The sequence below is a fragment of the Megascapheus bottae genome, chromosome 4, assembly GCF_031878675.1.
Source record: "Megascapheus bottae isolate mThoBot1 chromosome 4, mThoBot2.hap1, whole genome shotgun sequence".
Classification (NCBI taxonomy): domain Eukaryota; kingdom Metazoa; phylum Chordata; class Mammalia; order Rodentia; family Geomyidae; genus Megascapheus; species Megascapheus bottae.
This window is the reverse complement of record NC_143512.1, coordinates 63,809,873-63,881,961: the sequence shown is the minus strand read 5'-3', so window position 1 is coordinate 63,881,961 and position 72,089 is coordinate 63,809,873.

Sequence of the window (72,089 nt, the reverse complement as noted above, 5' to 3'; positions counted from 1 at the left end):
TCACTTTCACATTTACTAGGACATTTATATTTTTGATATTGTTTAACATCGATCGTTTTTGGTGATGGATAACAGCTCAAAGTTTCTGCTTACAAAACTAAAGGTCTTGGTCCGGGAGTTTGGCCTAGTGGTTAAAGTGCTTGCCTAGCATGCATGAAGACCCGGCTTCGATTCCTCGGTACCACATACATAGAAAAAAGCCGGAAGTGGTGCTGAGGCTCAAGTGGTAGAGCTCTAGCCTTGAGAAAGTCCAAGGACAGTGCTCAGGCCCTGAGCTCAAGCCCAGGACTGGCAAAAAAAAAAAAAAAAACAAAAAAACTAAAGGTCTTAACATTGTAGTTTCTATTTTTTTCTTGGACCTTTGTCTCTTTCCATTAATTAATTAATTAATTAATTAATTTTTGCTTTGGGTTTCTATCTTGACTTCTAGTTTTATCCTCAAGGAAAAGTTCAGATTTTCCTCCTCAAGGAAATACATTTTAAAATACAGATCAAATTAGAAAAGATAAGAAATGACTTTGTTTAGCTTGGGATCAGTGAGTTCTAGAAAGAGGTTACTCCTGGAGACTTTGGAAATGGCTGAGTTTTCCCTTTCTGTTTGGGTCTATCATTCCAGTCTTCATTTCATGTGAATCAAAAAATAAAAGAACTTGCCAGTAACCTCAGCTTTGCTTGACTTTTGACAAAATGTTCTGTCTGTTTGCAATTCCAGTGGATACTCTTGAGTTATCTGTGTGATGCCTATGACACACTTTCCTGCGAGATGCTCTGTGCACAGCAAAGGCAAAGCACAGTGAACTCACTGCTCACTCAGTTCCTACATGGACTGTTGTATGAATGTGCAACGAGTGCAGTGCCAAAATACAGAAATTGGGCCACCATTAGCATTTTGCTTGGCCATTATACCCAGCTCTGTGGAATTCTATATAACATAAATATTAGATCATTCCTTCTTCACTGGGTTTACACATAGTGGTTTACACATAGGTAGCATGTTGCAGGAAAGGATTATTGTTTTATGTAGAGACAGTCAGTCACTCTAATTTTGGACAATACCTTACAACATATAGGAGGCATGTAGGAATCAGCATTCAGAAATGCCCTAGCTGATACATCTCATGGCTTATTTATAGCAGAGCCCATCTAGACCCAGTGTCTTGAATTATTCCCATAGCAATGTCTCCACATCACAGTTCTAGACAGCTCAGGCCAGAGATGTATAGCAATGTATACACTGAATCGTGATTATAACTTTGGATCTAGTCACACTACCAGTAGATTCTTTTGACCACTTCAGATTCTCAGTAAAATTAGCTAAATATTCTATATTTATACTGTTATCACCTTTCAAACTAGAGATTGCAACTCACCTTTCAAACTAGAGATTGCAACTCCATAGTAAATTATGAGATCAACTGGCTGATGATAAGTATTTTGGGAAGAAATAGACTAGGAGAAATAGACTATGACATCAGCTTTCAAATTTGGTGAGAGTCTCATGGTGGCTAGTATCATCTGGTGGAGTTAGATGAGAGAGTGGGGAGGGGAGTTCTCATGGCGAGAGAAGACAAATACCACTATGTGGAGATGGAGGCTCAGCATAAATGTTGGTGGGCAAAAGGACCATTCAGACAAGCAGTGAAGTAGCTTTGGGATGCGAGACACTGTGTGTTATGAGGTAAATGGGTTGCATATGTGTGTGTAGGGAGACAGAGAGAACTGGGCAAGAGATTTTGAAGGAGATTGATACAATGTAGCCTTTCCAGGTTTCCTTTTCCACTGTAAGTTGAATATGTGTCTCTTGCTGCTTGGACACTTTGTGTAGAATTTCCGAGCCTCATTATCATGATTTTTTAATAAGGACTGGCTGTGCTTCTCCTATGCGTTTTGTCTCCTGAGCCTTCCTGTTGCCCCTCCAATCAGCCAAGGCTGCCCATCTGCCTGCTCTCCCTAGAGCAGTGCATCAGTTTTTAAGGTTCTTGGCATTTCTCATGTCTCAGGTGGCAGATGCTGCTTCTCTAGGCTGAGCACTCAGGGATTCTCCCAGCATCACCTGCAGAAGGCAAGTTTCCAGGCCCCTGCAGAGGCCTGCAGCTTAGATATGGCCCTATAGATACAACAAGGGACACCAGCTGTGCACTGAACAGCAGTCATACTTCCAACCCTTCTGATCTGTCCCAAAAGGCAGGGGTTAACCAAAGAAGTGAGCCGCGTTTGAAATTTCTGATTCTGTGGCAATTGCCATTCACTGGGCCCTGTCCTTCTCTTTAGGTAGTCAGCTTATTAGTGTTCCTAACTATAAATGAGCACATTAATTGCTGCATTAACAACCCTTCTAAAGGCTAGGTACTGGTGGTTCACATCTGTAGTTGTAGCTAGTCAGAAGGCTGAGATCTGAAGATTGTGGTTCTAAGCTAGCAAGAAAAAAGCTTAAGTGGAGGTATGTTTCAGCCTTGAGATGAAATGATGAGTGAGAGCATGAGGCCTTGAGTTCAAGCTCCAGTACTGGCGCAAACAAAAAATAAATAAGGGACTGGGATGTAGCTCAATGACAAAGTGCTTGCCTAGCAAGTGCAGTGTCCTGGGTTCAATCCCCAGTACCAAAAAAGAAAAAGACAAAAAAAAAAGGTAAAAATGACAATCTTTTTTTTGAAAAAATAACTTTATGACTGACTTAGAATTCTAAATTTATTTTATGCTTTCCTTAGTGTACATGTTACCATTCCCAAGGGCAACATCTTTGATTTCCAAAAACAGATTACATTTACATTTTTCTGGTTTTATTTTTTCTTCCAGTCCTGGGGCTTGAAACTCAGGGCCTGGATGCTGTCACTTGAGCCTCTTGATATGACCAAGGCTAGTAGCACTCTACCATTTGAGCCACAGTGGTACTTCCAACTTTTTCTGAGTGGTTTATCAGAGGTAACAGGCTTGTGGATTTTTCTGCCCCAGCTGGCTTCAAACCAGGATCCTTAGAGCTCAGCTTCCTGAGTAGCTAGGTTTACAGGCATTAGTCATGAGCATCCAGCTTGGTTTTATTCTCTGTATAAGTAAAATTATACAAGGTATAATTCTTTTACACATAATTATGTCTGTGATGTTCACTCATACTTTGGCATATTTTTGTAAATCCATTTGTAAATTTCTCTCTCATTGCTGTATCTTGAATTTCTGTGAACATAAACAATGTATTCCTCATCTCAACTATGACGATTTGGGGTATTTTTCTAGTATGTGGAGATTATAAATGGTGCTGCTGTGGAAATTTTAGAATCTTCTAAGATGTCTGTCTATGTGTAGCGGTAATGAGTCATAATGCATGGATATTCAGTTCTATATTTTACATGTGAACTTTGTCATTTCAGCCATTTTCGTCTATGTGTAGTAGTGTATTCCATGTGGTTTTAATGTACATTTCCCTGATGGCTAATAGTGCTGAGAACTTTATGCTTATTGATTATTTGGATGACTTATTTTGTAAATGGTCTATCCAACTTACTGATTTATTGGAGTTTTTCTGGATATGAGTCTTGTTAGCTGTTTGTACTGTAAGTTCTGATTATGTGGATTGCCTTTATTCTCTTAACGATGTGTTTGATGAACAGATGTTTAAAATTTTAATATTATTTAATTTGTCAACATTTTATTATGTCTTTATTTTTATGAGATCATTCCCTGCTCCAAAGGACATGAAAATATTCTCATATGCTCTAGCAATGTAAAAAATGTGAGTCTTTTCTCTTTGCTTTATTTACTTTTATTGCTTTTATGACAGTTTCCCTTTCTCTATCTCCTCCTCCTCACCTATTATTTTCCTTCTTTTCTGAATCTCTGTCTGAATAAATCACATAAAGAAACTTTTCATCTTTTCATTATGAAAGCACTATTTCTCACATAAAATGTGTGCATGGCCAAGACAACAGTGCAATTCTTGAGACCTGAATAAAACAAACTCTATTGTTTATTAAAGTTATAGAAAATGTATTTAAGGACATTTTACTCCATGCAAAGCTGATATTTACTGAAATAAAAAATACCTTTTGCATAAAGTTAAGATGCTGACAGTAGTTGCTCTGAAAATCACTTTTTCCTTTATTGTGAGTGGGCAAAATCATACCATAACTTTAAAATATTTGTGAGTCCTGTATGGGACTGCTTGTAAATATGTTCTATATACTATTGTCTAGAGTCATTTTTCAATATTATACCAGAAAAACAAATCTCTATGTCCTTCTTCAGAGAAGACTCTCTTTAAGTCTTTGGCTCACTTTTTAATGGGATGGTTGTTACTTTGGAGGTTAGTTTTGGAGTGATTCAATTGTTTGAGTTGTTGATATATTTTAGATATGAGGCCTTTGTCCGTTGTTTGGTTGGTGAAGATCTTCTGCCACTCTGTAGGCTTCCTGATTAGTTTACTAGCTATGTCCTTTGCCATACAAAAGCTCTGCAGTTTAATGCAGTCCCACTTATCCAGCCTTTCTCTGATTTGTTGTGATTCTTGGTCCTTATTAAGAAAGTTTTGACCTGTTCCAAGGAGGCCTAGTGTATCTCCTATTCCTTCCTGTAGAGTTTTCAGTGTGTCAGCTTTTACCTCCAGGTCTTTGATCCATTTGGAGTTAATTCTAGTACAAGGTGACAAAGAAGGATCCAGCTTTAGTTTTCTGCAGGTGCTTAACCAGTTCTGCCAGCACAACTTGTAAATGGCCTATAGACACATGAAGAAATGCTCAACATCTCTGGTCATAAAAGAAATGCAAATCAAAACAACTCTAAGATTCCACCTCACTCCAGCTAGAATGGCCAGGATCAGGAAAACGAATGACAACAGATGCTGGAGGGGATGTGGCCAGGAGGGATCACTACTACACTGTTGGTGGGAGTGCAAACTCGTTCAACCACTATGGAAAGCAGTGTGGCAGTGCCTCAAAAGGCTAAACATAGAACTCCCCTATGACCCAGCAATTCCACTACTTGGCATTTACCCAACCATCCAGAAACAAGGACATACTAAACCCACTAGCACAACAATGTTCATTGCAGCACTATTCACCATAGCAAAGATATGGAACCAACCTAGATGTCCCTCAGTTGATGAGTGGATCAACAAGTTGTGGTATTTGTACACAATGGAATTCTATGCTGCTGTCAGAAAGAATGACATCGCCCCATTTGTTAGGAAATGGAAAGACTTAGAAAAAATCATATTAAGTGAAGTAAGCCAGACTCAAAGGAACTTAGGCTCAATGGTTTCCCTCATTCGTCATAATCAGTAGAAACCTTGGGCTCTACTAGCAGAGATTTGCAATAGAGCAAAATCTTGATACATAAGGCCATATAATGTGAAGCTAATTGAAAGGACCTCCAGGATATTGAAACAAAAGCCATATAATGAATGATTGTTGTCCTTAATGTATTATGTTGTGTCTCATCTCCTTTGCTGTCCCTTGGTTATCTCATATTGGTATAGTATCTCACTTTGTTATCTGATATATTGAATTTATTTGTATTTGGATATTTGAAATTTGATAGGGAAGGGGGGAAAACCAAGACGGGTGGGGGGTGTGGGGGGGGGAGGGAAACGGGTACCAAGACATGTGAAAGGGTATCAATGTATGTGAATTAATGCACCTTCTATCTGGCAAATATCATGTAACCCTTTTAGTAATTACAATAAAAAATAATAAAATAAAAAAAAATCTCTATGTCCTACTAAAGCCTCCAAGATAAAGCTAAAATTTATTACCTTAGGAAGAAGGTCTCCAATGGTATTTCTGCTTCTCGCCTTTCCCTTCCTGTGATCTTCCCTCATTTTATCCCTAGAATGTTTATTCTAGTCATACAGCAATGAATTGCTACTCATCTCTGCTTTTAAGGCATCCATGCCTTTGGAATATGCTGTGGTGGCTCCCTCCTTTCCACTTTGATAATTCTCATTCATCCTTCAAAACTCAGCTCAGGGTTGCTATGTAGCTCAGTAGTAGATGCTTTTGTACCACGTGTGAGGCCCAGAGGTGATCCCTAACAGGATCTCACCTTCCCTCCTAATGAAATAGAAAAGCAGCTCAACCAACTTTTCTTTGGCCTTCTTTCTGCCCCACATACGTGGTACAACTGCACTTCTGCCCTCCTTGCACTTTGGTTATATCTAGATTATGACATTTAACACACCCTATCGCAGTTATTAATTGATTTATTCATTTTTCTACTTCAGTAGTGATGCCTCACAGCAAGAAGTGTGGTATTTGGCTTTGTGCTGTGTTTGGCTTTGTGTGTCCAGTGTCTTCCTGGCATATGAAGGTACTGAAAATGTTAAGTACGTTTAGGGTGAAGTGCATCACCATCTTACTGATGAGGAAAAAGATGCTATGAAATGATCAACAGATCAAAATGTAAGAAAGAGTGACATTTATCGGGGATATATTGCCTCATTATCTCATGTATTAGGTCCTCCTGATAGAGATTCATATAGCATATGGGTTCTGTTAGAAAGCTTCGAAGTTTTTTGTCTCTTCTTTCCTCCTGATTCCTTTTTTCTCTTTTGCTGGTCCTGGAGCTTGAACTCTGGACCTGTAGTGTCACTTATGTGAATTCTTTCAATGATACATTATATCAGCAAATGAGCATATATCTGACTTTTTTTCTGTTGGTTTTATTTTTGTAAGCCAGTCCTGGGGCTTGAATTCTGAGCCCGCCCACTATCCCTGAGCTCCTTGTGCTCAAGGCTAGTTCTCTACCACTTGTGCCATGGTGCCACTTCTGGCCTTTTCTGTGATTAACTGGAGAGAAGTCTCATGGACTTTCCTGCCAGGGGCGCCTTCATACTCTGATCCGGTCCTCAGCCTTCAGCCTCCTGAGTAGCTAGGATCATAGGTGTAAGCCACTGGGTCCTGGCTTCCCTATGTGATTTTGATAGTGGTATGGCAAGCAGGAATTAAAGACAGTTAGTTCTAGTGGGATCCACTTCAATCAGGTGCAGTTTGTAACTTATTCCTTAGTTCAAGGAATTTCTGGTTATTTCCTTATGGTCTGGAGTCTGGAAATTATTAGCCAACTTGTTGATTTCTAGGGAGGCTTTGCTTTGAACTTGTGGTGAACTATGTGTTCTTCCTTTCTTCTAGGTGCATATATTCTTTTCCTCCCTCCTCTTTTGCGTCACATGAAGATTCCATTCCTGTTGACTTAGAACCCCGTTAGAATGAGGGTCAACATATGACTTGGGCAAGACACAATTCAGCCCCTCACAGTTACTGAGCCTGGGTTTTCTTGTCTGTAAAATGGAGATTGTCTACTTGCCTTAATTGGAGAATAACTGGATAATTATCATGGCCTGTCAAAGTATGTGATGTGTGTTTTGTTTTTTAATCCTCTTTTGAGTAGAGGAAAGGAAAGAATGTTATGGCTATAGCAAATGTTGGACTTAAATGGCAGGACCAGAAAGCCAGAACTCCCAGAATTTAAAGGTCCTCTATTGAATAAGGTTCAGAACCTGGACAGAATGCTCAGGTCTCAGGATGCTGAAGCCTGTGTTATACACTATGGTTCAACTTACTTTGCTCAGAGCTGAGGAGTGGGTGGATGGCTCAGCAGTCTTACATTTGACTTTGGTATTTAACAGCAATGCTGCCCCAGACACATGCAGGCATTCTAGGCCCAGTGGAACGCTATGTGCCCTGTGTAAAGCTATCCATTCATTGGATTAGTGAGCCAGCACAGGCCTTTTGTATGCTATGCACAAGTCTGGTTTCATTGTATCCAGTTTCAGAAGAGCATGATTGGCCAGCATGCAGATCTCAGGGAAAACAGGTTGTGTGAGGGTCATGGGGGTCCTTGGGGAGAGGGGATCGTGCCTCTTGCTGGGCAGGAGGCTCAGTACCAAGGCATAGCAGAGTGCAACAGTTCAAGCAGCTGAAATAATTTGCCCTCTGAGGGACTGGGCTTTGGAGGGGTGATGTCTGCGGTGCAATGGCTCTCTCCCATAGCAGTCCCCAAGCTTCAGTTACCCTCGTCATTCCAGCCTGCATAAATATTCTCTTTCTAGCCATGGGTGGCTGGTACATGACACTAAGCCAGCTGGGAGAGGGTGACAAATGTGCTGTGGCCCAGCTGACAGGTTTTAAGGGGTAAGGCTGGAGCCCAGTACCCTCGAAGATGTCTCCAAGTACATTGCCCTACACCTGACATCTCACCCTTAGCACCCAATATGTGTGCATTGAAGGCTTGGGGGCCACGCCCTGTTTAAAGCTTTGGAAGCAGTACCTAGGATGAGAAGAAGCACCTTTGTGAATCTTGGTTCCTACGTGACTGACAAGGAGATCCTGTGAAGGAGAGGTGCAGAAGAGGTAGAGAAGGCAACAGATCAGGGCTTCAGCTAATGCTTTGGTTTGTAGTCAAGGAAACGAAAGGAACAGACTTGTTTGAGGTCACACAACTGCTCATGTCAGAACCAAGTCACTTGGCTTCTAGACACTTGGCTTCTACTGTGATCCTATTTATTTGGTGTAAGCAGTGATGAAGACCACAGATCGGCTGCAGAAGGGCAGGGTCCAGGACACCGGGAACAGGAAGGAGACCACAGACAAGGTCTCACTGCCTCCCAGCTGTGTCTAAAGCCGGCCCCGGTGTCAACCATCTCTCGCAGGAAATCCCCTCTTATAAACAGACTCACATTCCTGAAGTTCATGCACATGTTTGTTTCTTCATTTGCGGTTCTTATTTCCCATGGAAACAGTATTTTAAATGTTGAAAATGGCGAATTGGGTTCTACAAGATCCATCTCCAAAACCTATGTAACTGATAGTGTGCCCAAAGGGAAGTATTCCTGAGAATTCATTTTAACCAGAAGGAGTTCGAGAGTTATAGTCTGAGTGCTTGTGGCTTTCTTGTTTCTCTGGGAAGAACAATACAGGAATTTTCTATCATGTTAGGAGAAAGGATGTCTTGGCCCAGGGCAAGTTGGGCTCTTCTAGGACAATGTCTGGGAGAGGGTCAGAGATAGGCAGGCCTAAGACTTGATTAGTTGTAATTTTGGTGGCAACAATTATAGCAACAGTGAATGAATCTTTTTTCATTTGTTTATGATAGCATACAACTTGGTCAGCCCCATCCATTCCCTCCAGTGAGTGGATGGATCTTAACAAAAAGCTTTCTAGGTACTAAATGTGTGCCTGGTACTCTGTGCCCACTGTGATGGTTAATTATGTATGTTAACTGGGTTAGGCCATGGTACTCAGACATTTAGTAAATTACTAGGTAGCTATTACTATGAGGGTATTTTAAAATTGTGATTAATTTTTAAATCAGTAGACTTTGGATAAAGCAGATCATCTCCCAGAATGTTGGTAGAACAAATCCAGTCAGTAAGATCCCTCCAAATTATGTCTTCTGACTGCCTGCAGGCTTGAGTCCTTAGACTTGACCTACAATCTAAATTATTTTTTAGGTCATTAACCTACAGGTCTGCTCCTCAGATTTTCAACTTTCTACACTCAATAATTTTGTGGGCTAATTAAAATAAATCTTGTCTTAAAAATCTCTCTCTCTGTCTCTCTCTCTGTCTCTTTGTCTCTCTGTGTCTTTCTGTCTTTGTCTGTCTGTCTGTCTGTCTGTCTGTCTGTCTCTCTCTCTCTTTCTCACTCACTCACTCACTTCTTTCTCCTCACTCGTACAGATAATCTGTGACTTGTAATAATTTGGCCTATGATGTTTTTACCCTATGATGGCATGAAAGTAATATGCATTTAGTAAAACCATGCCTTGAATTTTGATCTTTCCCAGGGTAGATGACATGTGATACAATGTTCTTATGCCGCCTAATTCTTGGCTACTGTAAGTACTTGGGGCATGTTTAAGTTAGGCTAGGTTAAGCAGTGATATTTAATAGGTTAGATGTATTAAATGCATTTTTTTCTTAGATGTTTTCAACTTATGATGAGGTTACTGGCACTTAATCTCATCATGAGTAAAGGAACAACAATGCACATAGACATACACACAGGCACATGAACACACACACACACACACACACACACACACACACACACACACGCACACTGACAAGAGAGACAGAGAGAGGGTGACAGAGGCCTGCTGCTGGTTGCCTCTCTGGAGAACTCTGAATAATACTCCAATTTAATAAGAGAAGAAGCTGAAAACCCTGGTTTTTAGCAGACAGAGACAGCACATAGTCCACAAACAACCTGTTTTCCCACTGAGCATGCAGCGAGCCTACATTTCCCTGACTCCCATGCAGAAGGTGAGACTCTAACTCAGTGTTGGCTCCTGAGACAGTGGGTAAGAGTGATATTCATACCCCAGATCACCATCCAGCTTTTGACCTGCTGACTCCAAGCCCTGGGGGTTGGACTGGCCTCAAGATAGGATGAGGCCAAGGCTCTGAATGACTGCTTGGAGCACAGCATGTCAACCTCCAGCAAATTTCACAAGGACTTGAGTTGGAAATGAACTTGTGCTGTTCTTAGCCACAGACGTGGAGGCTTGTACTTTAGAACACTTTTCCTGATATACACCCCAGTGAAGCTAGAATCAAATCCAGGCAGGTGGGGTTGTAGTATCTCAATGTTTCATCTCTATACTCCTCAAATATCCCTTGCATTCAGTGAGTAACAGTTTGCAGTAGGAAATGCCTCCTTCACTTTTCCTTGCCTACCCTTTGAAATGTAGAATGCCTCAAGGGTCAAAGAGCCATGTCCTGATGCTAAATGTTAGACACTATGTTCTAGGATACCAGAAACTACACATAGACATGTAAGAGCCCAGATATATAAAGGGAGAAGAGAAGTGTTGCTGTGGGATAGAAAAGGAGAAAGATGGGTTCAGGTATGTGCTTAAGTTGACTTGTCAATTCCCTATGCCCTGTGTCTTCCCAGGCTGGGAGGGGAGTCGTGGCTCTTGGCTAAATAACAAGTGTAGTTGTTTATGCTGGAGTAGAGTGTGGAAATATACAGCCCATTCTACCCAAGGCCAGCCCTCCCTCACTTGGCAGTGATTTTTCTAGCTAAGTTCAACAAAGAAGGGAAGGATTGCTGCAAATTTATTTTTCTGCATGAAGATTGTCAGTGCTCTGTGGAGAGGGGCTAGCTACTTGGGATATCTTTGTTTGTGCTATTTTGGACTGCTTAGCTCCTCTCCCTATTCCAACTAGCCTTTTCTCTATTACATATATATCCATTTAACCCCCGTGGTTTAATCCATTCACTTGAAATAAAAAGGAAAGAGGACAGGTCTTGGTTTAGATTTACCAGTTAATTTATTTTTGTTTTAGATCCCTGACTACTTTTGTTTAAATAGGATAAATGGCTTGGCTTATCATGGTGTCATAGAACTAAAAACTTTCAAGTCAGCATTTCCAAATCTTGGAGGAAGGGATGAGGTTTAACAAACTTACCAGGTTCCCCTGACCTTGCCTACTCAACCACAAGTTTTTCCTTCCATAAGACCTCCCCCCCCGGCATGTTTGGAGGAGTCTCTGAGGCCCTAAGATTCTCATCCTTTGGTTATTGAGTACAACATGAATCTAAATGCTGATGTGAGATTTTGAAGATGTAAACTCCAATATCAGTTGACCTAAAGATATGGAGGCTATCTGATTTAATCTCATGAGTCTGGAAGTCAGTATGGAGTACCTCAAAAAACTAAAAATAGACCTATGTCTATTATATGTATGACTCTGTCATACATATTCTTAGATATATATCTATATGAGTCTAAATATATGGGAGAGATACATACATACCTGTATTTATTGCAGCTCTGCTCCCACTGTCTAATCTGTGGAATCAGCCCATGTGCCAAGCAACCAATGCATGGATAAAGAAAACACACACACACACACACACACACACACACACACACACACACACACATTATTCCTGAGCTATAAAGAAAAGTGAAATTATGCTATTTTCAAGAAATTAGAAATTATAATGTTGAATGAGATAAGGCTGGTTCAAAAAGCCAAGTATTTCATGGTTTTTATTCATTGCCTAATCTTGATATAAAATGATAGTGATGATAATGATGATGATGATGATATGTTGTGGAGACTGAGCACTCAGTGGAAGAAGGGAAGGAAAAGAGAAAGATATGGACAGGATGAAAACTGGATATTATATACACATTTATATGAAGACAGAAAAATGAAACTCATTAAATACTGTGAAAGTTTTGGAGAAGGTAGGAGGTATGGAAATACGGTGGAGTGACTGACCTTATTTGGAGTACAATATGCAAACCTATTGTACAGACCAGCACAGCAACCCTCCCCCCGCCCACACATTAGAAAGATATGCTAATACAGTCACAACGGCAAAAAAAAAACAAACAAAAAAACAAAAACCAGCAGAAGAGGAAGGCAGAAGGGGGAATTATAGAGTTGAAGTCTGAAGAGGATGCCACTTGTACTTGTTGACTTTGAAGATGAATGGGCCACGTGCAAGAACCCAAAAGAATGAGAGTAGAAAGCGACCCCAGCCTGCAGCCAGGCAAGACAGAGCTTCAGCTTATACCTGCAAGGATCTGAAATCTGCCCATTATGGGGATGAGTAGCCAATGAGCACATAGCTCGTAGTCAACATGTTGTGAGACTCTGAGCAGAGATCCCAGCCACCAACCATATCCTAGACTTCGGATCTACACAACACTGAACAGATACATGTGCATTGTTTCTAGATGCTGGGTTTGTGATCATTAGTTTTCATGTGGCCCCTAAGCTAAGAATTGCTTTTATATTTACAAAGGATGTGTTGGTTTCCTGAACTACCTACTCAGTGTACTATAAGCATAGTCACTTAAACAGATTTATTTCCTCACAATTCTGGAAGCTAAAAGTTCAAATCCAGACATTGGATAATTGGTCCTGGCTGAGCACTCCAGGGGAAGAGCCATCCCTGGCCTCATTCCTGGCTCCTGGTGTCCTCGGGTGTTTGTGGATAGGTGACATTTCTCTTGTAGTCTTCATTCTGTTTTTGTTCTTCTTCTCTTTGGGTCCTCAGCATCTTCTTGTATAAGAATACCATCATGTTACACTAGCACCCTTCCCAAAAACCTTATTTTAATGAAGTCATCTCTGCAAATACTTTATTTCCAAACAAAGTCAGATTCTGGGTTACCAGAGATGAACATAGCGGCATATTTTCTTGAAGGGACACCATTTAATCCACAATAGATAGCCATCTTTCAACAATGCATGGTATGGTATCAATGTCTTAGGCTCAGCTTTGCCTCTTAGACCTACAAAGCTCAAACTGTTTTCTCTCTGGCTCTTTAATAAAATGCTTGTCAACCTTAACGTAAAGCTGTGTCTCAGAGACATTCAGGTGCCTGTATCACTTAGCCTCACTTCCAGTATTTCCAGAACATAGAATAGTAAGTTCTCAAACTCAGGTACTTGGAGCTGCCATGTCACCTGTTGGTACTACAGGCTTCATCAGTCAGAATCTCCAGAGACTTGGCCAGCGATGATTCCAGTATGCAGCCAGGTGTGTAAACTAATTTTAGTCAGGAAGACCAATTGACTGAACTATTCCTTTGTGACTGGATTAATTGCTTGTGTGGCATCTGTCTGTGGGAGACTCTGGCAAATGGATGATTCTGTCCTTCTTGTTAAGACTTGTGCTGAAGGAAAACATCATCAAGAAATGTGTGGTATGGATTCTTCAAGGGCCAAAGATCTCTATTTAGGCTGTTTCTTAAATATTATTATCATTAAGTGACTTGTCAGCAGTTCAGGTTAAAAAAAGACATATTGACTGCAAACTCAGTTGGAGCCAACAACAATTTGAGACATCTGTGGAGAGACCTCAGGCTTTCTGGTGTGTGGGGAGAGGATTTAATATCCAGATCACAGAAGGTAGCAGCAGACCCTTGGACTCTGGACCCCATATACCTTAACTCCTGGCCAATTAAGCAAACTTTAAGAGGGACATTGACAAACTGCAGTATTTCCAGGGGGAGGAGGTGAGGGACCTGGAAACTATGTTCAAAGAAGGGGGAGGAGAGTGAAAGAAAACTTGTAAATGGTGGCCTGCAGGCCTATCCAGCCACAAACATGCTAGTGATACAAACAATCTCCTAGTTACAAATGTTTTGAATTTGAATGCCTTTGGGCAAAGCCCATATTCTCTTCACATTGACAAACTCTTGGTTTCCTACTACTTTGTACCAAACAAGTGAACAGAAATTTGTTATCTGTTTGCTCCCTGGGACTTTATAATCTAAACATTCTAGGGAAAAAATTAAAGATATATGTATATATGTATGTATATATATCTATATGTGTATATATGTATATAAATATGGAGAGAGAGGAAGAGAGAAAGAAGAGGAAGAAAGAAGGAGAGAGGTCACAGAATACTGAGAGAATGAGTGCTAAGTGCTATTTTTAGACATCTAAGGCATATATTCATGTACTAATTGGTTACATTAACCACTAGCATTGTTAAATGGGAAATAATAAGTGTGTGTGTGTGTGTGTGTGTGTGTGTGTGTGTGTGTGTGTGTATGTGTTTATATATGTCTCTACCCTGGCTCTAGATTTGAGTGCTAGAAGACCTGAATAATTTGTCTTTGCCCCTGGTTCCTGACATAGAGCTCCCGAGGCTGAGTGACTTCCTGAGTGACAGGATCATCTGCCACTGAGCTGCTAAGACCCTGGGAATTTCCTGGGTAATAGGAGTGTCCTTTGTTATGAGGATTGCCTGGTGGGCTTCTGAATGGGAGCTGGTCACCAGAAACACCAAGCCATGAATAGAAGCTTGGAAACTTTGGTCTGGCTCCCTTCTTCTCTGAGGAGGAAAGAGGGATGGAAATGAAATTAAAAGTCAATTGTGCCCATACAATGAAGAAGATCTCCAGAGGTAAATGGTTTGGAGAGCTTCCATGCTGATGGACACATCCTTGAGCCTAGAGGGTAGGGCCCCACTTTAAGGGGTCAGAGCTGTTATAGTTGGGGCCCTTCCAGCCTCACCCTGTGTTTCAGCTCTTTTGGCTGTTCATTTGCATTCAGAATAACCTCTATAGTAAGTGAGCAATAGTAAGTAAACTGCTTTCCAGGGTTCTCTGAGCTGTGCAGGCAAGTTAGAGAAGCTGAACAGTGTCATGTTCTCTGTCCAATGAATTGGGGCAGAGGTTGTGGGGAGCCAGGGAACCTACTATTTGTGAAATGGCATTCAAAAGGAGCCTAGTTTTGTGGTGCTGAGCCCTTACCAGTGGTGTCCATGGTAACTCGAGGAGTGTAGAATTGAATTAAATGGTAGCTGGTATCACAAAATTGGCCAGTATGGCTGGGCATGAGAAAAATCCTCATTACTTGGAAGGTTGAGATTTGGAAGATCACAGTTTGAGGCCAGCCCAAGCCAACAGTTAGTTGATTTCATCTCAGTCAATGAAACAACTGGGCACTGTGGTGTGCCTTTGCCATCCCAGCAACTGAGGAAACAGGAACAGCAGGATCATGGTCCCAGATAGCCTGGTTAGAAAGCAAGATCCTATTCAATAAATCATGAAAGCAAAAGAAGTTTGGGAGTAGAGTACCTACCTACCAACACACACACACACACACACACACACACACACACACACACACACACACACACAAAGGTATTGGTCAGTATGGGAAAAATACCCAAAACATTTTTTGGATTTTGTTGCTATTGTTGGTTGTAGAGCTTGAGCTCAGGGACTGGGTACTGTCCCAAGATCTGTTTTTTTTTTTGTTTTTTTGTTTTTTTTTTCCCCAAGGCTAGCTTTGAGCCACAGTACTGCTTTGGTTTTCTGGTGGTTAATTGGAGATTAGAGTCTCACAGACTTTTTTGCCCAGCGTGGCTTTGATTCATAATCCTCAGATCTCAGCCTCCTGAGTGGCTAGGATTACACTGATACCCAGCATTTGAAGTATCTGAGGACAATTTGAAATTTGCTTTTACTGAGACTATAAATTAACTGCAAGCTGCGCATCCAGCTCCCCCCACCAGACATAGAACACTTTGATCTAAGCCCATCAATCTTTTCCTATAGTGACTTGACTTTGGACTTTGAAAGACAAGACTCACTGATAAGCATCTTGTGACAAGAACCAAGCTGCCCCTCAGCCAGCCAATGCCATATTCTTATCATCTTGAAGAAGAGAATGTAAAATGCTAGACCACAAGCCAAATCTCTGGAGTCAAAGACTGAGTTTAACCCCGTCACACCTGTGACCTGAGATTGTTTTAACCTTTCACCTTTCTCACCCACTGCCCCAGTTCTCCTGTTTAACTAAGCCAATGTGTGCATGCAAGTGCTGTCTCCCCATGGCTGCCATGTAATAAATGTCAGAGCTCTGCTCTTCATTTACTATGCCCCCTATATAGAATAGGAAGGCATGTGGCCAGATCTGGCATGGAACTTCTAGAATTTGGGCCCTGCTGTCCAAAAATCCAGTTTCAGGTACAGAGGAAGACAAATGGGATTTCCTACCTCATATGGAACCTAAGATGTCTGAAGCTAGAGAGCTGAGTCTGCAAGGGCCCATCAAGCCGGATGTGGTGCTGGGTATTGAAGAGACAGCTGTAAACAAGATAGATCAAGGTGGCTTCTCATAAACCTTATTAAAATAGAGAGACATAAAACAATGGCAAATTCTGAAGAAAGCAGTAAGGTCAAGGAGAGAGCAATACCAGACAGCTTTATTGGGATAGTATAGTCAAGAAAAGCTTCAAGCCCTTTGTAAAGTGGCATGTTGTAGCATGGATGCAGTTCATGTTCTAATGGTATATGGGTTGGAAGCTGGTGGAATTGAGACTTGAGAAGTCCTTTAAGAAGTCAGGTTTAGTGAGAGTTCACAGGCCTGGCATCTACCTCTCACTCTGGCTTTCCATTTCACTTAAAGCCCTCTCCAACTTTTTGGCCACCAGAACTATGAACTAATTAAATCCTTTTCCTTTGTACTTATCTAGTATTGGGTATGTCATTATAGTAACAAAAAATATAAATAGATTAATACATGAAAGAAGACTTGTTAAATGAAGGTCTGATAACTTGAAAAGGTATTTTTAGTTCAATATATGTGTATTTGTTTTTGCCAGTGCTGGGGCTTAAACTCAGGGCGTGGATGCCATCCCTGAGGTTTGGGGATCAAGTACACTGCTCTACCATGATGAGCCACAGCTCCATTTCTAGCTTTTTGATAGCTCATTGGAAAGAAGAGACTTATGGACTTTCATGTCTAGGCTGGCTTTGACCTATGATCCTCAACCTCTGGAGTAGCTTGGATTATAGGTATGAGACACCAGTGCCCAGGCGGAAGGGGAAAATTTTGTAATTTGAGCTCTGGAACCATGCATTAAAGAGGTAATAAAATTCATGAGAATGGAAGTGACAGAATTGACCCCGATCTCCAGTGGGGAGACCTGGGGTGGAAGTGGCATGAGAAGGTGCTTCATCTCTAAAAGGTCACTTAACAATTCTGAGGTTCTCTGAAGTGATAGGATGACCACAGGCAAACATTTATTTTGGGCTAGATTTCACATCGTCTTTAATGAGCTGGTCTTCCAATTTCACAGGCAAACCAAATGCAAACAGAAGGAAGGTTATACACCTTTCAGACACAGAACAGAGTACGTGTAATGTACACATAGGGTCTTAATATGGAAAACTCCAGAAGCACCACACTGATGTTTAGAAAAGTGATCAGAAGCAGTCATCCCTTTGTGACTATAATTGTGTTTTTGTGAAGGAATGGAATTTGAGGTGATCTGGTCACACAGTTTCTATTATCCTTAAAAACTATCAAACCCTGTCCAGATTTTAGAAGATTCAGGCAGACATTTTGGGCTGTTTGCTTGTTCCTTGTGTTGGGGATTAAGGATATCTTAGAATCAGACTGAGAAACTATCAGATGAGGAAAGCAAGGTGTGACTGTTCTGATAGCTCCATTGAAACATCCAACATGCTCTGAACTAACAATGTTCTTAAAGATGACCCTGAGTTGGTTGCTTGGCAACACTAACACCGTTCTCCCCCTGACCTTAGCCTCAGCCTACTTTCACCACTTCCCTTCAGACAATTGCCTCCCATTAGTATTAATCACAGCAACTAATTAGGGAGGTTTTCCTGACACTAGGCACTAAATTCGTCTCCTGTACTATCTTCTTTGATGTTTTGTAATGATCAAAGTCATGATCCATTTTACTGATGAGGAAATAAAGGACCAGAGAGTGAAGGATTGCAGTCTCAATCCGTCTCTAACAAGCTTCCAGTTTAGGTTTCCCCAGCTCCAGGACCAAATTCTTTCCATCATGCTGCCCCTTATTGTCTTGGGTGACAACCAGTGAACTAGATTGCACTGTGATAAAAGTCTTCGACATTCCCTTCAGGCTGGCTCTCACCATGAACAAACCACTCAGATGGCTGGAGGGAAGTCTCACAAATTGTGCAAAAATTTATTGTAGCTAGTTTGCTTAATTTTTTTTGCTACTTGTTCCTGTGTATTGTGAAGTTGTGTGTTTATAGCAAATTCAATATTCTGGATAGAGACTAGAATCTACAATTTAGTGTATATGTGTGTATTTCTTTTCACGTGTTGTGTTCGCTTTTCTTATTGAGGCCATATTTACTCACAGCAAGATACCCACGTTTAAAGGCACAGGTTTAATGGCTTTTGAAAATGTATAGGTGCTACTATGTTACTATTAATTTTCATGGCTTGGCAAGATCCTAACTACCACTCTCTAGTTCATCCCCTCAAACCCCCGGAGGCAGTCTCTCCTTATTTCTGTTGTAGCATTCCAGGTTTGTTAGCGGTGGAATCTAACAAAAGTGGAATCCCAGTGCATGTATGCTTTTCAGTCTGGGTTTAGTTAGTAGGTCTATTTGTGTTGTTGTATGAATGTACACGCCAACAAAAGATCTTCAGATCCTTTTTTCTTTAAAAAAAAACTGACTAGAATTTCGTTTATGAATACACCAGTTTTCTTACTCCTTCTTTTGATGGACATCTGGTTTTTACAGCTTTTGGCTATTATGAATGAAGCTACTATGTATGTTGGTAGGCATGCCCCTTCCTTCTTTCTTTCTTTCTTTCTTTCTTTCTTTCTTTCTTTCTTTCTTTCTTTCTTTCTCTCTCTCTCTTTCTCTCTCTCCCTCCCTCCCTCCCTCTCTCTCTCTCCCCCTCCCTCCCCCCCCTCTCTCTTTCTTTCTTTCTTTCTCTTTCCTCTCTCTCTTTTTTATTCCAGTCTTGGGCCTTGAACTCAGGGCCTGAGCACTGTCCTTGGGTTTTCTTAAGGCTAGAGCTTTTTTTTTTTTTTTTTTTTTTTTTTTGCCAGTCCTGGGCTTGAGCTCAGGGCCTGAGCACTGTCCTTGGGTTTTCTTAAGGCTAGAGCTTTTTTTTTTTTTTTTTTTTTTTTTTTGCCAGTCCTGGGCTTGAGCTCAGGGCCTGAGCACTGTCCTTGGAGTTTCTCAAGGCTAGAGCTCTACCACCTGAGCCTCAGCACCACTTCTGGCTTTTTTTTTTTGTATGTATGTGGTACCAAGGAATTGAACCCGGGTCTTCCTGCATGCTAGGCAAGCACTTTAACCACTAGGCAAAACTCCCGGCAAGGCTAGAGCTTTATCGCTTGAGTCACAGCACCATTTCCGGCTTTTTCTACGTATATGGAACCGAAGAATCAAACCCGGGTCTTCCTGCATGCTACACAAGCACTCTACCACTAGGCTGAACTCCCAACTTCCACTTTCATTTCTTAAACACATTTTTCTAGGAATGAAATTCCTTTGTCATGAAGTAGAATGTATATAAAAACCTGGCAAGTTGTTTTCCAACGTGATTTCATCTTTCTACATACTCAACAGCAATGATGGGAGTTCCAGGGACTTAGCATATTGGATGGTCAGTCTTTATTTAGCCAGATAGTTGGATCTCACTTTGATTTGAATTTGTATTTCTTTGATTACCTGCAACATGAATCGCCTATCTGTTCAAATGTTTCTCCATTTCTTTTTTTGTTGTTTTGTTTTGTTGCTGTTGTTGTTTTTTGGTGATCTTGAAGCCTGAACTCTGGGCCTGGGCACTGTCCCTAAGTTCTTCAGCTCAAGGCTACCACTCTACCCCTTGAGCAACAGAGCTACTTCCAATTCTCTGGTGGCTAATTGGACATAAGAGTCTCATTGGCTTTAGTGCCCTGGTTGGCTTTGAACCAAGATCCTCAGATCTTAGCCTCCTGAGTAGCTAGGATTACAGGCGTGAGCCACAGTGCCCAGCTTTTCCCTATTTCTATTCGGATTCTTTTCTTTTTATTTTATTTTATTTTTTTATTGTAATTAGTAAAAAGGTTACATGATATTTGCCAGATAGAAGGCGCATTAATTCACATACATTGATACCCTTTCACATGTCTTGGTACCCATTACCCTCCCCCCCACACCCCCCCATCCGTCTTGGTTTTCCCCCCTTCCCTATCAAATTTCAAATAACCAAATACAAATAAATTGGAATTCTATGCTGCTGTCAGAAAAAATGATATCGCCCCATTTGTTAGGAAATGGAAAGACTTAGAAAAAAATCATATTAAGTGAAGTAAGCCAGACTCAAAGGAACTTAGGCTCAATGGTTTCCCTCATTCGTCATAATCAGTAGAAACCTTGGGCTCTACTAGCAGAGATCTGCAATAGAGCAAAATCTTGATACATAAGGCCATATAGTATGAAGCTAATTGAAAGGACCTCCAGGATATTGAAACAAAAGCCCTATAACGGATTCTTTTCTTATGTATTGATTTATGTATGGATTCTGGAAATAAACATATAATACTTGTGGGGTAGCTCTAGGAACCCGCTGCTTTTTCCACCTGTGCTTCAGCACGTACACACTCAGTGATGCAAGCAGTCAGGAGCCAGAGGGCGCCTGGGCCCACCGGCCTGGAGCAAATGGGGTGTGTCTCAGGACAGCAGTGGCTGACAGTCGCATTCAGGGACGTCCCTATTTGATGACATGGAGGTCACTGCTCGATCTGTATTTAATGAGCACATTTTGTAAAATAAAGTTAGATCTGCACCGAGAGTCTGGTCTCTGGAGTCTGTGTTCCCGGAATTATTCGTGGGCTCCACCGTCATCTTACCCCTCCTTAGACATCCAAGAAGGACCCCAACCAATACTTATAAATAAATAATATTTACAATAGTCCATAGCTTGGGAAATACTGGGTTGGTTTTGCACTCAGGACCTATGTACTTGCTAGGCAGTTACTCTATACTTGAGCCATTCCTCCAGTTTTTCCCTATTATCTCTGATGAGCATAAGCTCGAAATTTTAATAAAATTGAATGTCACTTTTTTTTCTCTTATTACTTACTATATTTGGGATGAAAATATCTATTCTAAACATAAAGATATTCTTTTGGGCTTCTTCACAGAAGTTCTAGCATTGTTTCTTGTTTTAATTTTGCATTTAGGTCCATAATCCTCCCCAAATATTTAATTAAATGTATGATTATCTTTCAGTAGTTGTACAAAAGGGTTTCCGTTCCTGTCAGTTTCTGGGTATGGTGCATCTTGATCTTTGTCAGCCCTCCTATCACTCTCCGTCCCCGCCTACCCCAACCCCACCCAGCCTAGTTAGCTAGCTCCATTTTCAGATGTGGGCATTGCATCTGTGACTGTATTTGCCTACTTTTCTTTTCTCTGCTCATTGGTGCCTGCTCCATCCTTATCACACATAATCTGGTTTAGCATTTTGGTTAATTGTTCAAAGAAGTTGCACCTCCCTTGCATATGTATCCCATGGGTCGTCTGTTTGCATTAGTTTTTCCCTTCGGGGATGTTCCTTTAGCCTATTATCTTTTGATATCAAAGTGTAGTTGTTATTTCTTTACGGAATTATATTGAATTTCATTGAAAAATCAATGGATTATATGACTTTAAAAATTAATGGATTATATACAATCTTTTTTTAAAAATTTTTTAACAATTCTAGTTGCTTTTCTTCTGGTAGTGGTGTATCTGAAAGCAGCCTCACATGTCTTAAAATCTCCCAAGAAAAATGCTAGTATTCTGATATTATGAGAATAACTATCTCATAATGAATCTTCCAGTCTATGAATATAGTCTCTATCTCCAATTATGTCTGTTAGCAAAACTGTGTGCTAATGGGTCATACCTATAGTCCTAGGAATTGGGAGAAAGATCTTGAAAATTTACAATTCGGGGTCAGTTTGGGTAAAAAGTTCAATGAGATTCCATCTCTATCAAAGCTGAGCCTTTAATTCTAGCTATGGCAGGAAGTTTAAATAGGATTGTGGTCTAGGCTGATTGAGGCCAATATTGAGACCCTTTCTCAAAAACAAGTAGAAAAAGCTGGACATCGGTGCCTTATGCCTGCAATCCTAGCTACTCAGGGGGCTGAGGTGTGAGGCTTTCCATTCAAAGCCAGACTGGGCAATAAAGTCTGTTAATCTCTAGTTAATTAACATCTGGAAGTGGAGCTATGGTTCAAGTGATAGAGCACCAGCCTTGAACACAACAACACTCAGAGGTAGTACCCGGACCCTGAGTTGAAGCCACAAGACCAGAAAAACAAACAACCTCCCCCCACACAAAATATAGCAGCTGGATATGGTGACTAGCTACTCAAGAGGCTGAGATCTCAGGATTGCAGTTCAAAGCCAGCCCAGGCACTAAAACATTCGTGAGACTCATCTCCAATTAACCACCAGAAAACCAGAAGTGGCACTGTGGCTCCAGGGGTAGGGAAGTAGTCTTGAGTTGAAGAGGTCAGGGACAATGACCAGGCCCAGAGTTTAAGACCATGACTGACAAAAATAAATAAATAAATAACAACAACAAACCTAGTACAATTAAGCACCAGTGGCTCATGCTTAGAATATTAGCTACTCAAAGGGCTGAGAACTTGAGGATCTCTGTTCAAACGCAGCCTGTAAGAGCTATTCAAAATTCCATCTTCAATTAATGAGCATAAAATTCTGGACTGGAGGGGCCAGGAGTTTGGCCTAGTGGTAGAGTGCTTGCCTAGCATGCACAAAGTACCCGGGTTTGATTCCTCGGTATCCCACATACGTAGCAAAAAGCTGGAAGTGGTGCTGAGGCTCAAGTGTAGAGTGCTAGCCCTGAGAAAGTCCAAGGACAGTGCTCAAGCCCTGAGCCCAAGCCCAGGACTGGCAAAAAAATAAAAAATAAAATAAAAAAAATTCTGGACTGGAGATATGGCTCAACTGGAAAAGTGCCAGATATTAGTAAGAAAGCCAAATAAAAGCACAGGCTCAATACACACACACACACACACACATACACACACACACACACACACTCACACACACACAAAACAACAACAACAAATAACTAGAGCAAAAAAAAGGCTGGTGCCATGGCTCAAGCAGTACAACACCTGCCTAATAAGTTCAAAGCTCTGAGTTCAAGTCATACTACTGCTAAATAAATAAATCATTTAAAAGCAATCTCCCAGCAATAATTCTGTAGTTTATGAGCATAAAGGGCTTACACAGGTATTTAAAAATTATTCTTAGATATTTTGATGCTATTATAGATAACATATTTTTGTTTTCTTTTGCCATTTTGGTGTTAGAGCATAGATTTAGAATTGATTTATATAGTATCACTGTATTCCATTATTCCATGTCTCAGATAAATTCACACTCAATGATTTTATTAGTTTCTTTGCTATATCCTCTGGAACACATACACACACACACACACACACACACACACACTGTTTACAGTTTGGTTTTTCTTAGTCCTTATGCCTTTTGTACTTAATTTTATATAATTATTCTCTTTTAATATATATATATATTTAAAGATGTACTCTACTGCTTCAAATGTATACTTCAAGTTCTGATGCATTCTGGTTTCATTATTACTTAGTACAAAATAGTATATAAGTTCTAGTGTCATTTTTCTTCAACTCAGAGCTTATTTAGAGATACACAACTTAATTTCTGAATATTTGACATTTTCTACTATTGTTCTGTTAGTGATTTCTAATAATTAAATTTCAGAGAAAGAATATGTCTGAGAGTTTTAATTACATTATGGTAGAGGATTTGCCATTGATTCCTACATCTCTGGTGCTGTATCTAGAATTTTTTTTTTTGCCAGTCCTGGGCTTGAGCTCAGCTCCTGAGCACTGTTCTTGGGCTTTTCTCAAGGCTAGCACTCTGCCACTTGAGCCACAGCACCACTTCCAGCCTTTTTCTATGTATGTGGTACCGAGGAATTGAACCTGGGTCTTTGTGCATGCTAGGTAGGCACTCTACCACTAGGCCAAACTCCTGGCCCTGTGTCTAGAATTTTTAATTCCTTTATTTTTTTATACTTATTTTTGGGTATTTTCTATTTCCCTATTTTGTGTTCCTGGTCTTGTATTTGTATTTCCAGTCTTGTATTTATTTGCTGCAGTGCATGTGTGTGCGTGTGTGTGTGTGTGTGTGTGTGTGTGTGTGTGTGTGTGTGTGCCAGTATTAGGTCTTGGATTCAGAGCCTTCTTCTGCTTTCCCTTAGCTTTACACTTGCAGCTGATTCTCTACTATGTGAGCCCTGCTTCCACATCTGGCTTTCTGTTGGTTAAATTGGAGATCAGAGTCTCTGAGACTAATCTGCCTGAGCTGGCTTCAAAACAGATCTCTGATTTCTGCCTTCTGAGTAGCTAGGATTGTAGGTGTGAGCCACTGGTACACAGCTTATTTGTGGCTTTGTTGTTTCAAATATCCTTATCTTATCAGTGGGTCTTATTTAGAGCTTTAGGTTCGGTCATAAAATTCCTTTCTATTTATCTATTATGTTCATGATTATGTCTAAATTCTTTAACATTCAAAATAATCAAAGATGACAATCACATTAAAACATTTGGTCATCAAGGAGTCTGCCTTATTGACTGTTTGCCTTTTTGGTTCCCAATCTTGTGTGTATGTATGTGTGTGTGTATTTATTTGCTTATTCATTAATTTATTTACTGTCAGTCCTTGGGGCTTGAATTCAGGGCCTGGGCACTGTCCTTAAGCTTTCTAAAGCAAAAGCTAGTGCTCATCCATTTGAGCTACAGCACTATTTTCTGCTTTTTCTGTGTATGTGGTACTGAGGAATTGAACCCAGGGCTCTGATCACTCTACCACTCTACCACTGCGCCATACTCCCTGCCCACATTTTTATTTGTGTGTATGTGTTGTAGGGTTCAGTTATAAACTCATATATATCCAATATTTATATAATATTTTGTTTATATAGTATTGAATATGCACACATATATACATGTATACATGTGTACATATATTATGTATAGGGTTATATATCTATGTAATCTCTAGTTATAGCCACTTATATATGTGGCGCTGTGTGTGTGTGTGTGTGTGTGTGTGTGTGTGTGTGTGTGTCTTGATTTGGATTTTCCCAGAAAGTCCCTTCCATTTTATCTATCCAAAAACTCAGGCAGAAGATTTGCATTATCCTTTCCTGAGGCTAGCTAGGGTTGGGGATACCACTTCAAATTGTTTCCTTCTTACCAGTGAGATTATAGATTGCTCTTAACCTTTCAGCTGAGGGGCTGAGGTCTTTGGGTGGTATTTGGCTGCAACCTTGCTTAGACGGATTTCATCGGCAGATTCACCTCTAGAAGAATCCTGGAATTTTGTAAGAGGGAGATCCCTCTCAGCCTTCTAGCTCTGCCTCAACGACTGCTGGCTTGGCAAAATTCCCAAGGCAGAGAATTGTTCTGAGAAATTTATTTTTGTGTTTGGGGCTTTTCCAGATTCTACTATTCCATGTAAACCCCACATGGCTGTTTAAAGTTCAGCTGATTTCTCCTCCAGAAAATTGCTGCTTGTGTCTGCTTGTCTCAGACAAGACAATTTCTCCCATGTATGAAAATAAATAATCGCCAGTTTCTTTTTTCTTATGGCCCTACTCATCCCTGGAATAGTTCATTTAAGCTGTGGTGTGTGTGTGTGTGTGTGTGTGTGTGTGTGTGTGTGTGTGTGTCTGTGTGCATGTGCACATGCATTCATGTGTCTGTCTGCTTGCCTAGTGCTCTTCGAAGACTTTAAAATCCAAAAATATAATCTTTACTGTTTTCTTTTGTTATGTAATGAAAATGCCATCTTTAAACCTATCTGTATCTTAACCAGAAGCAAAACCCTATAGATTCTTAGTTTTAGAACTAAGTATGAGATCTCAGAACAATATAAAGTATTCAAGACTCTGGGTTTAGATTCAGAATGCCAGTTGCCTGAGTCATCAGTAGTATTTAGCCTTGTAAATATGTTGCTTTAATCCTTCATCCCCCAACCAAAAGCAGTTACTTTTCTTGCATAAGCCTCTTCCATATGTTTTTTTTTTCTTCTTTCAATCTAATTCAAATCTTGGTCGCTTTTCTTACCATCTCTCTCCACTCGTAGCATCTTGATCTAGACCTCCAGCTTTGTCAGAGAACTACAATAATGTATTCCTGATGTTCTAGTTCCTTTCTCAACCTTTACTCTGGGAACCGTCTAGTCTAGTCTCCATATGCATCGAGAATGGTGATTGCCAGACATTAATTCTGACCCTCTTGTCCTCTTCTTGAACTCTTTTAATACTTTCTTACTGCTCACATGGTGCAATGAAACTCAACAGGAGTGTTCCCTACAGCTCTGTGTTGCATCCTTGTCCCTGCTCCGTAGAGATCCATTTGTTTTCCTTTATTCCTTTATTCTTCTTCCCACCACACAGCTTAGAACATGTAGATGTTTCCGCTTGAGGCAGTATCCTTTATTGTCCTCACCTAGTAAACCCTTTCAAATTTCACCTCAACAATCACTTCTCAGAAAAGTCTTGGCTGACCTTGCTGGCTGTTTTATTTCCTCTTGTTTTTCTCTCAGATTTAAACACTTGACCCACTGATGAAACCTGTACTTATTATAGGATTATTCAGTTATAACCACGCTCCTCAACTAGATTAGAAATTTCAATGAGAAAAGACTTTTTTTCTGGATTGTCATTGCTTAGAATAATGGCCAGTCTGTAACCAAATATGTACAGAAAATGAGGAAACAAATTAATACTTTTGTAGAAACAAATACATTTTATTTCTTTGATTTGGAGGTCTTTTAGATGGCTTCTAGTTTTGTGCAATCTCACTATGCATTTTAAACATACAACTTTAGTTTTAAAATATTTAAATCTGTATTTAAACATATCTTTATATAGTAAGGCTTACTTTCTAGTTTTAAACTTGGAGTGTATTGTTTAATACCACATAACAAGGAATATGTTTCACAGCAGAATAAGGTACTTCTCACATTTCCTTCCTTCCTTCCTTCCTTCCTTCCTTCCTTCCTTCCTTCCTTCCTTCCTTCCTTCCTTCCTTCCTTCCCTTCCCTTCCCTTCCCTTCCTTTCCCTTCCCGTCTCTTCCTCCTTCCTTCCTCCTTCTTCTTCTTTCTTCCTTTCTGTCTTTCTTTCTTTTTTTTTGCTGGTGCAAGTGGCATATTTATTTTTCTTGACCTAGATAACACAACTGGATGGGAATTGAACATTTGCCAATTAATTAGTGACTTAAATCACTTGTGAAAATGGCTGAAAAAAATCAATTCAAGCTGACATAACTGGCTCTTCATACACTGTGAAAATGTAATGGGGTTTTGCCTTTTCTGTAGTGGTGTCCAAGGAATTGTGGTTGACTCAAGATCATTTAAGATCTCTCCCACCAAGTCCTTCTTCAAAGACTGGGTCTAGTTACCTAAGCTATTCCTAAACCGTCACCAGGTTTCCTAATCCTTTCCTCCTCAGTCTTTTGATCTACTGTGCAATTACTGGCATTCAAAATGGTAGAATTGTAAAGGAAGCATCCCTCTTTCAAAGTCAGGGAGATTGAGTTTCACTCACATGGGAGTGATTTTAATGTTTTGGTTCCCGCTAATTCTTTGGCACAACATCTCCAGTGCTACTGGAGTCCTCACAATGACTCAGGGCTGAGTTTCACAATGGCGTCCACCAGGGGCCTTACTCTAGAATTTTTAAAACCCAGGCAGGATCACACACGTGGCCATACCTTCTCTCATGCAGATTTGACTTTCTCCACCAAGTCATCTGTTTATACACATGGAGAAATATTGCTTGCATCTAAAAGGGAAGACATAGGTTGTCTGCTGTAGAGTAAGAAGCCTTCAGCCTTTTCCTGCCATATTGTCCTTTGTCTTTCAAGAACAAGTAAATAAGTTCAAAAAGGACCTGATAATATCTTTAATACATAATTCTCTTTCATTTTAATAGAAATAACTGGAATCAAGCCAATCTGGAATGCGTAAAAATGTCAATAAATGCCTATTTGTAGTATATATGTGTGTGTATGTATACATTTGTACATGTGAATGCATGTCGAATACTAAACATGATGCTTGCTCTCTGGGAAAATCTATTTCTAAAGAACCTAGAGATCAAGAAAATGAAATGATTGCTTTCCTCGGCTGCTAATTCTGCTAATTCTTAAGTTTTTTTCATTATACCCGCCTTCAGCATGTATACCAACATGTGGTTATATACCAGAGCTTGAATGAGAATTTTAATGTTACTTCAGTAATTCCAACATTGAAGCTTTTATTTCAATATTTGCTTCATATGAGATCTTGCATTATGCACAGATACAAAGACAAGATGATTTCCTTATATTTATTAGTTCAGCAGTTACTTTACCATGTACTTTGTGCTACGTTTGTAGTAGGTACTGTCAATTACTTTTTACACGTGGGAAAAATGATCACTTTACTTGACAAACACTATTGCCTTGCTTTCTCTATTTTCCTTGTACCCTACCTAGTTGTCATAAAGCCCTGCATGGAGGAGACTTAAGTTCTGTAACTGGGGAGACTTTTACAACTTATGGGATTGAAAAGGTAATAGTAAGTCATTTAATTAATAGCTGCCCTATGAGGTCATACTCGTAGTGTCCCTCCTTTACAAAGGAAGCAACTGAGTGGAGAGTTCAGAGAACTTTCCCAAGGTCACCTAGCTCCTAAGTGGTAGAATGAAGACTGGACAAGCTGAAGAACCTCCAAATGCTACCCATCCAGCTGCTGAAGAAATGTAATTTGTGCAAGAGAGACATGAAACCCTTAGGTAAGAATGGCATCTCGAAAAGTTACAAGGTCATTTCACTGATTCCAGATATGGTTGCATGAACTCTTTTAAATTAAGCAGAGAGGTGAAAGTAAACAGACTGAGCAACAGAAGAAAACAGAGATTTTAGGAACAGATCCACATATAGGTAAATATTTAGGACTTCACAAAGGTAACATCTATAGAAGAAAAATGAGAGGTCAATGAATAGCCATAAAAACCATGCAAATGTTGACAGTTGCTATGCTTTGTACAGTATGCTATTTCTTTTGGCACTTAAACACATTTTACCCTCACAGTGCCCCTATGAGAAGGTGCCATTATATTCATCCCTATCTTGTATACTGCACGTGGAAAAGATGCCTCACTTTCAAGGGTACAAACCCACCAGTCTAGCTCTGGATTCTATGTCAACATTAGAAATACATTAGGAAAGAACAATGATATGACCTGAACTCACATTATATAGAAAAGTAATACCAAGTAGTTCAAGGGCATAAACATAAAATGAAACATAATATAGATAGGAAGGAAAGTTCTTTTGAAAGAGAAATACTTTATAATTTTGGTTCCTTGGAAATTAGAACATCTCTATAGAAAAAAAACCAGCTAACTACAGTCAAAGGGAAACTGATAAATGAAAAATTATGACACATGACAGACATAATTTTATTTACTAGTTTATTTTGTAATACTTAAGATGAAACCTAAGGCCTCATATCTATTATACAAGTGAGATGAGATCTCACTACTGTTGCTGTACTGGCCTCAAACTCTCAACCCTCCAAAAGTCTTTAGAGAGGCCTATTGCATTCTCATTTTGTAAGATACTGCCAGGATTTAGGAGAGTCATAAAGTTTTCCCCAAAGCCTATTTTCAGTTATCCTTTCTTTTAGATAATTCCTTCCATCAAAAAGCGACAGAGAAGCTGCTCTATCTCATCTAAAGCATCAAAATCTACCACCAGGTCACTATTCTATTTCCTTACCTCTGTCATCTCAATTTTTTCTCTCAATAAACTTTCATTATTAATTCACCATACCTTTACTTAACAATTGTAGCATTGGAAAGAAAAGAGGAAATTCTTCTTCAAGGCTTTACTTTTTGTTGTTTTATGGTTTCAAACCCCTTGGTAAAATAATTAAAACAAAAGTAAAACCAAAAACTTGATTTAGTTGGAAATAGGTCTTGTTACCTCCAACTGTAGAGGAATCCTAGCCTCATCAAGTAAATGGAGCCAGAAAAGTCAGTACTATCCTTTCTTCCTTATTCTGAAAAGATCAAAGATAGAAAACTTCTACTACATGCACGGGTGTATGTGTGTGTATGTGTGTATGTGTGTGTGTGTATGCATGGATGCATGAAGGCACACATTTATGTGCATTCACACATACACACATAAATACATTCTTTTCCATATGCATTCTTTTCCATCTTCCCTGCCAAAAAATGCTGGAAAAGTTATTGCCAAATCTTTTTGGACTGCTCACTGAAGGAAGTGCAGGGTGGAAGCAGATAGAGAAAGAGGATCTTAGAATCTGGCATAGTTTTTTATGCCTAAAGCAGTTCTTGGTGTAATTCAGGCAAAGCAGGTTCTAATTCTGGGCATATCTGTATAACTTTAAGAAAAAAAAACAACCCTTGAAAACCAAGTTCTCAACAAAAAATGACTAACTTTCTATTTTCCAATGTTAATTCTAGTCCTTGGGGCCCACAGAGCTAAGCATGAAGTTAGACTTCAGGAAAGAATCTGCATTTTTATCTGATCAAAAGGCAGTTACCATGGAGGAGTCTCTATGATGACTCCTTCCAGGTATACATCTTAGAGAAACCCGATAAATGTTCTCTGTTTGCCTTACTTCTATTGAACCCCTGATCTCCTGAACACCAATAAAGACACAGAAACTAGAGGGATGATCAAGAATGACCAAGAATGATGAATGACTTACTAATGAATGGTTAAGGTACTAAAATGTATACCTGATGAAGAAGGAGTTGAACCACAGTTATAACTGTCAAAGTATGCTGACATCATAACAAGACCCAAGATGATGCTTGACCGGGATACAGAATGGGCTGCAGATCGAAAGTCAAAGTTGTAACTTTATTTGAAATATTAGGAGCAATAATTCTAATTGGATAATTAAGAAAGCAAATATCTGGCCAAAGAGTACTATGTGTTCCCTTGGTACACACATTCCATGACTTGTGACCAAGATCCCTGCCTTCTGCAAAACTAGAATTAGAAACCTCTGGGCACAATTTCAAAGAACTAAAAACAACAACAGCAAAACACCAACAAAGACAACTTCTTTCTAATTCTCCAGTGCATTGCTTAATTTATGGAGAAAGTATAAAATATATTCATCTAATGCTGCAATTTAATAGATCGAAGCCAGCTGTTCAGTTTTGCAAATTGCCATGGTCTGAGCATGCCCTTCTGCTGAAATTTGGGATTCAGTGGAGAAGTATGCAGGGGTGGGAAGGAAGATGGGCCTATCCAAATCATTGAGATTTGATTACTGTTTTGCTTAAAATGTCAAAGCCAAAGGAATGCATCAGGTTGTCAGCAGCCAATGGGCTTGGCCTCAAGAAGAACTATATCCAGTGATGGAGCCATGTCATGAAGAGCTGCAATTCAAAAACACAGCAGGACTAGAGCCAGCTTCTGGTGCCCCTGGAGCTGGCTCTGAGACAGTGCTGTGGTAACTGCTGCTGTCTAGGACCCTTGGCTTGCTAGTGTGCCCAGGGTTGAGCAGAGCACATTGTCTGTGTCTGTGCCAAGGGCAAAGCCTGGCTGTGGGAGAGGTAGTGAGGAGGAGGGCTCCTGGGCCTGACTTCTACAGAATCTTTTGGGGGGAAGGCTGATTAGAGCCGACATACCCTTGTCCTCTGGGAACCTAATAGGACACACATTTTTTCCCAGTAAGTAAGACAATTACAGAATCCATATTTCTTTACTGCTCACAAGAGGCTCTCACACACATAAGAGGGTGCTGGGGGAGTCGGGGGAGACAAGTTTCAATTACCATACTCCTATGCTCTCTCATTTAATCTTGAACACTGTTGTCGGAACTGGGCTAGAAGCCAGTTCTCAAAATAGCATAAATGAGAAATATTTAGCCAAGCCTTGTGATATACACTAGGTATGTTTGGTTATTGTAACACATTTCCTTTTAGTGCTTTTGAAGTATGCATGATGGATTATGGGGTTTGAGATTATTATAGTAGGTGTCATTTCCCTTAAGTGACATTGCTGGGCTAGAGGTCATAGGAATCAGAAGTTCCTGCTTGCTCGTCAGGATACATACCTTATTTGGGAAATATGTTCAAAAGTAAGGAAACTTTCAAATGGTGTGGGATATAGACGATTATTTACTTCGCCATAAAAATAGGGAGTTTTGATCTTGAAAGTTATTTGCAACTTTAACATCAGATGGCAGATAAAATTCCAGCCTGTTAATTTCAGATTGTCTGTGGGTGGGAAGGAAAACACAGAAAAAACAATGGTCAGTTCTTTGGGCATGGACTCCAGTGTTGACATGAGATTTAATGAGTTAATGAGTGAAAATTATTTCCACTGATGCCGGTGGCAAGAGAACACTCAGGAAGAATTAGAGGCTGAGTTTGCTGATGTGCTTTGAGACTTCTTGAGACCAACAGTAAAAACCTTGGGCTCATACAAGTCACAGAGCCTCGTCTACAGCTTCGGAAAGCATCCGTTCTTCTTGATTTCTTACTTTCTTTTTTTTTTTTTTTAAGAATGTTGCTTTTGCTCAGATACGCACACTTTTTTTGACTTTAAAATGGAAGCAGTCAGTAATAGAGTTAAATCAGTGGAGAAGGTGTTCATTTTGTGCTTGGCGAACAAGGAGGCTACCTAACACCAAGTTGGGGCTGGTAGTTGCTGGTATAGGGGGCCCCACAATGAAATCTCCCTAGTATCTGTTGGTTTCAAAATATACATACTGGTATTATTCAGGTATGGCAAGGTCAACAGACTAGGAGACAACTGCCAATGAAACCATGAGAGGTTCTCAAGAGGAGGGGTGGAGGGGTCACACTATGTCACCCATGGGCCACAGAGGAATTACCTAGGTTAAGCAGGAGGCAGAAAGAGAAAGGGGATGGGGATGGGGAATGGAGTGAAGTTTGGGGAAGGAATGGGAAAGATGAAGTAAGTTGGATGCCTAAGTTTAAGTATGCTGCTGGTGACTCTTGTGGTTGCTGTTAGAGGGTGAGGGGGTGGGTGGGTAAATACAGGCTCTGGGTGAGTCTATTGTCACTTTCCATGGCTATAAATTGGCTCCGGGAGAAGCTGCTTCCTCAGGACCAGCAAGGCCAGCGTACCTGAGCATACAGATGAACCAAAAGATACTGAAGTAAAGATCATTACTACCCCATTACATATTCCTTGCATCTTTCAATTCACTTTCTTGTTACCTAGAGAGAGCCAAGGGAGTTCAGGTGAGGATGGAAATGGAAAAAACTTAGATGAGGTGCATGTCTCCTGTCCCTGTCGGCCCCCTCCCCCATTCTGAGGTCAGTGTCAATTAGTGAAATGAGAGTCAGAGTGTGATGAAGCTTCTTGTCTAGTACCGAAAGTACTTCCCATCAGGTCAAGTAAAATTGCATTATGGGATTTGAGAGGGACATCTCCCCATCTCCCCCCTCCCTCCACCGCCGCCCCCCCTCCCCCCGCACACTCGTGCCTGCTGTTGTCTCTCCTGTCTTCACCTGAAGAAGAATCTGAGGACATGGAACATCTTGGCTGCACACTGTGACACCGTGGGGCTTGATCTTTCCAGGATGGGCCTGTAAGTTAGGAGACTTCTCCCACCACTGTTCAGGCAGGTGCAACCTGTGGTATCTCTAGCACTTGAAGAATCATACACATACATGTGAGGAGTCTCTGGGAAGCCCAGAGAGAGACTTGTACCCCTCTCAAGGGTACAGAGATCCACTGTACCCTTGAACCAGCAGTCATTTAGGCCACACTGTAGAAAAATCTAAATAAGAAGATAGTACTAAAGAATAGAAACCACAAGAGAGTGTCTCACGCATAATAGGTAAGTGCTGTGTTTGATTATTTTTCCTTTCAGAAGTGGGCCTATGCTGGCTAATGCACGCATATGTAACCTCTTGTGTGTTCATAGCTGAGTACCCATATATATATGGGTATATATAAAGCTGCACACTGGCAGTGTGTTCTTAGCAGAAGGTCACTGTGAAATGAATATGTCTTACCCTGAGACACAGGGGCTGGATTCTTCTGCTTCCTCATTTCTCTGGCCATATCAGAAACAAGGAATTAATATGGACCACTATGTCAGCATGAGCTCATACATACCACTGTGCCTGGGGAAGCAGAGGCAGGAATGTCCTGGCTGTCATGGCAGAGCCTAACACCCAGCAACTGTTTTCTCCCCCATTCCTCTGCCTTTCCTTTTCCAGCATACCCAGAAGGTAGAATAGAATTTTAGACCCGCCTAACTGGGCCCTATACCCAAACAGCCTGTAAATTTATAGGCTACAAAACTGTGATGTAATTATCTTTTTTTTAATGTGTGATTTAGATATCAGTAGCATTCATGTATTGACAGTATAGGAGCCCTTGCTGTGGACAGGGACAACTCAGAGCCAAGAATGAAAATGCTATTGCCTATGACCCAGCTAGGAACAGTATGGTGAAGGATGTAGTGAACTGGGGGAAAAGGTGAGGGTTAAGTTCATGCTTGTTGTCTCTAGCATCCAATTCCTATTTAGCTATGAATCTGACTACAAAACAGGGAAGACCAGGGTTGTGTGTTAGCCATAGACCACTGATCACCTTGGTTTTATGTTGGTTATACAGGGTGGTTTACCAGATGAAAACATTCCCATAAGCCTCTTTGGCTCAGATTGAGTAATAACTTTGATTTTCTTCTTAGCCTTCACTTTTTAGGTAGGGAAGTGAGTCTGAGAGGTTAAATAACTATTACCTGGTTGCGCATGTAACAGGACACTGCGGCCTTAGGTGGCCTTAGCTTGCAAGGGACTGAGATGAGTTCCCTCAGCAGGAGCCATTCCAGACCCGCCAGCTCCCAGATCCACCAACAACTGCAAGTCCAGCTAAGACTGACAGAGCCTCACCCAGCTCAGCAGAACTGTCTGCACATTGTCAGATGAATAAAAGTAAGTTGGTCTTCTAGCCACTGACTTTTTAGGTAATAGATTTTAGGTGATAAGTAAAGTTTGTTTTTTCCTTTTCTTTTAAAAAATTAGTCATTTCTTATCTTTTCTTTGATTACATGTTGCATGCTCATTTTTCAAACTTCCATAGAGCCCGAAATGATCCAGTTTTTAGAGGTATACAAGGAGGTGAGCTTGATGGGAGCAGGGAGTCAGAGCGGGGTGGGAGTGGGGGGCAGAACAGGCAGGAGGTAATTGTCCGTGAAGTATTCTTATTTCTGAAAAGAAGGAACTTGGAAATGAGATAGGCTTTTCCTGTCCTCTCTCTCTGCATGGACACTGTCATTTAAAAGCTACTTGAGCAACAGCACCAGTATTGCGACCATGAGAGAAAAAGTCCTAAGAACACCATCTAACATATTAGGAATGGCAGGAGGGGAAGTGGAAAAGCTCCCAGGTTCATGAACACATCGTTCAGCTGTGGGAACAATGCTGGAACTGCCTCGCCTTCTGACTTCTTTACTTTCTAAGCTATTGTATGTTGGATATTCTCAGTGACACGGTGCAGGAACCAGGCTCCAATCCTCAGCAGTCTAGTCAATAGTCATTGCTCTGTGTAGACTCATGGTGCAATGCGGCTGCTATAGATGAACAGAACTCTGGGCTCTGGAGGACCACACCGGTACTGACTGTGGTCAGTATTAGTAGGCCCTGGAGTAGAGCCTGGCTCCTGCCAGGCCTGGGCCCATTTCAACCCTGGTGAGGCTCCTCAGTCCCTTGGATATCACCACTGAGGCCAGGCACAAGCCACTAGGCTCTCTGAAGGGATCAGAAGCAGCGGAGCAGGGTCTGAGAGTTTGGCTTAATGGTAGAGTGCTTGTCTAGCATGCACCAAGATCCAGGTTTGATTCCTCAGTACCACATACCAGAAAAAGCTAGAAATAGGGTTGTGGCTCAAGTGGTAGAGCTCTCGCTTTGAAAAAGCCCAAGGACGGTGCTCAGGCCCTGAGTATGAGCCCCAGGACTGGTTAAAAAACAAAAAACCAAAACAAAACAAAAAACCCAGCAGAGCAAAGGATATCCACAAACTGGGTCATCTAACCTTCCTCTGTGATTAGTCTCGGAGCTGCTTCTCCACGGGCCATAGAAGCCTTTCCAAATTTGCTCAGAACTTAAAATTTTGTCATCTTGTATATTTATTAAAATGTTTTCAAATTATGAAAAAGTCTTAAGCACTTATAACACTTGGCCCCACAGTTATGTCTTGCAGTGAGGCCATTTCTGCCCCTGTTCTGTCTGACTTTCCCACTATTCCTGTGTCTCCTGCAGTGGTCAGGTCCTATGCACCTTGCTCTCATCCTGTTGACTGCAATCTGGTTTCCAGTGTCTGCCCTCACCAGAGAGCCATACACAGGGCTCTCAGCCTCTGCCTTCCCGTGTGTCATAGCCCACAACCTGTTTCTTACATACTGATCTGATCTCAGGCATGAGCCCCTCCTCCTGTCATTCTGCCTTTGACAACTCAAATGTTTCCATTAGTATACTCATACTTGTCCCTTTTCTTTGTTGTTTTTTTCCCCATGATACTGGGGTTTGAACACAAGGTCTTGTGTTTGCAAAGCAGATACTATTCCACTTGAGCCATGACCTCACTACTTATTTGCTTTACTTGGGGGATAGGATGTCATGCTTTTGATAGGGTTGACCTGGACGTTGAGCTTCATCTTTACCCTTCCTGTGTAGCTGAGATGACGGGTATACATCGCTGTGTCAAGCTATTGGCAGAGATGGGAATCTCTCCAACTTTTTGCCAAGGATAACCTCAAAGGGTAATACATCTGACATTGACCTCTGCCTCCTGAGATGACAGGAGAAAGCCAATAAGCTAGTTACATTTTTCCCCTTGCTAGATAACTAAAGAAAATCTTGGGTAGACCAGTTATGAGTTTTATCTTCCATCCTTTTTTTTCCCTTTCAATGTACAATAATCCAACTGCACAACAATCCTAAAATCTCCAGTGTGAAAGTTGGAGTGAAGAAAACAAGAGGATGTCCAGATGGATACAATTCAGGAAAATGCTAAACTCCCTGTGTTTATCTTCTAGCCAGGCAAAAGGATTCAAGAGAGCTGTGAAACACACAGACATCAGCGCTCATGATTTAAATCAGAGCCCTTCCTGAAGCCTTCCACCTGCCTGGCAAACAGTTGCTTTTTGAGTAGGAAAGACCTCCCTCATTCTCCAGACATCCTGGCTTGTGGCTGGAAGCTTTTTGAGGAACACAACTTGTGGGGGCCTTTCCAGGGAATTCATTCTTTCATTTAAAAGAAAAAACAAATTCTGACTGGCGTGCTGAGATGAAAATCATCAGTCTAGAATGATCAACCTGAGATTTCAAGAAAAAACTAAACCATAACATCAACATCAACAACAATAACAACAAAAATGAACAAAAAGTGGGAGGAGTTTGAAACTGCTGGCTTCTTGGCTTGTCAAAAGGCATGTACAGCAATATCTACTCAGGGCTGGCATTGTGACTGTTCCGTCAAGCACAGAGCACTTTCCTTTGCCATATAGGACTCTGTCATCTTGGGCTACCTGGAAGGCTTGGCAAGCACACCCATATGGCATGACAGGGCAGAAGACACACTCTTCCATTTGGTTATACACCTTTTGCTGTTTGGCTGTTGTTTTTGAGATAGGGTCTCTGTAGTCTGAGATGATCTTAAACTCAGAATTGTCCTTTCTTTGCCTTTTGAGGGCTGGCTTTACAGGCATGTGCCACCATGCTGGCCCCCGATTTTTGCTTCAAAATGGAAACAGCTAAGAGATGTAGATTTTTACCAGAGTGAGTCTGGCTCTTTGTTACTCGTGAAATCTTGAAGGATGAGGTATTATTTTGATGAGCCCTACTTATGATGTCACCTGAATCCTTGTGACAAACCTAGCTTTCAGAGGTAGGCTTGGGTCAGCAAGTCCAACTAGTGGACACATATACTGGCCACTCATTAATATGTTTCTAATAAGAAAAAAAGGCATTGCCATGGTAACCAGAGTGCTTAGCCCAGCGAGACTTGCTGAGCTTGTAAGAAGACCTATAATAGAAGGAAGCTAAATACCTTGAGACGTCTCTGGGTGAGCATCAAAGCAGGTGGTTGAACCACTGATGACAGAATCCAGTATAATATGTCACTTCTTGTTCCATTTAAGGGATGAACATGTGAGCAGAGCCAGAAAAGTCCAAGTTCACAGACAAAAACCTCCTTGTCATTGGACAACAGATTTATTTTTTGCTGTTTCTCTTGCTGGCTGACATCTTCCTTAGGTATATTCACATATTCAGTCCAATGACACCACGTGTGTGGTCCAGAAGCAGGCCACACTGATCAATCAGAAAACACATTTCTGTTCTGACCAACTGTGTACTGGTTACCAAATTACAAAAGGATACTTGGATTTCTCTCATTTTTTCAAGATGTTAGAGACACCTTGAAATATTGCCGAGTACCTCTAGCAGTTTGTCCCCTGCCTGCAGGTAAACTCCTAGCTCTGATGTTTTGGTTCTGTGGGGTTTTTGTCTGCTCTTGGGTCTCTCCCTATACTCTACGGTTTCATGCAAGGACCATTGTCCCTAAGATCTGAAGGCTGTTACATATTTGTTACACCCACAGCCAGAAAAATTCAAGGCACTTCTAACTGAATCCACTGGCATTTCATTTGTGATTTTATTCTCCATGCTTTTTTAGTCCTCTTTGCTGAGATTTCTAAGCATGTTCCCTCTTCTTCTAGCCTTCAATCCAGCTTCTTTTCCTGCCTTTCTCAGTAGAGTAGTAAAGGGATAGAGCTTGTGTGTCCACAAATTTCCATTACCTGCAACTTCTGTTTCGTCTCTTCTGTTTAGTATCAAAGGAAGAATCACCTCTCATTCTTCACATCCAGTCCTGTAACTTGTGTCCTAGTCCCATGTTTTCTTAGTCCCCCCCTGCAAGATCTCATTTTATGACTTCTTTTCCATCTCTCTTCTGGAGTTAGCATCTTACCTGTCCAATCCTGCTACTTATCCGAAGCTTTAGAAGTGGAGCTAACAGCCCAGCTCCATTTCCTCTCTGCTGTTTTCTTCCTGGTCTCTTTCAGTCACCTGCCATCCCAGTGTCTTTCCAAACTGCTCTCTTGAAGGGAGGAAAAGGAAGACAAGAGGCAAGCAAGCTTTGTATGTTTAGAAGTGAATTTGTCAGAACCACAAATTTCCTTTTATAGGTTTTTGAAGAGAAAGTAAAACAAAAAGTTCTGCCTCATAGATGGTAGAGCGTGAAGGAATATAATTAATAATCTGCTCATAGAGTTATGTACCTTCAGCACACTGGTGCCCACATAATCATTTACCAGTTGATTTTGCAGTTACTATGATAAACATACTCTAGTGAAAATTAGTTTCATAGTAAACATCATGAGCCCAAATATACTTTTTATCACAGAAGACGACCTGCAGTTATTGGATCTTCGTAGTTAAGGTTTACATTCCTGGGGAGATAACTATAAAACTTTGGTGGTTAAGAGCAGAAAATCGCAGGAGAGCTTCTTGCCTTTTTCAATAAACAATTCACTTTTATGATGACAGGGTACAGAGTATGTATGGGTTTAACTTAAACAGGAACTTTCCCCCTTCTGACTAATACTTCTTATTTTTTATGCCTGGTGGTAACTGCTGTGTAAAATTCTCTGACTGCTTCCTTGTTTTTACAACCCAAGATAATTCTAATGCAGAACACTGTGACTTTTCAACAGACTGACTCTCTCTCTGTCTGTCTCTCTTTCTCTCTGTCTCTATCTCTGTCTGTCTGTGTCTTTCATGTGATCCTGGGGATTGAACTTAGGGCCTTGTGTTTGTAAATATCCCATTTGAGCTCTACCCTCATTCCATTTTTTCATTAATTGTTATCAAGGTGGGGTTTAGGTCTGAACCTGGCTGAGGCTGTAAATTTATTTATGCTTCCTTGTGTCTCTGGGTTGGCAGGCACCCTGCCATTGTGTTTTCTTGTAGTTGAAAATAGCAGTCACATGTTACTATCTCCAGTCATTGACTGAGATGGAATCTCAGTAGTTTTGATGCCAGGATTGGCATAATCTTTGACTAAGCAGTTAGTATTAGAGGTTTAAACCATCACACTTGGCTCAACTTATTCTTTATTAGTTCCTATTTGTTATCTTTCAAATAAGCTCAGGTCTTTCCTCTTTTTGAATCTCTCATCGCCTTCCTATATATTGTTCATATAGTTTACATTTAGATGGGTCTATGCAATTTCTTGTAGCTTCAGATCTAATCATAAATATATAATCAGAGGTCCAAATTCTCCTTGATGGTAATGAGAGTTGTAGCTGATTATGTTTTCTCTCTCAACTTATTGTGTTGGTTATAGCTTTGCCATTTATGTCATTTTTGTCTAATTATCTTAACCATGTTATCCCTTCTCATGTTAATCTTCTTCTTATAGCTCAGACCACTTATAAAGAATTTCCTCCTGATCTGTAGTCATTTTGCATGTAAGTTGTTTTATCTTTCTCACTCTGAGTGTGCATGTGTATATGTAATTTCCAGAGCATTAATTTTTGTCTTGCTTAATTGTCTTCTTAGTCAAGTTGCTATTTGTCCAAATGTATTGTTGATATTTCCTTTTTTTCCTTTTCCACATAATACTCATTTAGTTTCCTAACAATTTCAGAGCTTGATGCTTAGATGCCTTTTCCAGATATTCTATTGTCTGAGACCAGGGCAGCACCAGACAGGGCCTCACAGAGGTACTCTACAAACTTGGTTACATCTTTGGCTCAGCAGTCATTGCTGAAGCGTGTGAGGGCTTTCTTCACTCAATTGAGATGAGTTTGTGTTATGGTTCTCTGGGAAGATAGACTCAAATTCTTGATTTAATTTTCAATTTCCTGTTTAGATTTGGAGTCTTCACTGCCATTGAATAGAATTTCATTTCCATGATCCTGGATTATTTTTATGACATTGTACTTGGGATGCTATCATCTCAATAAGCTTCCTTCTTACTTTGTACATATTAATATGATGTCCTTAAATTTAGTTGGCATACCTGTATGGCTCCTGAGGATAGAGGTAGAGTTAGTAGCTTTTCCATGATCAACTCTGTCACTCCAACATGAAAATTTATGACTTTCCTCAGGCAGTATTTTTCTTGACATTTATGACCTGGGTGCCTCACTCTGCTTTGGTTGTTGCTATAGAAATTTGTGAGGTATCTCTTTTAAATGTAGCACTGTGTAGGTGTCAGGATAGATTGGGAAAGGGTTTTATTCTGCATTGGGAAACTTGGAAGAGCTACTTCCAATTTCCTCTTTTAGCTTCCTTGAAAAGCTATTTTCTTCCTCCTCCTTACTGTTCTTTTCCCATAGCCCATTAAATAAAATACCTTCAAAAGTCTGTTGATCGCTTATTTCCAAATCCTACATTTTCCGTCTTCTCCTGTGTGCATTCTCAGCATATGTTTTGTAACCTTCTGACTCTGCCGATTCACCTATGTTCTAAGTATGGTCTGTATGGATAACTACCAAATTTCTATTGTTAGCAATGACCTCTCCTACTCTCAGTTGAATGTCACTGTATGACGAGCCTGCTTTAGTCTCAACTTGAAATATCTAAAAGTAAGCATTCTATATTCTCTTCCAGGCCAGTGCTTTCTATTTCCTCTCACTCTTCCAGGCATCAAGGCCCAGCATCCTACCTTACTTCTTCTTTTTTTGGCCTCTCTTTATCCGAACAGTTAATGGATTCTTTTGCCTAGAGTAAATTTATATTTAGAATGGGCTTTTAGAGGCTCTTTCCCCTCTGATCTCTTCTAATCTGTATTCTAAAACCTTTTTCAGGGACTTTATACCTTGTCTTGATATTCGAAGACCTCCATAATTAGAATGCAATTTATAACGTGATTATTTTCCACTGCTGCCCTTTGGGTGACCTAACTTTCCACCAAGGCACACTGGAAAGCATGCTCTGTTCTTTCCATTGTTGAAAACTCTCTACGGAAAGCCTTTTCTTCATATCTCAAAACTTTACCAGTTCTTTAGCATCCAGATTGGAATTTGCTTCCTTCATATACTCCTTTTAATGAACTGATTTGGAAGTGATTGGTATGTCCCTATTCCAAACTCCTACCATTCTTTGTCATGTCTTATAACATTCCTGCATCATTTCAGCCTGCTCTAGCTTGCTTCAAGGTTGTCAAGTCCTTGGAGGAAATAGGAAGAAAAGGTTATGGAAAAGTTATAACCTCAATGGAAAATTATGATATAGTGTAGTATAGTGACTATATTAAACTTGAACATAAGGTCTGCATTTAAGATCAAGGGTGATTAGGTAAATCACCCTTTCTGATATTTTTGGTGGCATGGGATTTGAAATCAGGGCCTTAACTTTGACAAGCAAGTGCTACGTGACCTGGCCGTCTGGTTTTAATCTGTTTTGTATGTGTGTGGGGGGTGTCATGGGGCTTGAACTCGTTCTGGATACTGTACTTGAGCTCTTCAGCTCAAGGCTAATGCCCTACCCTTGAGCCAAGCCCCACTTTCCATTTTCAAGAGGTTAATTGGAGATAAGAGTCTCAGGTCCTTTTGTACCCGGGCTGGCTTTGAACCTTGATCCTCAGATCTCAGCCTCCTGAGTTTCTAGGATTTTAATGTTTTTAATAGGGTTTCTCACTTTTTCCTAGGCTGGTACTAGGCCATCTGAATCGCTGGGGTTATAAGCATGAGCCATCACCATGCTTGTCATTTGAGATAGTTATGATAGTCAAGGGGCTTGAACTCTGGGTCTGGGTGCTGACCCTGAGCTCTTGAGCTCAAGGTTAGTGCTCTACCACTTGAGCCATGGTGCTACTTCTGGTTTTCTGGCAGTTAATTGGAGATAAGAGTTTCACAGACTTTTTGTACCCTGGATGGCTTTGCGCCACGATCCTCAGTTTTCAGCCTTCTGAGTAGCTAGGATTAAAGGCATGAGCTGCCAGTATCCAGCATCATGATAAGTTTTTGACTAGGCTGGCCTTGAACTAGATCCTACTATGAGAGTTATATTTTATTCTGTTTAAAGGAGGTTGATATAAACATGCATAGAGTATATCTGAAAGCACGTTGTAAATGTGGATTTACATGCATTTACCTATGTATATATGAAGATAAATGAAATATATATTCAAGAATTTCTAGCTTCTTTAACTTCCCAACAATAACAAGTCTAACATCTATATGTGGGATTTCTGTATTTATATCTAGCTGCAGTGATGGCTGCCTGCAAAAGTTGCAAGTTTGTTCGGTTATGCCAGTAATTTGCTAAGTTGGAGAACTACATATGTGTACACTCTAAAATTTCATGAAGGGTACAGATCATCTTCCTATATGAGGCAAAGGATTGAATTGGATGGCTTATCTTGGTCTCTCATCCCTGAGTAAAAGTGAAATATTTAGCTGAGTGTGGTGGCTCATGGCTGTAATCCTAGCTATTCAGGAGGCTGATATCTGAGGATCAGGGTTCAAAGCACAAAAGGACCTGAGACTCTTATCTCCAGTTAACCTCTTGAAAATGGAAAGTGGGGCTTGGCTCAAGAGTAGGGCATTAGCCTTGAGCTGAAGAGCTCAGGGACAGCACCCAGGCCAAGTTCAAGCCCCATAACTACCCCCCGCCACCACACACAAAGTGAAATAATTGTTTAATCAGTATCTATTCTATGTATATATACATACATACATTTCAGATATGAGTTTATGAGAAATATATTTCATGTTAATGTAGACATTTCTGTCCTTGGTTATTTCCATATATAGTCTTTGTTGCCATTCATTCAATCATTGTGTTGATCTTTCCTAATTTTTCAGTAGTACTCTGTCTATAATCAAAGGCACTAGGTAGAGGTCTCTCCATTAAGACTGGATAGAGGGCGACAAAATAAGCATGTGAGAGTGACCAGCAAATATTTCCCTCAATCGTTGACATCATCTATGTCAAATCTTAGAGCAGTTCAGATTTTCCATGCCAGCTTCTCCTTTTCCTTCAGAGCTACTTGTTCAATCAATGTTTCCTTAAAATATTCCAGTTTCATAAGTTTAGAAAATTGTATTTTATAGGAACTTGTCAAATGTGTAGTTGGAGACGGATAATAGCATGAAAAATTTTCACATTAGGTTTGCAATGTTTAACAGTATTTACATTCACCTTTCCTTTGCATTGGAAAAAAATATGCAGCATTTCTTGTTCTATGAAGCATTTCTTAGTAACTCTAACGGTTATTGGGAATGGAAGGGAAGGGAAAGCAAGGCAAGGCAAGGCAAAGCAAGGGAAGGGCCTTTGCAGAGCAGCAGCAGCTACCAACTAAGTTTCCTCTAAAATTATGTCTAAGACCTGGACTAGAGGAGACTAGGAGTGGAAACTCTGGAGACATGGGAACAGGGTAATGTTTTTTGCCTCATCAGGGAAACTTTACCACCTCCAAACCCTCAGCAAGAAGTCAGCTAGAAATAGAGGCATCTGGTGGAAGCACCCTGCTGGGAAGCAGCTCTAGAAGATGATAGGCTTACAAGGAGTTGGTGAAGGTGGAGGTCAGTAAACACTAACCTGGCATGATATGCCACAGTGTACCATGTGTCTGTGCTTTGGGGACAGTAGGATACCACTTCATAGAGTTCCATGGCCTTGATAGAAGAGTGGTGGAAGATAAAATAACAAGTTATAAATCTGTGTTTCTTTGAAAGGTGTCAGTGATGATAAAAAAATATTTGTGAAAAGTTTATTCAGGGATAGACGGGGAAGACTTACTTCTTTGAAGAAGTTGACAAATATTTGACAATTTGTTTCATTTACTCTGTTCAGAAAAGGAATTGCTCAAAGAATTAAGTCTTAACTAAAGCAAAACATGTCTATTTTCATGATTATTTAAATGTATCCCCATTTGTGGAGAATTTTCAAGAAATAATATTAGTTAGTGGGAACTTAAGAAGTCTTTGATTTTTAATTTCATAAGGAAAAACAGGTTTTAAATACCAAATTGTCTACTATAGATTGTCGTTAGTAGATAAGTCTTGGACTTACTTTTTTTTACTGGTGTTAAAATGATTTAATTGTGAGGCAGAGAGCATCCTACTGGGGTGAGGAAGATGGTATGATTTGCAGTGAAAATGGAAGGGAAAGTGAAAAAATTGGTCAAATGTTATCAAGAGGGAGGAGCACAAAGAAGAGGGTTACTGAATTCTGTACAGAGTTCTTCAATGCAGCGGTTGATGACGTTTAGTCTTTTGACAGGGATTGGCAAGAAACACAGTAGCAGCTGTGAGCAGTGGGGATGATGCAAAGGAAACCTAAAATGGAGAACTCTTGGTTAGTGTGAATGTGTCTGTCTCTCATGGCCCATTCACTTACGTGTTACAAGCCAACGTTTCCAGACGTAGACTTCTGCCTGTAAATCCTTGGAAATACCCGTGAAACTCCCAATATGACCACAGAGAGGACCTGGTTTGAACTGAGGTCTGATATAGGCAGGTCTTCCTTCCTGCTTTGCATGCATAACATTATGTATGGTACCTTACACCAGATTACAATTAAAGAAAAAAAATCAGTGTGCAAATAAACTGAATAGACAATTATGAAAGGAAGTACAAATGGCTTCAAATATGTGAAGGAAGATTAAACATCTTTGGCTAAAAAGGAAAGGCAAATCAAAATGATAATGAGACATAATCTTGTTCTAGCCAGAATGGTGATCACAAATATAACACATGCTGGTGAGAATACAGAGGAAAAGGAATCTTATGCATGGTGGATTGGAGTGTAAACTAGTCCAATAATATGGGACTCAATATGGAGAGCGAGACGGGTGGGGGACTTTCCATGCAAATGACTCTTGGGTATCCAGGCTTAATGTACATTAAGCTAGGACAAGAGGCACTATCCCCAATAGTCAAGAATGGGCACAGCACAGATGTCTTATAATAGATTAGTAGCTTAAGAAATATGGGTTTATTTACAAATTGGCATATTATTCCATTGAAAAGGAAGAATGAAATTATATCATTTGCAAGGAAATGGACATAACTGGAGATCCTCATATTACGTGAAATAAGTCAGGTTCCGGGAAAAAAAATGTGTTTTCTTTGATATGAGGGAACTGGACTGAAAAGAAAAATCTTCAGAAACACATACAGGCTCATATATACATATGTAATTGTGGAAGTGTTAGATGGGACTAGAGAGATGAGAGGATATGAAATTTCAAGGAGCACTAGAGTCTACAGGGGATTCAAGATTGTTTTCTCATAGGTGAATGTTATAATATTAATATTATGTACTAGTATATATATAAACCATGTAAAATATTTGATAGAGTAGTAACCCACCTACAAAACTATTAATGAACCTACTAATATCCATTTCTAATCAAAAGCGGCCTTTTCTCCATAATTTACAGTATGGCTTACCAAAAGGAGAAAGCAAAAATCATATTTGCCTTAGGCAGCCAAATGGCAGAGCTTTAATTTAGTACAGTTTTTTTTCTTATAAGAGCTATCACAGTAAGTAACTAAATAAAATTTCATTTTCAGAGTAGGGATTGCCTGTTTACCCTTGGACTATATGAATGGACAGAAGCGAGACTGAGTCAGGAAATTCAATTAAAAAATAAATAATGGCAGGCCTTGATCCTTTCACCATTTCTCACCGGACCCAATAATACTTTGAAAGAATCACTCTGTGGAATTCACTTTAAAGTCTTGAGGAAACAATATGTAATCCAAATATCTGCACATAAAAATGTTGGGGGTGGAGGGGTGGGACGGGAGTTGTCAGACGGCAGCAGGATCATAACCTCCACCTCAGACCTTTCCCTGCTAAACGCAATTATATGTGATCAGCCTGGATGGTGACAGTGCTATGATTGGCAGTTCCTGGAACTACCTATTTGCGGGATATTTTTCTTATGGCAGTAACAAACCAAGCTTGTCAGTATTTTTCAAAATTTATTCACCTGGCAGAATAAATTAGATTGTGTTTAATGGAGACGGTTAGTTTAGAGCTCTTCAAGTTAAAAGTTTCCTTCAAATAAGAGAAGAATCCACAGAGAAGTTAAAGAGACTATTGGGATTCTACCAGTTAGAAACTGGAAGTTGGAGATTTTATTAACATTGATGTTTACATCATATTTCAAATGTCATGTTTAACAAACAAGTATTCAAGAAGAGCTTCTCTGTATACAATCACTGACACATAGATTTTAGAACACAATTAAAACTAAGCTGAGGGGTTGTATGTCATAGATACATATCAATCTATATAATATAAAATGTCTAGGAGATGCTCCTCTCCTCTCCTCTCCTGTCCTCTCCTCTCCTCTCCCCTTACTCCTCTCATTCTTTCCCTTCCAGCCCCCTACTGTTTTGCCATCTGTCTTTTCTTTTTTCCTTCTTTCCTCTATCTTCTTCTCTTCCTTTATTTCTCTCTCCTTCTTTCTTTCTTCCCTTCCTACTTATCTTCATTCTTTCCTTTTCTCTTCATTTCTCCTCTTTCTCTCAATTGCTTTCTTTTTCCCCCCAGAAACACTTGTTCAACATATTATACATTACAAACTTAATAGGAATATAGAGCTAAATATGGAACTCTTCAAGCATTCTCCAGTAGAGACAAGTATATAAGTAAATTACCAAGGTGAGGTAGGATATATTAATTCCTAGTGACTCAGTCGACCTACTGTGGACCCTAAAAGAAAGAAAGATTACTGATGAGTAAGGCTTCATGAGGTAAAAGGGATTTGAGAAGAGCTTAGGAAGATGGCAGATAAAGGAAACCATAGAGTCTATGTTTCTTTGGTTCTGTACCACATTTGTAAGAAAATGGAAAGACTTGGAAAAAATCATATTATGTGAAGTAAGCCAGACCTAAAGGAACATAGGCTCCATGGTTTCCCTTATTTGTAATAATTAGTATATGTCTAGGATTTTCCTAGCAGAGGGAGGACTACAATTGCTCAATAGATATGTACAAATGACCATATAAGATGATGCTAAGCAAAACGAACTCCAGGATATGGAAACAAGAGGTTTTTCTCTGTGGTTATTGTTTTTAACGGGCTATGTGAAGTTACTTCTTTTTTCTTTTGCTTCTTCCCACCCCATGGTTTATTCCCTGTTGTCATGGTATCTGATTTTGATACCTGGTGTATTGTATCTACATTTGTTTGAATTAGGAAAGGGAAGGGGAACAACAAAATGGTGAGACAAAGGATAAATGGTAACCAATGCAACAAAGATAGATACAAGACAATATGTTGGAAATGAACTCTACAACTTAGGGGTGGGAGGAAGGAAAACTGGGAGAAAAACATGGGAGGCAGTCCAATTAGAAATGTACTCACTACCTTATGCATGTGACTGTAACCTCTCTGTACATCACCTTGACAATAAAATAAAATTTAAAAAAAAGAAAGCATTTTGAAAGATTGGATGTAATGACAAGTGAGCAAAAGTATCAAAAATGGTTAAAGAAAGCACCATCTTTCCATTTTGCCAAAGAAGTGGAAGAGATAGGGCTAGAGAAGATTAGGACCTTCTTGTAGATAATTCTGTGCTGGTTGTGGAGTTCATTTTTTACTTGATATCCAACAGCAGGCCACTGGAGATTTCTCTGAAGCATCACAATGATTTCAAGACTTAATGAAAGGAAACAGTATGCAGTATAAGCAGAAGTAATGAGGGAATGCACTGGGCCTTTATAGTGACAATTCCCAAATTATTATGGATTTAAAAACCAACCAGATATTTACATTAGTTAGATCAAATGGTAGAGAAAGAAGACGTGAATTTGGACATGAAAGATAATGGCAAAGAAACGAAGGAATATATATAGAAGGAACATAATGACACTATTTGAGTACTCGATAATTCTGGTATAAGGGAGGGACTAGGAGAGTGAACCACAAACATTTATATTGGTTTGTTTTCTACCAATAATACTCAGAAACTTTTTTCCTTTTTCTGTCCTGGGTCTTGAACTCAGGGCCTAGGCACTATCCCTAAGGCTTTTTGTATTCAAGGCTAACTATCACTTGAGCCACAGCACCACTTCCAGCTTTGTCTGAGTAGTTTGTTGGAGATTAGTTTCTGCCTGGGCTGGCTTCAAATCATGAGATTCAGATCTTAGCCTCAGGAGTAGCTAGGATTATAGGTGTGAGCCACTGGCACTGGGCCACACTCAAAAGCTTTTGAAGGAGAAGGAGAGAGTAGAGATCTGGAGGATTCTTCTGAGTTTGGAGCTAGATAGAAGAAAGGTGTGGAAGATTCTAAAGTGTTGGAAGGGCACGGCTGAAATAACAACTGAGTTACAAGCTGGAAACTGAGAGGCTAAAAGTTATCACTGGTAGAGTGGCCAAGGACACAGGTGGAGGAGGCTGGGCTGGAAGGAATCAGTAGGTGAAAAGGACAGAAGATACACAGGTGGAGTCTGTAGAAGGAGTCCAAGGCTGTATATTGGTGGTGGTGATGTTTTGAGGAGTAAGAAGAACATTGTACGTTTGGGCTGTGTTGACCTGTGCGAAACTGAACTACAAGGCTGAGTTAATGGGAAAAATGAGTTTATAAAAGACATGCATACACTTTGTATTGAGAAGAGAATTGCTGTATCATATTGTCTTACTATACTGCTGTCTGCTTTCTTTATTTAATGAATTGCCTCAAAACAGAGCTAACTCTTACTGTATACAAGCCATCTGTTTGTGTATGTCTCTGAAATGGGCCTTTTTCAATTACTTTTATAAATTCTGTTTTCTAGGGAAAAATCTATTCCAATGTCTTTTGCCAAGTTATATTTTTCTTAAATTAGCCTTTGCTCTGTCTCTGGGGTTAAACTAAATACCTCAAATCTGACTAGAAGTTTTGAATGCAAACTTCCCTTTCCCTGGCTAAAAAGACAAAGAAAGCCAGAAGAGGTTTCAAGTAGGAGGAGAGAGAGGACAAACAAGCAAGTTTTAATCACTGGCCATAATGGAAATGTAAATCAAATTCCCATCCTGCCCCAGTCAGATTGGCAAACATTGAGAATTTGAACAACAACAAATGCTAGCAGGGATGTGGGGAAAAGGGAACCCTATTGTGTTGTTGACGGGAATGTAAACTAGAACAACCACTCTGGATGGTGGTTTGGATGTTCCTCAAAAAACTAAACATAGGAACTTCCTTATAACCCAGCCATAACACTCTTAGGCATCTGCCCAGAACATTACAAGTCAGGCAATAGTAAAGGCATTTGCATATCCATAGCCATTGCTGCACTATTCACAGTGGCCAAGTTCCAGAAACAGCCTAGATGCTCTACAGTAGATAAGTAGATAAAAAGAAAGTGTTGTACACCAGACACTGGTGGCTCCCGCCTGCAATCCTAGGCATTCAGGAAGCTGAGATCTGAGGATCATGGTTGGAAACTTGAATTCCAGGAAATGGAAACATGGGTATTTTTGTTACTGGTGGTGGTGTTGTTTTTGTTTTGTTTTGTTTTTGTCTTTTTAGAGAGGCAAAGAAAGCACTGAAATGGAGAGAAAAGGGGTGGACACAAATTCCATCATGGTGTTCAGTCTATATTATATGGAAAATGAACTATGCAACTTTTAGACAGAGATTGAGGGGCAAACTGAGGGAAAGTGAAGGTGGGGTGACATTGCCCAAAAAGAATTGTACTCATCACCTGACTTAGGAAATGGTCACCCCTCTGTACCACACTTTAATAATAACAACAACAAAAAATGTATTTGAAAAACCAGTCAGGTTTTAAGCCAGAGTGGGCATCTTTGGTATGATAGTAGTACCTGACATTTTGTCAAACCCACCATTATTTCCTTACCATTTGGTTCAGTGGGCTCATTTTCTTTTCTTTTGGTTTGCTCTTTATCTCCTTCAAGGGTCTTGGAAAGTAAAGAAAAGGAATCAAAGCAGAATTTCATCTGGACAAAGGTGCAGATTAAGAGGATAAAAAGATATTCTTTTACTGTGTTGGGGATTTTGAAACCATTGGTTATTGAAAGAATTTACGAAGACCAGGAAGTAGGAATGATGAAGGCTTCATACGGCTGTGGCAGGGATTATGGCCAATAGATGAGGAAGTACAGCAGGCTGGAGAGAGAGAGAGAGAGAGAGAGAGAGAGAGAGAGAGAGAGAGAGAGAGAGAGAGAGAGAGAGAGAGAGAGAGAGAGAGAGAGAGTGTGTGTGTGTGTGTGTGTGTGTGTGCGTGTGTCTGTGTGTGTGTCTGTGTGGCGGGGGGGGGGGGCCTTGGCTTTTTGTTTCTTAAATCAGCTGTATCATTTGGGTGGGCTTTGTTGATTGATTGTTTCTTCCTCCCATAATTTCTCCTGATAGTTGCACAGGGTCTCCTCCACAGACTGCAGGTACACTAGAACCTGTGCTACATCCACATATATGTGTTATGTCTATATAAAAGACCTAAGTGCAGAGAAGGCTCCATTTAAGGGGGAAGATAGAGGAATACCAAGAGCTAGTTGGAAGGTGGAGGCAAACCAAGTGTGCCTAAGAGGCCAAAGGGAATGCAGACATGAAAACTGAGCTCTCAAAGTGTTTTCATATTGAATAATGGACTGAGAAAGAGACAAGCCATCACTATGGTCCATAAGAAGGGAGATGGTCAATCAGTTAAATCACCACTAATCATTACTAACCCCCCCAAAACCAGGCCCATGTCAGCTTACCACGAGCAGCTGGTGCTTCTCTATTCAACTTCCTACTGTCTCTATTGTACCAGAGGCCTAACTTTTGTATCATCTATTCTCCTATCTCAGTTAAAAAATAATAACAACATTCGGTGTCCTGTACCCGGAGACTTTGAGGAAATACTTCATTTCTTCATTTCCATATGGGCCAAGGTGACACTCTGCTGAGACCTAAAGACTTCCTCCTCTCATATGTCTGCAACCCCGGCACCCTTAGGGCTGAAGAAGAGGAGATTTATACATTCTTTAGTGGATGACCACCTTCTGAAATGTATGAGTCTTCAGAAAGGCAAACTCTCTTACCTCCTCCCCGACCCGCAAGGGTGAAAACCTTCTTTGTTCAGTGTATTTCCAGCCCCCACTTCCAGCACATGTAGGCTCTCTGTCTCCTCACACTTTTACTTCCGAACATTCTTATCACTTCCACAGATGGCATAGTCCCCACTCTACAGAGGCTTATTCCCACTCTGTGACATGACAGTGGTGAGTCACTGTGGTTCCTCATCCTCTGTTTTCCCAGTTCTCTGGTCTGGTTATATCTGGTCAGAACTGTGTACTCCAAGTTCACGTTCTGGGATGTTTTCATCTTTGAGCTTGGCACTCTTAGGGTCCTTTCATCTTTAAAAACTGCAGCCCAGGTTTAGGATCCCCCTGATGAGGGGATCCACATCAGAATTCCTGATTCAGCCCCTAGCACAAGTGGGAGCACATTTTGTCACAGTGCAATATCCCAAAGAGACTTAAGGTACCACGAACCTTTCTCACATGGGACAAACTCAGACTCACCCTGGGGCTGCATTCTCAGACATGTGTCTAAATATGAATCTCAAACACCTAGAAAGAAATACTTAAATTTTTTTCTTTGTAACGTGACATAAAAAACAGCTAGATGGAGAAGTTTGGTCTCAGAATATCACTTTTTATTCTAGACTTCCCCTTCTTCCAATTCCTTAGAGGTCCGTGATGACCCAAGAGCCCTCTTCTGTCTTCTAGTTCCCCTCAGCCATCTCTCTTCCTTTAGGCCCTTTTATATTCTTCCAATCCTTCAGGGATGTCCACTTCTTTACTTTGTCTGAATAACTCAAGCTTTCTATCACCTTTACATATTAGGTTGGAGCAAACATTTACTGTTCATGCTTAAAACTCCACAAAGACCCCATAGATGCTCTCCTGACTCTAATATTGTTTCCCAAGAAATACAATCCTCTCCTTGTTTTCTTTCCTCTAGATTCCACTGGATTGCACTTGTGTCTTTACCTGGAAACGTGCTTTACCCTCTGCCCCAGGGAAAGCCTTTTTCTCTTCTCAGACTTTTTCATTCTACTCAAGTTCAGGCAGAGAATTAGGTTTCTTTGAAAAAGTTCTATTTCCATGCTGATTCTTGGGTGTTAAGAAATTGAAGAAAGTGTTTTCTTAGTTTGATTGGAGATCCTTTGAAAGAGTTCTACCCCCTTTGGCTTCTGGGGGAAAAGGCCCCATAATATATTAGCCAAAAAACAAATTGTCATTTGCTTATATGTCTTCCATTTGGTTCTTACTTACATGTTGTCTATAACATGCCTTTGTATTTCATCTGAAAGTCCCTTGGAAAAACAGAGGGAATCTCCTTTGTGATGGTGCCAGGGTGCCAAGATGGTGCTATGTTTGCCCCAATGGCAAACAAGTGGTTCTTTCCATCTTCTCATCCTCCAGGGAAAACTGCAATTAACCTATGCCTAAAAGTTCCGAGAGTATTCTAAATCCATATACTTGATAATAAGTACCTTTTGTACATTACTCTATCAAACATTGGGCAAAAATTTTCTTCTGCCCCCAGAATGACACCAACATCAACAACCAATTCTTGAACTAAATTATTACATTTAATGCATATTTGGGGTTGGCATGCCTCATTTAAGACATTTTTGCATGCATAGGTTTTTACATCTCTTTTTTTTTTTTTGCCAGTTGTGGGGCTTGAGCTCAGGACCTGAGCACTGTCCTTGGGCTTTTCTCAAGGGTAGAGCTCTACAACTTGAGCCACAGTACCACTTCCAAGCTTTTTCTAGTAATAGTACTGAGGAATCGAACCTGGGTCTTAGTGCATGGTAGGCAAGCACTCTACCACCAGGCCAAACTCTTGGCCCATTTATGCATATCTTTAGAATGGTTCTTAAATTGTTATTAGACAGTCAAAATTTAAAAATTATTCCATTAAAAGTAGTTATTGTATCTTAGTCAGGTATAACTAAAATGAAAACATTCAGAAATCAGTCCTCACAACTTCTGAACTAAAATTAAAAGAAGTTAGCCTTTAAAACTTAAGAGATCATCCAGACTCAGTGGCTCACACCTATAATTCTAGCTATTCAGGAGGCTGAGATCTGAGGATCATGGTTTAAAGCCAGCCTGGGCACTAAAATGTCTGTGAGACTCTTATCACCAATTAATCACTAGAAAACTAGAAGTGGCACTGTGGCTCCAGGGGTAGGGCAGTAGCCTTGAGCTGAAGAGCTCAGGGACAGCACCCAGGTCCAGAGATCAAGTCCCATGACCAACAAAAAAAAAAGAAAGAAAAGATGTATAATCGAGGACTCATAAACAGGATCTTAAAGTTTGGTTATTTACAAGGGATCTTAATCTGTTTTATTTCATCATAAATATAATGTGAGTTGCTGCTTTTTTAAACAAGTGTTTTTCTAAAAACACTGAGAGAATTTTTTTGTATTGAGAAAAGCAAAAATTTTGTTTAAGTTAAAAAATTTTATAGTGGTTATCTAAAGAACTATTTAAAGGCAAGATTTAATGCATCCTGTAAAACTAACACCTAGTTCTATTTTGTAAGGATATTTTTTCAACTCTTAGTAACATTTACAAGAAATGGACTTAAAAGAAGTAGTTTCATTTTATCAAAATAATTGCGCATGTTCTGTTGATCTTGTCAAGCTTTGCTTACTTAGAAAACTGAGTCTGGAGTCAGAAGTTCATTTGAGTATCTGTTTATGTCAAGGTCTCTGAAATGGCTACCTTATAACTATTGACTAAGTATTTTGGGCTCTGGTGCTCAATGTGGCAGGTTCCCTGCTATGTGTAATATATTCCAGTCCACGGAGTCCATAAGCCTTTTGCCATAGAAAGCTGAGGAAGAGACTTTACCAAATACATGCCCTTGTATTGGGAAGATAGAATCTGGCCAGCACTACTTTGACCACATGGTAAATGGTAGAGTCTGACATTTTACCTTCATGGTGGGGAAAGGAAGCCCCACCTCTCAGGTGATGTGCATGCCTGAATCCCTGGAGGTGAGGGCAGGGACTTGCCTGTTAGGTTACTAAACCTGTCAGTCAAATCCCTGGGATTGGAGTTTACTGTGACCCAGTCTCCTGACCTGACCCTATTTAGGCCTGGAGCAGCTCAGGCATAGGTATGCCACACCACATGTATCTGTGTTCTTGTCCCCTGGTACTTCTCCTGGTTGCTGTGGTATTCCACTTTGACTCTATATTGGCACTGATCTGGTTTGTTGGTATAGTTTTTCTGCTCTTCCTTTCTTCTCCAGTTCTTATGGCTCAGTTTTCTAACTGTTCAGTGCATTTGCAGGGCTGTAGGTCTTTGGGAGAAGAGTCTGCTTGTGATTGCTGGCCTTCTGAGAAAGACTCCCAATTCAACCTCCCAAAATGTGGCCTCTCTGTTTTGCCATATGACACATCACTATCTTGATTTTTTTTTGTTTGGGCTGGTTTTGTGTGCAATTGTTTATCTAGTGTTCTGCCTATTGAGAAAGCATACCTAGAAGAGCAGTTGTGCTTTGTTGAGACCACGGAACATCACAAAAGACCATTTAGGGGACAAGTTTCATATGGAAAAAGAATTAGAATGATTCATTAGTCCTATTCATTTCTCCAAATTTTATACTAATAGTTCCAGGAAAGTGAAACTAATTTTTTGCAACTGATACTCAAGGATCCCTCCAGGAGATGGTAGATGCATTATTACCAGAGCTGCTGATCTGGTACAGTTCTTATCAAGCCGATGAAAGCAGGGAGGCAGATGAATGAAAGATTGAAGGAGTCCTTACAAAGGAAGAAAAAAAAACTATAGAATTTGAGCTTTGAAACTTCCTGTTTTAAATGTATACTCTGGCTTTTAAAACTAAAATCATAGCTTTGCGTGAAAATGTGGAGCATCAATTTTGTTCTTTGTAACATTCTTCTGTAGTTTCTAAGAGGGAGGGGTACACGGATGGAGTTACTAACAAACAGCTTCTGAAACATGTACTAGAGCCTTGACTTAAGCCTCCTTGTTTAAATTCTTTAAAGACAGTTTCTCCCATACTGAATCCAGGATTAGGTGTGTGGGGGAGGGGGGAGTTCTTTTTCCCCCTTTTGGTGCTTCATGCTAATGAAATATCTTTCTATTTATCTTTTTGTTAAATTATGTTTCATCACTTAGCAAATGGATTTGATTTGGTCAGATGAATTTGTAGAACTTAGTTAACCTTTGAAAGGTGAAGAAATAGGAACATTTTTAAAAAGAGAACGCTTATATTGAACTGTAAACACACACACACACACACACACACACACACACACACACACACTACTTTTCTTTCACCTGGAGACCACCAAGATTGCATGGATGGTGGAGAGCTGGTCTGGTTTTTGTTTGGATTGGGTATTTTTATTTTTAATATTTGTCTTCTGAGTCAAAAGTGGTTATCTCTTAAAAGAAAAATTTGATGCCTTGAAAGCTGGGTGTTTGTGCTTTCCCCTCTGAAATGTTAACATTGAAGTAGCCTTCAATGTGCTTCAAAGTTAGCACCCCACTAAGATGAATTAGTGACCTGCTCCCTTCCCCACCCCCACACACTGGCCCAGTTACCTCCGGTGGCCGCCTGGAAGCCCTCTGGCCTGAAGGGGCAATGCTGTAGGAGACATGGTCAAGCTGGGTGGCATGAGTGCTGGCCTAGACAATGGTGGCTTTTCATGAAGATTTAGTAATCTGAAGAATGCAACAGCCTGTCCTTGAGAGGAACCTGCTTCTGTTGATATGTTTATGTGGTTTCCGGAGCTGGAAGGGGCAGAGGGCCAAGGCTGAGAGTGGAGAGTGATATGTGGGAAATTTACAAGTCACTTTGAGCCTGATTTATTGAGACTTTATGAAAAGGTGTTTCTTCCTTCTTTTTTTAAGTCACCTATCCAGCTTCCCAACACATTAAGTTAAAGATTGATAAAAGCAGACTTTTCTGTTGCAAATATTGACAGTGATCACTGCAAGGTGCTTGCTGAAATCATATGTTTCATGGCAGTTTTTATAAATCTGACTTTTTTTCTCCCTTGGGTGTGATCTGTCTGCTGATCCAAGCATCCTGTTTGGTTGACAGCTTTGTCATTCTAGATGCTGGGATGGCTGGCACAGTCAATTTAACAATGAAGGCAATGAGGTTGAAATTGATGCTGGCAAATTTTCTTTATCCACTGCATTTTATGCCAGATACCTTTCAGCCTGTGCTGGCCAGCCCAGTGATGCTGGCAACACACTGAAAATCAGATGACCTCTTGGGTATCAGTGCTACTTTCTTCATGCATATGTGATAATCTTACATACAGTTTAGTTCAGAACAAATCAACAGGCTCAGGACCATAAGCCACCCACAGGGAATTCTGTGTGGGAGGCTTTAGGCATTACCCTTCCAGGGCCTGTGGTATAAAGGGAAAAGCAAGCACAGTAGAGCCAAAGAGAGAGCTGGGTGCAAATTTTAGTTCAGCCAGTCCTCATTCCTCCTCCTCCTTCTCTTCCTCCTCCTCATCTTCCTCTTCCTCCTCCTCTTCCTCTTTTTTTCCCTCCTCTTCACCTTCTCCTTTTCCTCCTTCTCTGCCTCTTCCTCTTCCTCCTATCAAAAGGATTGTTTTTGAGCCTTAAGGTGCTCTATTGAAATTAGAAATTTAGAGGAAGAATTAGTTAACTAGTTATTGCCCTCATTCCATATGTTCTCTTATACCTGCTCTCTCTTGTAGAGCTCTTTCTCTTCCTAAGTGAACCTTGAGTTCAGGAAGTCACCTTTCATGCAATCCTCCACTTTAATGTGATGAACCTAAACTGCCCTTCAAGTATCAATGACTGCCAGCACCAGCAGGATCCTGCATAACCAATGTGACAATGGCTCAGTCAGACCACAGATTGACCAAGACAGTTGAGGCATACCTCTTGCCTTCTTCCCCTAGGGTCCTGAAGCCATTGCCAACACTTCCGAGACAGGCTTGAGGTAGGTAGATTCTGTCCTTCCCCGTGTGTACTCACCCACAAATTCCTTCCCTGTTTCAGGTTCACTTGCTCCTCTGCTGCTTGGACTTTTCATTGTTTGTGAGTAAATGGGTTGGGTTTGTTTTCTGGGACATTCCCAAGCCAGGCCTTTGGGCTAGGATACTGATATCATAAGACAGCAAAATGATTCTCCAGCAAAAAGTAGGTTTCAGAAGGTGTGAAGCCAGTGCATGGGAGTGCATTTAAACTGTGGCTTCAGTTTTGCTTCCCAGGCACCTTCCATGTTCAGGATAGGGACACAGCCAGTAATGCTTCTTTGAACCAGATGAAAAGGAATGCTCATTTGTGGGAAAGTGGTATCATGAGTCCTTTCAAGTCACAAAGTCTAGCATCTGAAGACAGAATTCCCAGTCTGGGCCTGATCTAGCCAGTCTCTCTTCCACTCTCCATGCCACTTAAGGTCCTGTGGTAGGCCTAGCCTTTACTGCCTTCTTTCCTCCATTAATCATTACTTGTTCTTGTCTCCTGCCAGTGTTGGTGGAGACAGGGCATGGTGGGGAAAGAGAGAAGAGACAGAATAATTCCTATTAGCTTCTTGCAGCCTAGCAAATGGATAGGGCATTGCCCCATAGTCACGTCTATGGGACCATCTTTCTTTCAGTTCCTGGGATCCAGGGGGTGCCATCACTACTCTGACTTGACCACATGCTGCCTTCATTCAGAGCAGCTGGAAGCTCACTTCCAGCCTCCTTCATCTGTAGCCATCTTATTAATCATGTCACCTGTCTAGGCATTCTCTTTGCTATGGCCCATAGCCCCTCCCACAACAGGGACACATCAGGCTATAGAAAGGGGGTCCAGGAAAGATTCCAAAAGAGGTGCTTCCTCACTTCCTTGGGAAGGTAAAAGGAAGATAATTCAGAACACATTCTTCTGCAAATATTTCCTTACAAAATCATCTTCTCTCTATTCTCTGACCTTTATTTTTATGCTGTGAGTTCTTAGAGCAATTTGTATATGTATGTGTGTATATGTGTGCGTGTGTATGTATGCGTGTGTTTATGTGTGTAAGAGAGAGAGAGAGAGAGAGCAAAAGAGAAGAATCTGTTTCATATCAGACTTGTTATTCTGGATGTTTATCATATTGACACCTCAGGCTAAATTGAGGCAGGAAATTTCTCCCCTCCCACATAAACATATTAGCCATAATTTACCAGAAGGGAAATTTTAATGGTGACAGTGATATATTTGTATGGGATGCTTGCAGAGATTCTAAGCCAGAGCTTTTAGAGTAGACAAAGCACATATTTAGGACCACAGAAATGAAATTAGAATTTGATATCTCAAGATAATATCAAGGTCACAATGACAAAAGAACAGAAATTTGTTGAGCTTCCTCTACTTTATCATCTATTTTGCTTTGATGGTGAATTTCATGAGTAGGGCAGGGAAGTGTAGAGGTTTTGAGGACCTGAGAAGGTTCCATTCCTAGGGAAGGCTTTACTCTGAGAGGTGTAGGGGAACTTATTCCAAGCCCACCCCATTCTACTCCTTCTCTCTGGAGATGCCTCTAGGAGACGAGGAGGGCCCTACACTCCAGAGAGCCTACCTCATTAGCCTCCCTTCCAGGGCCTGAGAATGTCCTTCAGTGTAGCCAGCAATCTGTTCTCCCTCCTCCAGGCTTTGTCCTTGCATAGCATGACCTAGGCCTAGCCACCAGAGGTCAAAGTTTGGAGGCCCAGTACCCAGAATTTAGGTTTGGATAGGACACATATCCTATGCCTTTTAACTCCTATTAACTATTAACTCATCTCTATAATAGGAAGTCTTCTTCACATCTGTGGCTCCTGTTCTAGAATCCTAGATACTCAAAGGGCTGAGATGTGAGGATCAAAGTTCAAAACTAGCCTGGGCACAAAAGTTTCATAAGACTATTATCTAATTGACCAGCAAAAATCCAAAAGTGGAAATACATGGTAGAGCGTCACCCTTGAGCAAAAAAGCTAATCAAGAGCATGAGGTCCTGGTATTCAAGCCCTAATGATAGCAATTACTACATAAATAAATATTTAATTTAAAGAAAAACCAAAATGAGATGTCTATAAAGAGTATCATCCATGGGGAAATTGTATGAGATGCAATGTGGTAAGACTAGTGAAACAGCTGGGTCAGAGTTTGGCACATAGGAAAGATGAGAAAATTCTTAACTATTATCCTAAATCTCTAATCTCCTGGTTGGGTGTTTTGTTTGTATGTTTGTTTTGTGTGTGCCTATACCAAGGCTTAAACTGAACTTTCTATTTACTATTGGGCAGCTTACCCCTTGCCTTTAGGTTTTTGCTGGTTTATTGGAAGGGGAGTCATGCAAACTTTTGTGATCAATCTGGCTTTGAACCTCTGAGCTTCAGCCTCCTGTGTGACTAGTGTGGGAATGACCAGTACCCAGTTTTCCTGTTTTGTCTTTATCTTCTAACGTATTTTTACTAGTTTAATATGTTGGATTTTTCTTGGATATGTAGAAGTTTAGAAACTTTTTGTAAGTGAAATTTTTGGCTTGTGATCTTGCACAGTGTTTCTAAAATACTGAACTCCTTTACTTACTGTGCTTATTCAAATAGTTTAGTGTTTATCTTAGAAGTATGTATAAGTCATACTAAGAATAATTTCTGGTACAAAGTAGAAACTAAAAAATGAATACATAATTCAGTTAACTTTGTTATTCAGGAATTATGTACTTGAGTTTAATCTGGCATTTCCTTATATTTAGGGAATGAAGAAGAGGCTGCAGTCCTCGTTTCTAATGTATACATGTACTAGAAACTGTAACTACTGTTCATGGAGTCATTTCTTCATGTCATAAAAGTCACCAGATACCTACTGTCACATTGTGCAAATGCACATCAGATCATCTGTCACACAGGCAAAGCAGTCTGGGACTCTTTTTTTTGTGGGAGGGGGGGAGGGCAGTCTCGGGCCTGAACTCAGGGCTGGAGCACTGTCCTTGAGCACTTTTTTTTGCTCAAGACTAGCAGACCTCTACCACTTGATCCACAGCACCACTTCAAACTTTTTTTCTATGTATGTGGTACTAAGGAAACAAACCCGGGTCTTCGTGCATGGTAGGCAAGCACTCTATCACTAGGCCAAGCTCTTGGCCCTGGGACTCTTTTCCTTAAAAGGGATAGCAGACCTTATTGAATGCCCAGCAATGTAACAGAAGCTCTGCTTTTATTTATTTGTGGGTCAGCAATGTACTCAAGGAAGGATACCAGGACAAAAAAGCAAATCATCTAACAATGGAATCTTCTTTTTGTAGTTAGTAGTTGGTTTAGAGTTAGGTTAATGGGGTTGGAAAGTTTACTGGGAAACCTTGGAAGTAATTTTACTCTCTTCTCTTTTTCTCTCTCCTTCCTGTATTTCCTTCCTCACTTGGATATTACTGTAGTAGGAAGAGAAACCTGGGTCTGTGAGAAGCATTATTCCAACATGAAGGAGAGCTCTATGTCCTAACAAGGTTAAGTGGCTCCATAGTTCATTCTCTAGTTCCTTGTCGTGTGAGATGATTAAATCGATTTTAAAAGCTGAATGGAGGAAGGGAGGGTGAGCAAATGCAGTCATTATATTCAATATACATTATGTAAACGTTGAGCCACATAACTTGAGGGGGGGTGGCTTGGGAAAAGATGGGGGAGACGTGGGCTCTGATGAAGATGCATTGTTCTCATCATCTGGACTTGTGGGATTTTGAAACCTCTTTGTATACCCACTTAAAGAGAATTGTAAAGCCAATTTTAGTGACTTCCCTTTCTGTTCTTTCAGTTAGGCATCCAATACTATTTTCTTAGGTGAGTCCTTCAGCCTTTCAGGTCTGAAGCCTCTGTGCAATAGTAAGTTGGATAGCTATCATGTAATTCAGATATTAAAACTCTATGATTCCAGTTGGGTTCTAGTTATGCGTTATGGTTTGAATATAAAAATTTAGGTGTTATGGTTTGAATATGAAATATTTCCCATAGGCTCTGGTTATGGCTGGTGGTATTATTTTGGGAATTGGGACCTATACCTCCAGGAAATAGATAGTGGAGACACATCTTTTAAGGTTATACTGGCCTCTAATCAGCTCCTTCTCCCTTTCTCTCTTCCTGTCCCTCTCCCTCTCCCTCCTCTTTTTTTTCCTATCCCTCCTTTTGAGGAACAGCTTCTACTACTGCTCCTATTGCCATGATATTTGTTCCAGTGCTTCAGGCTGAGCAACTGAGGACCAAACCCTCTGCCACTATGAGCCAAAATAAATCTTGCCTCTTTTAAGTTGTTTGTTAGGCATTTGGTGAAATACAGTCTTTCTCATCTTACTCTTAAAAAAATACTTTAAACTTCTGACATCTACAGGGTCATCTATAGATAATGCTGCCATCCACAGAGTACGTATGGCATACATTGTCTCTTTTAAACAACTCTGAGAATACCCATTTGGCACATAAGAAAGCGAAGCCTCAAGGAGGCCTCCCCAAGGCCTTCTGATGGGTTGGCTGAGCTTAATTTAACTCTGCATCTCTAGCTCCAATCCTCTTCCTCTTTTTCCTGTGCCTCCCATTCACAGACAGCATTATTGTTGGTGGGTTTATAGCAGCAGACAAACCTGCAGTATGATTCATCTCCCCTGCTGCCCCAGTGATCACTGATCACTCCAAGAACAACGCTACGAATAGCCAGAAAGTCCAAAAGGAATTTTACCACCCACCAATGAATTCTCTTTTTATGTAATGAACTTACAGGGTCAGGCTCTGATGTTTATATGAAGGGAGATAAAGCACACCTGTTCTGAGAATATGTGTTAGCTAAAGAAAATATATGACTTATTTTGGATAGGATATTTATAACCTACTAATCTATAAACTAAATGATGAATTGCTGAAAGTCAGAGGTCTGCAGGTCCTAGCAGAATGCAGTTTATACCCTGGCTATGCAGTCCGTCCCAGACCAAGTGCGGGAGGAGAGAGATGCTTACGACACATGGAGATGGGCTCTGGGCTCACATGACCTGTTGCTGATGAGTAACTGCTGTAGAGGCCCAAGGACATGTACCTGCTGTCTTTATCACTAGAGCAAGGTTCACTTTCTCAAGCCTCCCATTCCCTTTATTGGCAAGAGAAAAACACCTTTATGGTTCTATGCTGAGCATCCATCACAGAATCTGGCCTATATCAGGCACCAGTAAGTATTTTCTGAATCCCATTGTTGATTAATGATTTAAGCTCCAGAGAGGTGACATGACTGGTTCAGAGTAAAATAACTAATAAATGACAGAGCCCAGACTTCGGGTCTCCTTAGTCTGAAAATTTTTAACTCAAGGGAAACTGGAAATACAGACTCTATTGGAAGTTCAAAATTGCCACTACACATGGGAAACATTATTTTAGAGCTGCCTCAAAATATCTAGGATCTAAATCCTTCATTATTCATTTTTTAAAAGACCAAACATATTCTGGGGATGAACAGGTAGTGGACAGACTAACTGGATTAGCTATGGGAGTACTCAGTTGTAAAACTCTGCCCATTCCCCAAGACAGTTTCTGACTAGCCTGAGCAGTCCTGCTGCTACCTGAAGGAATATGTCAGCATACACTATGGATAGCTGTTATATCTTGTGCATTGTTGGAAATAGGAAGAGCATGTGAGTAGCCACAGGGTAGAATCATTGTGAGTGCTCATCAGCAGATGAATGGGCAATGTAGTACATTTATACAATGGAGCAGTAGATATAAAGGTGAATAAAAATTATGGCATTTGTAGGAAAATGGCTGGAGCCGGAGATCATTAAGTGCAATAAGCCAGACTTCGACATATGCCACATGTCTTCTCTCCTATATGGAATCTAGAACCCAAACTTCTGAATTAAAAAAAGAAACAAAACAAAGCAAATCAATATGAACAAAAAAGAGGGACCCTTGGGAGAGGAACAGACAAGAAAGAAGATGGGGAAAAGAGATGGCATTAAAGCGTGAATAATAGATTGTAATCCCAAAGCTTTCTCAGTCTCTAGACATTTTTGATGGTTAAAATGCAATAGGCCAATGTAAAAGAAAAGCAAAATACTTCCTGGAAATATAAATTGAGGAGAGCGTAGCCACTTTGGCTTGATGAAGAAGCAGAGAGGGAAAAGAGAAAGGACTATTAACTCCTTGAAGACAGAACTAGACTGTGCTTACTATAAAGTAGCAAAGAACTCTGTTGAGTAAATTAAAATTCCAGTCTAACATGTGTATGTATGTATCAAATATGCATGTGTGTCATCTATTAACACCCCATCTTCCGTGACTATACTTTCTGATTCACTCTACATCATTCTGGTTTTCACAGTGACTCAGGGTTTCTCAAATGTGGAGCCTGACAGGACTGGTCTAACACTTTTGCTCTGACTGTGGAAGCCATGCAATTTGTATATAACACAAGATATTTCCTGAGGACCTCTAGTGAAGAAAGTTCCAGTCTTTTGGCATGTTATTTAGAAAGATTCTGTCTATTAAGTAGAAAGAATTATGGACTTGAACTCATGTAAGGGGAACTATTTGCATTATGCAATGAATGGTATATAGAGGCTCTACTAGTAAACTTGAATGTGGAAGCATGTATTTCCCAGAAACTGGTGACAGCTATAGTATGGATGGGAAGTCAGTTCTGACTATAAAGAAAGCCAACTAGGGGACAATCCAACATGTAGACAGTAGAAAGGAAATCTTGGAAAAGTATTGGACCTTTGGTGACATTGTTGAACTTATGAACCAAAACTTGCTAAATCTTTTTACTTCATTTTCAGGTGGCAGATATGTTTGAATCAGATATATATCTATATCTATATCTATGTATCTATCTATTTATATATATATATGTTGCCATATGTTCTAGAATGTTCTGTTTGAATAGTTGCATATGGAGAAATTGATATGTTAGATTTGTAGCCTTCATCTCATTAGATGACCAGATCTGACTACATGGATCTCAGAGAGACTATTTTGTCCTGAGTTTCCAATTTCATACCCTATTTATAGATCCCAGATAATTACCCAGTGTCTATTTCAGCTTGGAATAGATATGAGAACATCAATACACTTAACAATTCTATTCAGTAAACTTCAGCAAAACATCTTTACACTAGCCATTTTGCTAAGTACAAGGCCATAAAGTTTACATTTAAAAAATAGAAGTGTTTAAAGCACGAACAAGATCCTGTCCTTTAGCAGTGTTAGTTTTTGGAATGATCTGGGGTTGGCAGAGAAACAGGAGAACAAAGGGAGCCATCAATGCTTTCTGTAATATAAGGACCAATTGTTAAATGTCAAAAGTGAAGATCAAATACCTCGCCTAGGAGAGAGAAAGTAATTCCAAGTCGGGACATCCGTAAAGGGGTCAACAGTAAGTTTGCCTATGATCTGGTCTTGAAGAATTCACAGAATTCCCATAGCCAGGAATGGAATAAAGGAATCCTAGGCAACACAGAGGAAGCAAAGGTTGAGAGGCAGGAAATTACACATGAATAAACCAGAGAGGTCTGTGCTGCTGTGTGGGAGTCAAGTAGTGAAGGATTCAGCTGGGAGGAAAGAAGGAATCTTTTTAAGGAGTTGTACTTTATTTAATAATAGGATAGCATTAATACATAATAGTCAGTATATGTGGTGTTTATTTTTATCTCAGGAACTGATCTAAGAATTTCTTACAGGAATGAATATAATCTTTATAACCACTTGATGAAGAAACCAAGGCATGAGAGGATAGGCAAAGTGCAAAAGGCCATACCACTAATACATGGTAGACAAAGGACTCAGACTGAGGCAGGTTGTCCCCAATGTCTAAGCAAAGCAAAGTGATGGAACAGCTGAATATGGTCAGTGAAGACGTGGCACAACTGTGGGGACCAAATGACAGACAGGTGTTCTACAGTTCAGGTGAGAAACACAACCAGGAGGACATCAGTGACAGAACGAATAAAGGAGAAACTGATAAAGTTTACAGATAGACTGGAAGGGAGATGTCACACACAAAGTTAGAGAGCAAGGCATTGATCTGCATGAATCATTGCTAAGTTTGCCTAAAAAATTGAGCACTTGAATATATTCTCTCTCTAAGACAATACCCAGGCTCTTCCTGTATACCCCTTGATGGCTTCCTTTCTGTAGGCTTTGAAGGGCTAATGATGTCTAGCATGGAATCGGGACACTGATGACACAGTGTGGAAAGAGGTCAGGAGCAAAAGGCCAGACAGGCTCAGAGATGACCAGCTAGCTTGTGGAAGTAGAATCTGAGGTTTGGGGTCAACTAAATAGAAGTAGTGGTAGTTACTAAAGTAGAGAAACGAGTTAAAAGTCAAGGCCCATAAGCCTGACATATCTTGGCCTAGATTGAGAAGTTGCCTGAGCAGCTCTAAAAAGTGTTCACTTCAAGCCTCCCCTCTTTGGTCTGTGAGTTAAATCAGAACCACCGGGGCAGTGGAGGCATTGTAAAGCTCCTAGCTTCTTAACGAGCAATCTGGCAGGTAAGCAACATCTGGAAGGTTTATCGATGGGTCATAAAGTTTGCAGTAAAGAAGGTGAAAAGGACACGCATGCTACATCACAGTTCCAGTAGGGACGCAGCACTGTACCAGCACCTTCCCTGGAACAAAAGAAAAGCAGGTGTTTGGTGAAGCAGGGCAAAGAGAGCTGGTAGGGCTAGGTTATAGCTGAGGTAGACAAGAGCAAGGATGTCACTCAGACCCAAATGTTAAATGGATCCTAGTTCAGCCCTTGCTACTGAAACTAGGACAGGCCCCAAGACTGAAGGAGGTCTAAGCTGCAGGCTCAAAGAGTGGGTCCTCTGTGAGATGAGACAGAATCCAGACCTCAAGACCCTGTTGGAACATTCATGCTTTTTCATGAACACATGCTAAACTTAAAACGCCTCTTAACTACAGCATCAAAATCAATGCACAGCAATTCAATACATAGGTAAGTAGATAAAGGTATTCCATATGACTTTATGATTTCAGCTATAGGGAAAGTTTGATAGGCAAAAGCTCTCATCTCATTTCATCATTCTAATTTCTTTTTTTTAAATACAAGGATGTCTGAACATAGTTTTGATATGTTGTGTTTGCCCTTCTGAGAACAGAGTGTTCAATTCTGTGGTCATTAGTGGATGACAGTTGTGTCCAATGTACATCATTCGAAAGCAGCATCTTCTCCTCCCTCACACCACGCTTTGCACCGCGGTCTGGACCAGTCATGGAGCTATGTCAAAACATTCACTTACTTAAGAATGCAAATGGTTTCCTTTCATACTCCAAGGACCTCGTCAGTGTGCCAAAGTCTTAACTTATTCCCAAGAATGTTTAAACCCTCATTGCTTCATATAAATGTCTTTAAACTTTCCCATTATTAAAGATCATTTTAAGGACTTTGATTTGTGAAGTATTAAAAAAAAGGCCCTTTAGACTTGGGTGGGAGTTAGGGCACTGTCTCACAAACTGCCTGGTGTTTAGTTACTTGGAAGAAAGAAAGAAAATGACTTCCTTTGTGTAGTCAAATGAATAAACCTATCAAAGACTAGTTATCAGAGTGCACAGCCTGGACCTTTTATTGGCAAGAAAGCACAATATGGGGTTCTTCATTATCATTAAATAACTTCTGGTGTACCAAAGTGGGGAATCCTTGGTTTTATGTTCCTGAAGAACGACATGGGGGAACTCAGCAGACCTTGGGCTTTTAGACCTGAGCTCATCACCTTACTCAGGAAAAGCAATCTTTAAAAAAAAAACACAGAAACATTGTCAGTAGCGATGATCTCACTATATAAGCAAAAGTAAAAGAGGGCATTAAGGATTGAATGAAAACAAAGCGAAGACCAAGATATCTTCCTCCAGGGCTGCCTTTTCACTTTCTACTCAATGTTGACCATTCTGTATGTTTACATGGCCAGATGGGTCTACTTTTTAGAGCTGATAGAGTTTGTTAAGTCCTAGAGAAGAATCAAGTTCGTTGAGTTTGAGGTCTCAAAACATTCCTATTGATTTAATAAGGACTCAGAATCATGAAGGGCTTTAAAAAAAATGTCAAGCTTGCCAGGAGCATCATAGAAACAGGCTTGGTTTGAATTCATGGCTTGTTGTGTCCCCCAAGTTGGGTCTTCCACTTTCCAGGCTAGAAAGAAAGAGAGATGTACACTTGACTTGCCTTTATTAATTGGACCCACCTTGGCTGCCCTGAAGATATGGCATGGGGAGAGAAGGCAACACTATAGACATTTATAGTTAATTTAAATGAACACTGTTCTCACATCAGAGAACTCAAAAAGACTCCAAGTCCAGTTCAGTGGCTCATTGATGACATCAGGACTGTCATCCCTGATAACACTTCTTCTGTCGTTGCTGACTGTCATCTTGTTTGTGAATGGCATTTCCCTTGTGACTCCACGATGGCTGCAAGGCCTCCATTCTCAGGTTCTTCACATGATAGTTTCCCAGTATAGTTGTAGTTTCCCAAAGAGAAAGAGTAGGGCAAAAGGCTTTTCTTCTCTGTCTTTCTACTTCATATCAGGTAAAACTATCTTCCTAAAAATTTCCAGTCTACTTCATCACATATTTTATATTGGAACTGGATCATCACTGGCTTCGCAGGCTAAGTTGCCTGGGCCTGCCATAATCTCATTCATGTCTGGGGTTGAGCACATGGTTATCTGCCAAAACTAGGAGTCTGTGAGTCACCAAGGTGCAGGACTGGCTGCTGGAGAAGTGACCTCCAGAGGCTGTCTCTCCAATAGCAAATCATCATGTGAAGTAACCACCCTGGGTGGCATGATTTCATGTTAGATAATTTCAAATAAGAATCTAGGAGGATAGGTGGGGAGGGGAGGGAGAGAAAGCACCATGTATGTGGTGAGGGGGGTGCTAGGGTTGAGAAGGAAAGGGCAAAATGGCAAAGCAAACACATAAGCTTTTCCTAAGTACAGGTTTTATGTCTGGCTAAGTACTAGGCTACTGTCAAGTTCTGGGACTGTGAGTTGAGCCTCAAAGACAAGAAAACTGTCATTGGTAAACATCTAGCAATCCCCAAGAATACAAAGGAGTTCCAGAAAAATAATGACTTGGGGGAATTATTGTAGGGAGTCTGGGGAGAACTTTGAAAAAGAGGTGAATCTAAGGTAGAGGATTTAGATAAACAGAGACAACAGAGACGGCTTTGCATTGGGGCAGTCAGTATGGGTATGTACCCAGACTAACATGAGAAAGCCAGGAGGCAAAGTCAAGGAAGAAGAAGCCAAATGTTCTACAGATTTAGATCTCTCTGCTAGAATCGATCCCAATGCGATTCCATCCCAAAGTGTGCCTCTGAGAGCAAAATGGTATCTGACAAGAGAGCGTGGCTTCACAAAATATCCTGGAGGAACATTTGTGTTGTAGTTGGCAGTACAGCCTTGTCTCCAGTGCCTGCTGACAATCATCCTTCAGGTCACTGGTAGGAAAGGCTTCTGGTGGTGGGGAAGGGCTGGGCTGCCTCTGCTGGGGACAGATGTCTGTTGTAGGAAATCCCAGTAGTTCTGGACTTACCCAGTGCTGCATTCAAAGTAATAGGAATCCTGTTCCAGCCCTCCTTGCAGATGACAAGAATCTTTATTACTGATTCACTCCAGGTGCCTAATAACTTCTTAATGTCTTGCCCGTATCTCAAGGTTTCCTCCTTCCAGAAGCTTCTGCAAAGCTCCCATAGTCTATCTTCCCCAACCATATGCATCTATGCTGCTGGCCTCACACTCCTTGCTCATACATACCCCAGCTTTCCCAGAAGCCGGTGTCCTCCCTCTGCATATAAAGATTATCAAGAAGAAACTGGACTCAGAATTCTTCCCAGGAAAAAAGAGCTGGAAGCTGTCCCAAAAGGCTAGACTCCAGGGCTTGGGAGTGGAAGGGATGACTGAAATTCGTATAGAAATCATCTTTATCACCATTCACATTTGGCCCACCAACTTACAGACTTAATTTTTAAAATATATTATATAGAGAGATAGATAGATACACCTATTTATTGCAACAATGCCAATTTTGGCTATTTTAAGTGTGCAGTTTGATGATCTTTAAACTGCTGTACAAACCTTCCATCATCCCAAACAGAAGCTCTACACCCATTGAGCAATTACTCCTTATTTCTTTCTCCCTCCAAACCCCTAATAACCTCTAATCTAGTTTGTTTCTCTGAGTTTACTTATCCTAGTGATTTAATATAAAGAGAATCAAATATTATCCTTTTGTTCATGGCTTTTTCATTTAATATTATGGATTCAAGGGCCATATGTAAAGGACCTTTGTTTATTCATTTGTAGACTGACATTTGAGTTGCTTTCAGAGCTTTTTACTATGATAAGTAATGAAAATTGATTTACTGATAACATGAGTTCCTGTTCTGGCTTATTTTGGGTCTATGCCTAGTAGTGATATGGTTAGGTCATATAATATTTGGTAACTTTTTGAGAAACAACCAGGTTGTTTCCATAGTGGTCATACTATTTAGACAATTACAAGAAGTTCTGATTTCCTTGTATCCTTGCCAATACTTGTTTCCTGTTTTTATCTTATTTGTAACAATAACCATCCTGGAGGGTACAAAGTAATATCTCATCATGGTTCTGATTTGCATTTCCCTAACAGCTAATGATGTCAAACATTTCATATGCTTATTACTATTTGTACATCTTTGGAAAATATTCAGGTCCTCTGTCCATTTCTTATAGTGCTGTTTGTCTTTTGGTTGTTGTATTGCAGCCTTTATGCATTCTGGATATTCAACTCTTATCATGCAGATACTTCAAAAATACATTCTTCCATTCTGTGGGTTTCTTTTCAGTCTTTTAATGAACAAAAGGTTTTAATTTTAAGAAAGTCCAACTTCTCCTTAGTCTTTTGTTGTTCCAATTTTATGTGTTATATTTTAAAACCTACTGCCAAACCAATGTCATAAAGCTTTTCTTCTATGTATTTTTCTAAAGACTTTTACAATGTGGGTTCTTAAATTTGAGTCTTTAATCAGTTTTTAGTTACTTTTTGCATGGTATGATGTAAAGATGCAACTGTGTGCTTTTGTATATGAGTATCTAGTTTTGCTAGCACCCCTTATTGAACAAACAATGCTTTCCCTATTGAATGGTATTGTCACCATTATGGAAAACTAATTGACTGTGGATGTGAGTGTTTACTTCTAGGCTGTCATTGGTGTGCCTGTCTCTTGTAATGCCAGTGCCATCGTGTTTTGATTATTATAGCTGTGGTAAACTTTAAAATCAAGAATCTACAGACTTCTAATTGCAGTTTTCTCTTTTAGGACAGGATTGCTTTCTCTACTTCTGAGGAACTGCTCTGCAACAAGTATAAGCATGCCTGTCAGTGCATGGATGTCTCACCTTGTCTTAAGATTAGCTGTGACCCAAAGGTCACACAGTCTTAGCCCTCCTTCATTTTCAAGAGGTGGCAGCAGCAGGACCAAGTGCAATTGTTAGATAAATGCTTGGAAGTTCAGTTAGTTGGTTGGCCTTGAGGACAATCCCAAACTAAGGAGCAAATGCTAATAGAAGGCAGGAAGACCCAGCAAGTTCTGACCGGGAATGTAGAAACCACTTCCAGTGGAAACAACTGGAAAAATCAGGAGTAATGAAACAAAGAGAAGCAGCAACCTGCAGAAGAGAAAGAACAGGAGCCCCTACCAGTCCTTAAGTGATGTGGGCAAAGAGAAGAAGCAATGGTAGCGGGACTCAAGGATCAGGACCCCTGTGGAAGCGAGGGCT